Source organism: Miniopterus schreibersii (genome assembly GCF_964146895.1).
Source record: "Miniopterus schreibersii genome assembly, chromosome: X".
In the NCBI taxonomy this organism is placed as follows: Eukaryota; Metazoa; Chordata; class Mammalia; order Chiroptera; family Miniopteridae; genus Miniopterus; species Miniopterus schreibersii.
Genome location: NC_138104.1, coordinates 5,856,085 through 5,928,173, shown reverse-complemented (window position 1 = coordinate 5,928,173; position 72,089 = coordinate 5,856,085). Strand labels below are relative to the sequence as shown.

At 39.5% G+C, this 72,089-nt stretch overlaps 1 pseudogene across 1 annotated transcript; it reads right to left on the bottom strand.

Moving 5' to 3' along the window:
- Positions 1-31,271: 31,271 nt before the first annotated feature.
- On the bottom strand, positions 31,272-32,653 carry LOC308551189 (lupus La protein homolog pseudogene; annotated as a pseudogene). The gene has a single exon. The product of its transcript is annotated as a lupus La protein homolog pseudogene (transcript).
- Positions 32,654-72,089: the final 39,436 nt, after the last annotated feature.

Genomic DNA, 72,089 nt, shown 5'->3' with positions numbered 1-72,089 from the left:
ATGCATTTTCCCCCTTTATGCTGATGTACCTTTCTCTCACTATTCCTTCTTTTTCTTAAAGCAGTCCTTTTAGCATTTCTTGTAATGCTGGTTTGGTGGTACTGAACTCCTTTAGCCTTTTTTTGTCTGGGAAGCTCTTTATTTCACCTTCAATTTTAAATGATAGGCTTGCTGGATAAAGCAATCTTGGTTGCATGTTCTTGCTTTTCATTACTTGGAGAACTTCATGACACTCCCTTCTGGCCTGAAGATTTTCTGTTGAGAAATCAGCTGTCAGCCTTATGGGGATTCCTTTGTAGGTCACTGCTTTTCTCTCTCTTGCAGCCCTTAATATTTTCTCTGTCCTTAACATTTGCCATATTAATTATGATGTGTCTTGGAGTGGGTCTCTTTGGGTCCCTCTTGTTTGGAACCCTCTGTGCTTCCTGAACTTGTGTGGCTTTTTCCCTCGCCAGTCTACGGAAGTTTTCTGTCATTATTTCCTCCACCAAGTTCTCTATCCCTTGCTCTCTTTCCTCCCCTTCTTGTATTCCTATAATGCTAATATTTTTTCACTTCATATTGTCCCAAAGCTCCCTTAAACTGTCCTCATGCTTTTTTAAGTGTTTTTTTCTTTTTGCTGCTCTGATTGATTTTTTTCTACCTTGTCTTCTAAGTCACTTATTCTATCCTCTGCTTCATTGAGCCTGCTTTTAATTCCTTCAAGTGTATTCTTGATATCAGATACAGCATTCTTTATTTCTGTCTGATTTTTGTTTATGCTATGTATCTCTTTTTTCATGTTTTCCCTGAAGTCCTCGATCTGATCTTCTATTGCCTTGTTTTTCTCTTTAAGTTCCTTGAACATCTTCATTATCAGTACTCTGAACTGTGTTTCTGATAACTTGCTTAACTCCGTCTCATCAAATACTTCTTCTGGAGATGTTTCCTGTTCTTTAATTTGGGGGTTGTTTCTTTTTCTCCCCACTTTGGTAGGTCTTAGTGTTTGTATCGATATATTTGCTGTCTCCCAGTCTTGTGGGGTGGGATTTTGTCTTGTGGGTCCAGTGGAGCCCAGAGGTGTGTTTTCCTTATACTTCTGAGCTCTTTACTCTAGGCATGTCCCTCTTGTGGGTGTCCCTTTTGTGGTTTCTTTATGTTCTCCTGTTGTGGTTGGTTCTAGATTGTCATTGATCAGTCCTTGGGAGGACCCTCCTCTCAGGTTGGCTAACTGTGCCTCAGCCCCAACCTCATCGTGTAAGCTGTTGTACAGGTGCTGGCAAGGCAGTTCAATACAAAACTAAACTTCCAGGAAACAAGAGGTATCGTAAAAAATATCTTGACAGTCTCAATGAAAACAACCCATGTTAAAACAGAACTGGGAAAGTGAAGGGAGAACACACACACACATGCACACACACAAAGCTTAAGAAAAAGAAAGAGAAAGAAAAGTAATGCTTAGAGAGGGAAATGTATATTGTTGTTAATAGTGGTGAAAATTTAGAAAATAATAATAAACTAAAATGTAAAAAATAGAGAAGCTACTGGGAGATAACAGAAGCAGAGAAAAGATTCTGAAAGATGGGCCAGCAAAAAATTAAGGGAGAGAATAGGAGGAATAGGATAATAGTTGAAAATGAGAAAACAAAAATACAATAAAGAGAATAAGAGAAATTAACAATCGAACAAAAAGACAGGAAGACAGAAGGGAGGATAACAGAACAAAATAAAAGTAGAAAAAGAAAAAAGAAAAAAAGTTATTCCAATGGATAGAGAGAAGAGAGAGAGATATAGCCCAGGGAGGGAGGGAGTCCAGTAAGAGATTTGGGGGAAACTATAGAGGAAAGCAGTAAACTTGATTATAATGATAAACTCCCAGTCATTAAACAGGGAATATCAAGAAAGTCTTGATAGTAGAAGCAAGGATAAAATAAAACAAAGCAAATAAACAAAACAAAACTAAAAACAAACTAAGCAAGACAAAATTCTTTTATAAAAAAGAAAAAAATTTAGTTAATATTTAAAAAAAATTTTTTTTAATTATTATAAAATTTAAAAAAAGAAAAAACAAATTTTCTCCCCTTTCTCTTCTTCCTAAGGAAAAAAGAAAAACAGACACAAAGAAACAAAAAACAAAAAACAAAACAAAACAAAAAAACAGAAGAAAAAAAGATAGTCAATCAGGTGAGTTTCTTCTGCGCAGCTTATGTTGTCTGAGGGTCACTGTTTTGTGTGGTGATTTCTATTCTCCTGGGAGGTACTTGTGTATCAGCCAATGTGAGGAGCAGTGTAGGTTTGGCTCTGGTGTCCTTAGGTAGATGGTTGATCTGAGGCTCTCCATGGACCACCTCCTCTTGTCAGCTGTTTTGCAACCTTGTAGTTGCCTGGTCTTACTCCAGAGTCTTCTGTAGAGTCTTTAGGGTGCAGGGTGGCTAGTGCAGCCCAGGGTGTCACTCTCCTTAGAGGTGTCGCTGTCAGGCACTCACTCTGCGGGAGTTAGTCTCTGCTCCATGGCCAGCTCCTCAGTCCCTACCCTGTCCCCTGATTCTAGTTCCCCAGACTCTGTCCTGCTGTGGTTCAGATTGATTTCAGCCTGTTGCCTTTTCTGTATGGGCCATTTCAGCAGCCTGGGCTCAGTGGGTTTGATTAAAAAAACATTCTGGTGAGCCCTTTGCCTGCCCAGCCCCCAGCAGGGGTTTTCAGCGTTTCTTCCAGTTCCCACACAACAGTCCCCGAGAGCCTTATTCTTGCAAAGTCCTCCTGTGAGCTGCTCTCCCTCCCCCCTCATGACTGTGCCCTGTGGGGGTGTCTGGGGCCTCAGTGAGCGGGACTCACCCCTTTCCTGTTGGGGGTGGTGCTCCTGGCTACAGGAGAGGCCGGTGGGCTCCGCCCCTCCCTGCTCAGCTCTGATTGGCTGGTTGCACCAGGCCTGCCCTCAGACCATCTACTGTGCAGACCCCAATCCCAGCCTCCACTGGTTGGTCTGGTGCAGTGCACGCTGGGAAGGTGGGAGCCAGTTCCCCGATCAAACTCACAAACACACAAAGCAACGCACAGGCAGAGAGCCTGCCCCACAAGGTCCCACCGCCCGTGCACCAAGGCACCCAGCAGGAGGGGACCCAAAGTCAGCTCCACTCAGCTACCCGCACCGCTGGTCTCAGCAAAGCTGGGGCAGCTTCACGTGCCACCACGGCACCCCTCAGGGCTGGTCACAGGTCCCAGCCTCTGGGCACCAGGAGCTCAGGGCAGGAGAGCTCCTCTTCTCCCCCCAAACCATGTAGATTCAGTGCTTTCTGGGGCTCAACACAATGCCCCACAGGGAGGCAGAGGGTCCCCGTGTGTGGCTGCTCAGTGCAGTCCTCTCGTCCCTCACCACTTGAGTGCCACACACTTTGAGACAGCCTTTCCTATGGTCGGTACCCTGAGCACTAGATGCCGGTCTCAGGTGCCACTAGAAGCTTTGTTTTGCTAGGAAGGCACCATCCGCCATTAAAGGCTTTGTTTCCTAGGAAGGTGCCGTCCCCTCCTTGCAGACTCACCGCTTTCCTGGGTCCCTCTGCCCTGTGCGCAGGGCGCTCCTTCCTCTCTCCTCACTCCAGGTGTGAGATCCCCGCTTTTGGCTGTCGGTCTGCACTCCCAAGGGGAGGGAGCTTTGCAGCCTCCATGCCTCTGGGCTTGGAGCCCAGCACAGGCTTCAGGGGGATCTCCCTTTGTACGCCCTCCCCTCTCTTACCAGACTCTGTGATGTTTCTTCAGTGCTCCTAGGAATTTCTATTGAAAGCTTTCAATTTTTTATGAATCCAAACATTATTTAATTTGCTGGAAGTGAAGGGTGAAATGGCTATAGGATAAGGGGGTATGAAGAGAATGAAGGCTTGAAGTAACTTCTGTGGAGAGTAGGAGAGAGCATTGGCTGGAGCTTTTGTTCTTAAACTTAAGTGTGCAACAGAATCCCTATGGAGGGCTTGTTAAAACGCTGAGTGCTGGACCCCACACCCCTAAAGGTTCTGCTTCAATAAGTCTGAGGTAGGCTGAGAATTTGCGTTTCCAATAAGCTGCCAGATGCTACTGCTGCTGTCCCAGGGACCAAACTTTTGAGAACACTCAGGCTTTGCAAACAGTACTGATGTTGGAAACCATAAGTATTGATGAAGGTGGCAGGGCAGCATATGAGGATAACCAGGAAGGTTTGAAATTGTGGAGAAGTAGGAGAGCTGACTAAAGGAACCATAGTAAGAGTGTTGGTGTAACAGAATATTAAATTAGAAGTTTTGACTGAGGCATCAAAATGCAAGAGATATTGAAGTGATTATTGAGACCGGCTACCCTGTTTGAATTTCAACATGAAGAACCAATAACTGACTTAAACCCTCTTAAACTCTTGAAGGGTATAAAAGGATCTGGTTCTTGGAGATTAGGGAAATATTTGTAAGGAAGATTTATTTCAAGATGGCTGTGCTGTTAGCCTTCTTCTTAGGAAGGAGGGTGCTTCTCCCTTTATTTCAAGTCAGGAAAAAGAAATATCAAAAGACCACTTTGAGAGCTTGATATGTCCCCTCCAGTTAGGGAGACATGATAAAATAGCCTCTGACTCTTACCTGGAAAATACAAAAGGCTGGCCAGTGCTCTAACAGCAGGAGCAAGAGAGTTGCTGCTGTGTTGGGATATGCCTGTCTTCCCAGAAGTTGCCAAAGCAAGGAATGTGAATGTATCCCAGGGATCAGATGGGGGCCATATATGCATGACAGATCTGGAGGCTAGTGGTTCTCTGCAATGCACGGTCTCAAAAGCATCTGTGAAATCACAAAAGCATCCACGAAAGAGTCGGCTTTGAACACCTACTGGGCCCAGTGAGCGAAAAGCCAATTTACAATAGTATCAGTCAAGAAAGAACTTTCCTGTCTCCCTTACCTCTTTTTCATCTCCTTGCTTTGCCTCTGAATAATGTTGCCAGATATAGCAAATAAAAATACAGGATGCCCAGTTAAATTTGAATTTGAGATAAACAGTGAATACCTTTCTAGTATTATGTATCATGCAGTATGTGGGACCTACTTATACTAAAAAAGTTATTGTTTATTTCAAATTCAAGTTAAACTGGGCATCCTGTATTTTATTTGGCAATGTTACTTTAAACAGGATCAGGAATTGCAGTCAGTAAGACAGGAAGAAGGGCTGGAGTTCTAAGGTAGGCCCTTCACCCCTAGCAGGTTCCAACTAGGGTAGGACAAGAGCATTAACTTTTAGTTGAAAGCTTTTGTTATTACATAGGATGGGGATTCTAAGTAACCACTTAAAACTGTTTTGTTACTTAAAGAGGAAGGCAGACAGACAGTGGAAGACAACATTGAAGGTAGTTTAGTTTTATTCTGTGCTGTTAGTTTAACTTACTGATTACATTTGTATATGCAAAAGAAATAAATCTGGAAGTATGTATACCAAACTACTAACAGTGGTTATTTCTGATACCGCAGTAGACTTTTGTTTTCAACTCTCTTGAATTTTGTTTGAATTATTATAAGTATGAATTATTTTGAAAATCAAAATCAAGAAATATCTTTTAAAAACTTTTTTTCCATTTAGTATTTTGTGAACATCTTTCCATGTTAATATTCTTCTAAAAGTGGCTTTTGATATCTGCTTAATATGTCATTATATGAGTGACTGTAGCACAGTGTCTTCGAGTCCCTGATTGAAACTCTCTTATATTTTATTATTAATACAAGTAATATTGCCATGAAATTCTTGTAGTTTAATATTTGTGCATATCTTTAATTATTACCTCAGGAAATATTCCAAAAATGGAATTGCTGAGCCCAGGAGTTAATGTGTGCCTTTAAGCTTGACAAAATTCCCTCCTGAAAGGCTGTCTACCTACACCAACTTCATTACAGGTAATTGTCAATATGTATTTCATTGTTTTGATAATCATTTCTCTTATTATTAGTAAAAATGAATATTTTCAAGTGTTTCTTGGCCATTTGTATTTTCATATTAGTCCTGATGGATTTAACATATTAAATTAATGGATGTTAGCAGGGTTTTGATGTATATCATGCATCATATTACTTTTGTCAATTCTGGCACCCTCCCCCAACACACACACCCATTCTCTAAGTTACCCAATCAATAAATGCTGGTTGAATGTATGAATGAATTATTTAAAGAATCTGGCCAAAGGAAACCCTTCTTGGTTATTTTACTATGGATTATTTTCATGATTTTTTCATCCATTCGACAAACAGTTATGGAGTATCTACTGTGTACATGTGAGGCCATTTAAAAATAATAATGGTATTATGATGGTATTGCTGGCATTATATAAATGTAAAGTTTTAGACAAGGAGACCCCAACACAGGTTTGGTTCCACCGGTAGCTCTTAAAGGCTCGTTTGATAAATTTCCAAGCCAGTTTTTTTAAATCATGCTATTGATAGGATTTTCTAAAGAAAGCCATTTTTGACACTGCCTAATTCATGTTTTTTAGAGATTTTCTTATCAATATCTAAACCCATTAGCCCCACTGAGGGAGGTGAGATTTTCCCAGTCCCCACTTACTAAGGTGGTTATAAGCTTTCAGGGAAATGAATACTAGATTTTCTTCACCACATGTTTGGAGTCCCCTTACTTAAGCAGATGAGGAGCTTGCATTTCTTTATCAGTAAAGGAGTACTGAACCTGGAGATGAAGTTGTAACTAGAAAGAAAGAAAAGAACCAAAACAATGTTTTATGTAGGTTCAGACACAGCTGATGTGAGTGGGAAGTAAAATTGTATTGTTAGAAGAAAATCCTCATGCTTTAGGGTCTTGGTGCCTATGACTGGAAATTCTGACAAAATTCGTGCATGGTAACTTCTTAGTGAAGTGTCTCATTTCTTCCACTTTTAATGCCACTTAAGTGTTGTTGAAATACCTTTCTTCTGACAATGCACTATTATGATGTGGGGGTAGGGTAGGGGAACAATTCAGGGAATGCTGTGGAGATTGCTGTGGAAAAATCCCAAGGATGAGATGAGAGGGGAAGGCAGAGGGAGATGAGGGAGGGGAGGGGCCTGCTCCAGCCTGCGTGTGTGAGAGCAGTACAATGGTCACAGAGATGATTGGGAAGTGCCTTCTGTCAACAACGGAAACCACCACCAACACAACAAAGAATAAAGTCTTTCCTTAGACATGATTTCACCTGCCTTTGACCCTGGGAGCCGCACATCTGGCTCATTGAAATGGCTGCCTGTGTGGACTTCAGAGGGAAAATAATGAAGTAGGTTTTGCCTCTTCCCTTTTACAGTAGCCCCCAAAGAGTGTACACTTGATAAGAACCAAAGTATATTTGTGAAAAGGAACTTCTGAGGGGAGATGCAGCACCTGAGACCAAAGACCTTAATTTTGCCTCAAAAAATTTGGCTATACTGTTTCTATAGAGACCAAAGGGAAGCTTTGGCTCCCCCACTCAGCTATTAAAGTTTAGTGCATTGAAAACTGTCTTCATGCTGTGATACCCTTTCAGGGAGGAGAATAGGGTCTGAACTAATCCATGAAAGTTGTCATGCTATGAACTAGTAGTCAAGCTTTTTCCTTTCAATTGAATCTAAAACTATACTGTACTTCACACTTGATTGGTCCTTCAGATGGAAGGATTCAATATCCCTGCTGGAAATCAGCTCGTCTTCTTCACACAGTGCTGTTGAACGTGGAAAGAACTTATTTCTGAAGCATAATTACCAGATCTAACATATGAAAAGTCGTAAGGATATTTAACTTTTTTTCCTTTTTTAAAATTTTGGTCACTCTTTAAAATGCTAACTTTTATTTCCCCCTTTGACAAAGCCTGTTTACTAGACTATGTCTCCATGCTTGTGCTTGCTGTTTGTCAATAGATGTTGGGATCTATACATGCTCACCAGTCTTTCTTTCTTCAGGATGATAGGCAGACATGCAGCATAAATGTATCGAAGACAAAAAATATCTTCTGAATGCAGCCGTCAGCGAGCCATTGAATGTCCAGTAGCAAAGGTAATGGGTCACTTATTTACCATGAAGACTGGGACAAGAACTCAAGGAATCTGTGTAGTGCTATGCCAGTTGTCTAAGGGAACGGACGGTTTTTCTTTCCCACTTAAAGCGATAGCTTTGTTTGCACATGTTTTATATCAATAACTGGTAACAGTAAAGGCAGAACAAAAGCTCTAATAACCATGAGCCATCTGCAGTGTGAATCAACATTTCCCAAGTTAAACACTACTGTCTTGTGAATGAATATATACAGTGTATATGGTATTTTTAATTGGGGGGAAAAAAAGGCTTGATCTACATGCACCAAAAGGGGGCACCAGGGTATTAAAGAAGTTATGTTGTTTTTGGATGCTCTAAGTGAAATTAAGTGAACTCTGGAGAGGTTTTTAGTATAATTAATATGTGCATGATTTTAAAAACTTCTTATTCTAAAAAGTCGATTGGGGTGATTTCAAGTATTTTGGTAAACCATTTTGATATCTAAATGGAATTCTTTATTGATATGTGGTGATTTCTTTGTAGTTTGATGGTATAAATGTAAAAAAGAAATATATTACTTGCTGAAAAATAATTTATAGAAATCGTAAAAAAAGAAGGCAAGTAAAAAAATTAAAAATTGTATATATGTCTCCTTTACAATCCTATCAATATTAATACCCATGGAAGTTTTCATTGAAATTTTGGTTTATTCTGTCTTTAAAATAGAAGTTTGTCTCTTTTTTGTTGTCTATGACACTTAGAAATTGAAAGAGTATTTGTTTTTATGCATCTGTGTCTAGATGGAAAAAATTTCAGCATTCTATATTGGCTTTTCTGAGAGAAGAATACAAAAGTGGGGATCTTCTGATTATAGCAAATAGTAGCTAATTTAGAGATTAAGCACCATAGCTCCCTGAATTCAGAAAGAATAAATAAAGAGAATAGAAGACATTTTTCTGGAAAGGTTTTTAAATTGTACATTTTGGTTAATTCTACCTTGTTTCTGTGCTTCCAGTAAAGGTAATTTAGTGGAAGAAAAGAGGGAGAGAAAAAATATACTTAATGAGGCTAAAAATATATGCAATGCAAGTAGATGCCACTTCTGTTTTAATGTCACCTATGAGGAGTAAAAACCAATTTGATTTCTAATTTTGTTAGTGATTAAGTGCTATTTATGTATTTTTCCTGTCATCCTGATCCTGTGCCCCTTTCCCTCCCCCACATGAAATAGGGACCTTTTATATGTAATCAAATCTGAACTGCTTGGTTAGCTAATAACTCCTCTTAAAAATGGAAATCAGTGGCCATGATCTTGTTTTCTCTGTATATCTCTACCATTTCCAAAGATGGCTTCAGTCTAAACAAAATGGGTTGTCTTTTCACAGACATTTTCTGCTTTTATCCAGTTATAGCTTCTTTAAAAAAGATAAAATAATAGATTTAGTTGAAATTGTGTTTTATGGTTTATTTTTTACTCAGTCTTTGGTCTTGTTCTTTATTTTATGTTTTGTGATAATTTATGGAATTATATATTATGCAGTGCAAGGCAGTTTACAAGCCGCTATTACATTCCTGTAACTTTTAAGAAACATGTGACTAATTAGTATATTGTTTAATTGTGAGAATTCGATTAAAAAACAAATGTTTTTTGAAATATATGGACTTTATTCAACTAACATAAATATTCAGGTACAATAAATTGTGTATACACTGGAAGATAGTTGTAAGCTTATTTAAAATATAGCAATGTTGAGAGGTTTTTATGACGCTTACTTATTTGAAATAAAAATAGAATAGGGTTCTTGAAATTTGTACCTTCTGTTGTCAACAGTGTACTGATTAGCATGTACTAAAGTGTCCACTTAAAGTCAGGGAAGGAAAGTTACTGTCACTTTTTTTTTGTTGGGGTTATCCCTCACATGTATTGTAAAGGATGTTTGACTTGATCATAAAATATTTAAAATGTGGTCAACACTACTCCCTCTAACTTGATACCTTCAAAGTTGCATTTAAAAAAAATTAGTAGCTGTTTAGTTAATAATAATTGTACTATATTGCTTGTGCTTTAAGTTATATTAATTTCTTAGTGTCACTGAAAAAGAAAAATCATGTTTTTATAATAATGCTTTGTAAATTGTTTACATACAAAGTATTGTATAGACAAATAAGTATTCTTATAAATATTTTATTTCTTTGTGTGCTCTTTAGGTCACTTTGACCTAGGTCAATATGACTGATTAAATCAGGTGGTGTGCATTTTTAGAATAAGAGAAAAGCATAATAGCCAAGATCTAAAAATGGAAATTAATCATGATGCTGATGACTAGTGTTTTGTCATGGCCTCAATCTGTGCTTTGGAGGGGTCTTTTCTTGGGTTTAAATGGTGTTCTATTTTGAAGAACTATGCATATGGTATATGTATGAGGTCAGAACAGCAAAATAATAACTAAGTCAGTTTTGATCTACACTTTTCAGTTCCTTTTAAAAAAATTTTTCCGTTTTTTTTTTTTTTTTTTTTTTTTTTACCCAGCATTTCTTATCACAAGCTTTCACATAAATAAACCATGAAGGCTTTTTCTGGCTTTATTTCACCTCCCAAAAGTCAATTTCTTAATGCTTAAAGATCTGTCTGCCCACATGCTCAGTAGCTTATTTTTGTGGTGTTTTCAAATTATCTCTCCATGGAAGCAAATTAGTGGCCAAGTAGAGCTTATGAAAGAACCTGAAACACACAAAGGTCTCCAAAGGAGCTATTCTCCTTTAGGGAAGCTATCTCTGGATTTTTAAAAAAGCATTAACCAAAGAACTTATAAGCATATATGAACAGCCCATGGACACAGACAATGGACAGGTGGGAGCCTGGGGTGGGGTGGGAGATGGATGGAGGGGAGCAAAGGGGGAAATGGGGGATATGTGTAATACTCTCAGCAGGAATAATAATAATAAAAAGACAGAGAGCTGGGAGGGTGGGGGGAAAGGCATTGAAATCATAGCTGCAAGGGTCCCTGGTCTGTTTCCTGGCATGATGTGTTTGTTGAAAACTCCATATAGAGGGGTTTCGTGCTAGATAGGTAGTTTCTTTTTACAGATCGATTTGTTTACACAGGCACAATCTATGGGAGTTTTTGACCACAAGTTTATTTTTCCCCCATAATCCAGCTCTATTTCTGTATGCAGAGTGAAAGGGACATTTTGGCCTCTGATTATAAAGACAGGAAAGAAGTATAGAAAAAATGATGGAATTAAGGGGAAGAGAGTTTTCAAAGTAATCAAAAAAGAAAAAAAATAATTTCAAATGAAACTCTACATTATTCTAAAGCCAGACATTCCACATAAAAATTTCACCAAAATGAGCTAATTTCAGAGACTGAAAAATATGCATCCTGCCCAGATTCTTGCAGCATCTTCTAAAAGTTGTTTTTTGATGTTTGGGGCAGTAAACTAAAAACTCAGAACAAAATTTGATCTTAGATAAATCATATAGAGCTACGTGTATTTTCTCTAAAATGGACAAACAGAATAGCTGAGGCAAAACTCCAGGACTGATTTGACTTGTCATTCAGCAGAGCTGCAGTCTCTAAATTCACAATGGACTTTCCAGCTTAACTGGCTTTACTGCAGCTGCTTATTCAGAAATTTCAGTGTTATTTGTCAGTGTTGCTTGAGTGATGTGATTAGGAGTGAGATGACCAGAATAGAATTAAAGAGGTGTTCCGAACTTCAGAATCTACAACATTTCCCTGAACTGATGTGGAGACAATACCAATCTCTCTTTTTATAACATTGTGTTCTCTTGGTTGGAACAGTGAGAACAAAGGTGCTAATATGTAGTTCTGAGAAAGGCCAATTATGCCCTCTGCATCAGACAAGATCTAATATGAGTGAATCTAAATAATTGCCAAATCAGATGCACATGAATGTCGTTTTATTATTTACTCAATATCCATTAACCCAGTGTTTATGTTATGTGGAATTGGGTGCATTTGCACAGAAGTTCACCTATGTAGAAATGCTCTACCTCACCTTACAAAAATCTGAAAAGACATTTAGGATCTGTTTGAACATACTGGATCTGTTCTGATTTAGAATAAGCTGGTTAGGCAAAGCAACCAAAGCTGGAGTGTCACAGGAATTCCACATTTTGTACTAAAAAAAAAAAAAAAAAAAATCTTTTAAAACCATTTTCACATTTTTAATCTCATTAGATTCCTTTTAAAAAATTATTAACTAAAATGCATAATTGAGCTGATGCTCTTGATTTGTGTAGGTGTTTATAGTTATGTAGACACAGCCTCTATGGACGGACTGCTCCAGCCTGGGTGAATTACTCTGAGTACAAGGCAATTGCATGAGGTGCCTGCTTCCTTGTGACTATGGCCTGAAAGCTTCCCCTGGAAATAATTTAATAATTTAAAGATGCTAGTCAGCACAATTCCATGTTCAGTGTATGTGTTTTGGGGGTAGAAGGGGAGTTGTAGAATGTATTCATACACAGCAGCCTTTTCCCTCCTCTCAACTTTTCTAACAGTTATGGTTTGTTATTCCTGGGGTTTTCACATTCACAGAATTAGAGAATATTACCTGATGTCACATCATGGATACAAAATGGAGGCCCAGAGAAACTTGCCGAAGGCAGCTGGCTCCCTGTTTGTGGATTCCATGTGTCCTCATTAGCTAACAAAACACCTTGATGTCAAGAACTGGGCCTTAGTTAACTTTGTGCCCTACTCAGCACTTAGTGCATCTTGTATGTAGTGGGTGCTGAGTCAATTTGAGTTCTAAAAGCCATGACATTTTCAAACTGACTTGGGATACAAAGTCCTTAATGATTTCCTTGTCAGGCTTTCATTTCAAGATGAGAGAGCTTCAGTATGGCTGCACACTAGGATTTTCAAGTGATCTCAAGCCAAACATTTGATAGCAAATAAAATGGCCACTGAAGGTGTAGTTTTAAAAAGGATTTGATTCTATTTTTAAAGAACTTTTCTTGTGGAAGTACAGGGGACAGAAAACTGTGTGTTGCTTTTATTAGGTATCCAGTAGATGTCCCTTAAAAATACTACACACAAAATTTGAAGGCTCCAAACTGATCTGACTCATTAGACTTAATGAAATCCAGGAGAAAGTACTTCTTGAATACTGAGGCCTTTCATATTATCTTTTACATAATTCGTTACAAGTAATTTTCATCTAGTAAGTACAAGAAATAGGCCATCTGCAAAAAAAGAGCACATTTCCCTTCACAATATGACAATGCTATCTGACAGCTATTAGAACTTGAAATTCAGTTGCTTGCCAAGTAATTCTTCAAGTGTACCTCATTCCCAATAAAGGGATTTGGTATTCCATTTTTTTCTTTACTACATTGAAAATCATTTAAAATTTCTCTTCCATGGAAACACTTTTGTGTTTCTATAATTATTATGTATGTACTTTCTGGTCTCACATTTAAAAAAAATAATTTGCTTTAATGCCATAAAATCTCTTTTAAATTTAACATTGAGACAACAGAAATGTGAAATGTATAAATGTTGTTTTGTTTTTAAGTATCATAAAACCATTTCATTTTTATTTTCCATCACATTTGAGTTGTGGAGTTTCCCTCTCTAAATTCTGTTTCCAGTAGGAGTTGCTGAGAAATGCTGAAAATGGTAACTCAGTGCTATGGTATACATTCACAAATTGACTGACTTCCAAAATGACAGCAATCGCCAGAATCTAGAAAGTTCTTTTTCTTTCCATCATTCTATCTTTGGCCAAAATAAATTGGGTACTGCCCTATCTCTGCCACTTCCAGTTAGAACTTCAGAAGTTACTTAAACTTTCTAGGCCTCAGTGTCTTCATCTATAAATGAAGGGTCATCACAAGAACCAAACCCATAGGGCTGTGTGAACATAAAATTAGCTAATGCAGGTAAAGTGCTTTGTCTAATGCCCAACAAATATATTTCAATTTATTACTAGTAGTAATAATGTTTGATTCTTAGCTCAGTCCTAAGTGGTATTTAAACTCTGGGTCAAGAAAACAGAAAGTAAAGAAAGTGGCTTTTCTGACTGGTGCTATAAATAGATATGAGGCTTTTAGAAGTACAGTCAGTCCATAGCTTTACCCTCATCCCCTGAAGAGGGGCAAGAGACAAGCAGGCCTTCACAAAACCACCCTTGATTGCTGCAAAATAAGCCTAAATAGCTTCAGTTTTCTGTTACTGGAACTCATGGATAGTTAGCTACAGCAACCCCTGGCCTGCCTAAACCCCTTTCATCCATTTTAAATTCACTCTATTTAAGGCAGCAAAAAGGTGGTACTCCTTCTATACCCATGAAGCTATCAAATATTCAGCATAAATTGTTTCTTAGAAGAGATTATCTTGGGAAACTAAAGGGCAATCTGGCCCATTGTACATGTAATCATTTATCCTTTCGCTAAGCACACTTAAAGACCAGGGGAACAGTTTGCTTTCAGGAACTACAAAATACTTCAGAATCTTTTCATTTACAAAACGAAAAGTTGGTTTAGAGTTCTGAAAAAATCTTCATTTGCCAACCTGCCTATATGAGAATGACTTTAGATTTGGAAAATTCATATTGTAATTGGAAGTGACTTCGGTCTGTCTGGGCATTTTCCTTCACTGTCCTCATCTTGATGACCTCTATACCTACATGTCTTTCCAAAGGAAACTGACACTTCTAGGCCTCAGACTATAGACTAGACACTGGGTATACCTTGTGCCTAGGGAGGGAAAATGAGAGAAGCAGCAAGAATAACTAAAACTAATACTAGGAGCCATATATATTGGACATTTCCCTTAAGCCAAGCACTGCAATAAATGGCTTTCATGAGTTCTTACTTAATAACCACCTTAACAATCTTTATGTTGTAGAAACTATTTATATTCATTTAAAAAATGAGAAAACTGAGGCTCAGGGAGGTTAAATGACTTTCCCAAGGGACATATGGCTATTACGTAATAGAAATGGTGATTCAAACCCAGGCTAATTGTGCTCTGATTCTCATACTTTTAACCACTGTACCATATTCTTTTTTTGATAATATAAAAATATTGGGTCCCCTTCCTCCCACTTTTCATGAAATCAGTTCACAGTTTTGACCTCTCTCAGAGGACTTTGACCATACTTCCCTTGGTTGAGTGAAGAGGGCACAAAGTGGTAAAGACCTGGGGCTGGAAACCTTACCCAAGTCAAACCAAGCAAATCCCCTTACTGAACTTTTGAACTTCTGAGTTACTTAAGTTACTCTACTGGCTTCAAGATGAGGTGCTACAGAGAAACAAATTTAGCTTCAAATCCTGCTGTGTTACTTGCTAACTGTGAGAACTTAAGCAAGTCTCTCTGTCCCACACTCTCTGCTTCTGTAAGATGTAATGACTCCTACTTCAAAGACCTGGTGAGAAAATGAAGTAAGACACTGCACTAGGGAATATAGTCAATAATATTGTAATAACTATGTGTGGTGCCGGGTGGGTACTGAAAATATCGGGAGGAATACGTTATAAAGTACAAATGTCTGACCCCCATGCTGTACACTTAAAACTAATACAAAATAATGTTGAATATAAACTGTAAATAAAAAATTTTTTTTAAAAATTAAATATTTAAAAAAATTAAATGACCTACATCAATATATTTAAAATGTGGTAATCAAGCCAAGGGAAAATACTGATAAAAAAAATAAAATGGAGCAAGAGGTGAAGTTAACACAAAATGCAATCTGTGAAGTCCTATTCACTTGCTAGGGATGGGCCAAACATTTGGCTCTGAGCTTTCTAGTAGCCAATGCAAAAAGAGAAAGACAAGAGGGCATGATTTAAAAAAATAAAACATTGCACATAAGAGAGGGTATGGGGTGCTGCTTAGAGCCCAAACTATAGCATCAGACAGAGTTTGAATCCCAGCTCCCCCGATTTACGAGATGTGTTACCTGAGGCAATTTGCTTAAGCTCAGGTGGCCTCATCCATAAAATGGGAGTAATAGCAGCACCTGCTTCATAGGATACCTCTGAGGACTGAGTTAATTAATATGAGTAACACCTTTAGACAGAATCTGGCCCATAATAAGTGTTCCATAATTTTGCTATTATGCAAGATACTTGGCACAAAAAATGGCATCTCCTATTGTTGTGTTGGTCACCAGTCCCACTTGCCTTCAGAAATAACCCTACCCTAAACACAGTTTATGAACTCCTTAAACAGAGGCCTATCTCAGATTATAGATCCCATACAACTTGCTGTAGTTTTACTCAAGTAGGGAGTCATGGACCTTATGCCCAGTTACATCATGTCATTATGCTCACGAAGAGGGAGGCAGAAGAGAGAATATGAATTCATGGCTCCAAGACTTGTATATATGCTGGGGCAGGACAGGGAAGAAGATACTCAAAGTCACCCTGGAGAAATTATCTCTGGAGTTGTGATTTCCCATCTACATAATATCCAGAATCAGGAACTGTCTTGGTTCCCCAGCATGCACCTTCTTCCTCTCAGGCCTCTTACAGGTCCTGGGAAATATTCTCTTTCTCCTAAGGCACAGGACTGGTAGCACAGAATGGTCTAATGATGTGTAACTTTCACCTCAAACTAGAATCCCTTCCTAGAATTGAAGTGGAGAGGAGGAATGTGAAGTGGAGTGGAGTGTGAAGGGACAGCTTTCCATTCTGGTAAAGAAATCTTTCAGAAGGATTCTGTGTGGCTCATGGCTGTGCCAGATTGCTGTTGCACAATGTTAAGGAGTGATTGTGAGCTCCATAAGGACAGAAGCTGGGTCTGTTCACCCCATACACCTGGGCCACTGCTTGGCACACAGTTGGAAGGCTCAAAAAGGCTGGGGAACCTGGCAAGAGGGAATGATTTGTAGGAATACTGTCAGAGCATATGCATTTATCCTTCCCCCAAAAGAGGGGTAGCATTAAGTACCAGCACCCATTGGTTGCCTCAGTACCAACTTAGGCAAAAATCTCCCTTCTTTCCTGCCAGACAAATACAATTTAGGATCACCACTGTTTCTCCTTAATTTGGCTTAGAAGTATTTTGTTATTTTTTTCTTCCTAAAGTACCTTGATTGCAGCTGGCTATAACATTTATGTAAATTTCAAGTGCCACTCCTATTTGTCTCAGGGTTAACCTAATGGTTTATGTTAATATCAATCAGATCTGCCACTCAGATTTCTTATCCTCTTCACTTTTCACCTAATTGCTGGGAGCCAATTTCCCTCCTGGACCTGGCTGTAGAGGCCCAGTGTATTCCTTTACCCTCTTCATTTCTCCCTTCCTTCACTGTTGAGTGTCTATTCTATTTAATTGTTCCCAGAAGCAGTGAGTCATGATTTCGTGTGTTCCTGATACATGACTATGAGCAACCATCATGAAACTGCATAATTGTTTCCAAAAAGGTCTATATGCACAGTTTCAGGCAATAACAGGGACATAGCTCACAAATGCAATGTGGAAAAAGCTTGACACAAAAGACAAATTCCTATCATGCTGCATGATCCCACTTATATAAAGTTCAAAACCAAGAAAATTAAACTGCTGAACCTTGGGGAGGAGCAGTGACTGCGAAGGGGAATAGGAGGGACATCTGGAGTGCTGGTCAAATTCTTTGTCTTGATGTGGGTGCTGCTCACAGAAGCACATTTAATATTTGAAAATGCATCCAACTGAACACTTATGATTTGTGCACATTTCTCTGTGTAGGTTATATGTCAATGACATTCTTCCCAAATAAGGGTCTATAAAGCCCCAGGATGGATAAATTCCCATGCTGGGTGACACGGGAGATTCTTTTCCCTTCCAAAGAGATTAAAAAAAAAAAACAACCTGAAAAAAGCAAAGGACCCCTTAACGCTCCCCTTGATGGTTGGGGTATCTGCAACCAAACCCTAGTGAATCTTTGGGATCCTCCAAAGACTCTTCCAATATATTTCAGCTCAGCTCATCTTCCCTAGTATGAATGCTTTTCTCTCCCACTAAATGCTGTTAAATATCCTCTCTTCTCTTTTATTACTATTTATCAATTTTTAGTGAACTTGGCTAGAATCCCCAACTTCACTCTAAGTTCCTCAAGAGCAGGAAACTAATTTTTATATTTATTTGCAAATTCCTACAGCACAGGGCTGGTCACAAATGCCCAATTCATAGTTACAGACAAAATAAACTCCAAATCGCAGACAGGAGGGAGAGGTAAAGCTCTTCCATGATCAGGATAGACTTGATTTTCCTTACTCTTCTGTTTCTAGGTCCACTCAATATATTCTCTGCTTTCACATATACCTTGTGAGCCAGTAATTTTCCAGATTTCACATTGGCATGATGTGGTCTCTCCCTTGAGTTAGGACCTGTGAATCAAATACCTATCCAGGTTTGATGAGGCTGTCACTATAAAGAATCAGTAGACCCTGGGCATTTTTTTTTTTTTTTGGATATAACATTGATAGCTTTAACTATTTATGAGTGGGTCTTGAAAGTCCATGACATATAATAATTTGTAATTTTGCTAAAGCATAAATTTGAATTGCACATACTTTAAGGTTGATATGATGGAACGATTGGCCTAGTAAGGTTCCAATTATTCTTAGGAGGAACATAGAAGTTATATGGAGGAAATTATATGCCAATTATGTAATTGTGGGATTTGTGAATTGGAGGGAAACTGGAGATGAAGTTTTCTGAATGCCCAAACTGAATGTCAAGGATTCATTGTACAATGAACTTCATTGAAGTACAATGAACTTCAATTTCCACATCACAGTAGTCAAAGACTTAGCCTTCAAATATTTGTTTCTCATTAGCATTCATTTGACTTAAATGGTCTTAAATGCATGCATACACCAAAATGCTTAAGAGGTGAGAAGAGATTCAGAATAAAATAAGCAGATTTTTCATAATGAGAAATTGGGCATTAAGATTCTTGGCTTTTAGTTCCAATTCTGCACTGAACTCTTTGGTAGCTGTGACTTCAGACAGGTTGCTCTCATTCTTTATTTCTCAGTTTTCTATCTCTAAAGTGAGGAGGTTAGAGCAGATTATCTCTTAGGTACTTCCAGGTATGATATAGGAATTCATGACCTAAACTGCATTTCTGTTTTATTTGAAGCTCTGTTTTCAGTGTTGCCCTCCAAAAGAGATTAATAACTGCCATTACTGAGTATCCACTGGGCTAAAGCCATCAGAACATGAGGCTGCATTCACAGGTAGCTTTTTACTCCAGGAAAGGTGTAGACGGCTCCTAGAGTACAATCAGGTTTAGATAAAGCAACAAGCAAATGAACAAACAAATGACTCATACATTATTTTTTTATCAATTTGAAATCTTTTAAAAAATTCTCTAGACTGTCTTTTGACTTCAAAAGAGAAACATTTTTTAAAAATTTTTATTGAATTTATTGGGGTGACATTGATTCACAAAACCATATAGGTTTCAAGTGTACAACTCAACAAAACATTATCTGCACACTACATCATGCACCCATCACCCAAAGCAAAGTCTCTTTCTGTCCCCATTTATTCCCCTATTTTCCACCTCCACCTACCCCTACCCTTTCCTTCTCACTATCACCACATTGTTGTCTGTGTCTATGTGTTACATATATATGTTTTTTTCCCTTAATCCTTTCACATTTTTTATACTTTCTGATATTCTTTTGAATTTTAATGTTTAGTTTTTGAAACTAGAAAAGTAGACCATGAATCTCTCCTTTATTTCAGGAGGTTCAGCAACTGAAGTGTAGTTCCTGCATCCAGGGTTGGAAGTTAAAGGTCCAACTTGGAATCTCAAACTAGTCAGAACTGGAGGAGAGAATAGAACATTATCTCTTGCTAGATGGGGTAGAAATTGAAGCTTAAAAATGGAAAGTGACTTCCATTCAACTTTTATTTTGAAAATATATATTGAGTACCTACTATGTGCCCAGTGCTGAGAATACAGTAGTGAACAAGGCAAAGTCCCAGCCTTATAGAGCTGACATTACAGTGATCGAGAGAGACTAACATTAATAAGTACACAAATAAATACAACAAGTCTAGAAAGGAGAGGTAGATGGTACCATGGGAGCTGAGAAAGAAGTGCTTGACCTGGTCAGGAAAGTTTGAAAATGCCTTCCTGAGGGAGCCATGCTATGATGAGAGCTGAATAATAAATAGGAGCTAACCAGGTGACAAAGGGACAGCATATTTGAAGGCTCTGTGGCAAGAACAGAAAGTAGGCCATTGTGGCTAAAGGAGAGGGAATTAAGGTAAGGGTGATGCAAAATAAGGCTGCTGCTGTGGACAAGAGACAGGCTGTGTGGAAACTTTGTCTTAAGAGTGACAAGAAGCCATTGGAGGGTTGTAGCATGGGAAAGGCCATGGTGTGATTTGTGTTTTTAAAAGATCACTCTAACTACTATGAGAGTGAGAAGGATATATGATAAGAGAAAAGGCTGGGGCAGTAGTTTGGGTCCAACTGTGAAAGGACTTAAACAATAGGCTAAGGAATTGGACTTGCTACTGTGGATAGTGAGGACTCACCAAAAGCTAAAGCTGGCAAACTGAGTCCACCCCAGATTATGGTTGTAAGAGAATCCTGTGTGAAGTCAACAGGTATTATTAATATTTAGTAGACACCATGAAGGGGTAAATGAGAAATAAATGTCCTGGTCTTCACCCTCCATATTCTGACATTGGCAGCTGACCAAGATAATTCCTTAAATTTCCTGGCCTTCATCTAACAAGAAGTGTGATACTATTTCCCTAAACATTTAAGTCACTGAAGAATATACAAAAAATATAATTATCTCACATAGCTCTGAGTCAACAAGTATTTATGGAGCCCTTGCTATGCACCTAGTGACTACGTTCATAGTATTAATTATCTATTGGTGTTTAACAAATTACCCCCAAATTTAGCAGCTTAAATCTAAACACATGTATTATCTCACAGTTTCTATGGGTCAGAAATCCAGGCATGGCTTAGATGGCCACTCTGTTTAAGGGCCGCTCTCAGGCTTCAATCAAGGTATTGGCCAGGGCTAGCATCTCATTTGAAGGTTGGACTGGGTAAGGATATGCTTCCAAACTCATATGGCTATTGGTATAATTCAGTTCCTGGAGGGTTGCTGGATTAAGGGCCTCAGTTCCTTGCTGGCTGTTTGTTTGGAGATCACCTTCAGTTCCTGGCCCTGTGGGGCATTTATTCATGGCAGCTTGATTCATTAAAGTGTGGTAGCCAATGAAGCAAGAGAGACTCTCGATGCTTGCTCTGGGGGATTTTACAACCTCCTCAGTGAGGCAAAGTCCATGCATAGGAGATAATTGGGAAGCACTATATATGACAGACTGTAATTAAATTCCCAAATGTATGAAAATAGACATAGAATTTTGATAAGGAGGATTAGTAACACAGAAGGCTTTTTAGATAAGGGGTATAGTGTGTGTAGGGATGTGGGAACAGGACAGTATGGTATGTTCAGATGACAAGAGACTGGCAGCATGGGTGAATAGAGGGTAAGTTTTGGGGTGTAATGGAATGCAGGAGAACTAAACAACAGATTCCAAATGTGCCTTAGAGTTTTGAGAGAGAATCACAGTCATCTGAGGGAAGAACCATCATCTCTCCAATGGATGTTTCTATCAATGGCCAAGAGAAGTACCATATGACTGGGCATCAAAGGCACACACGTTGATGAGAATGTACTTTGACAAGAATTTTTATTTTTAGCATTTATAGTATAATTTTATTTATGTAATCATTGCTACTTTGAGGATGTTTCTCTGAACATTTACCTTTCACTACAAGAAAAAAAATTGAGAAATAGCTCTCCCTTTTATTACTTCTACTTTTATTCCCAAATATAAGCTAGAGAGCCTTTTCTTGTTGTTGTATATGGTTTGTCTTTGAGGTCAATATTAGAATATATTTTTCTCATGTCTGGTCCCCGATCCCCAAGCAGGCTCATCCATCCCACTTTCAATACAAAAGCTTATAAACAAATAAAATAATAATGGTTACTAAATAGCTTAAAATGATGGAGTTGGTACATTTTATTTGTAGTTCTCTATGGGGATTAAAAAAGATTTGGGAAAATAATTTGATTTGTTCCAGCCCTTAGTACAGTGCCATGTAGCATCTGATAAATGAGCTCAACAAATGACTGAGTGCAATGCCAATGATTTTTACAGACAACAGTGTGGTGATTGCCAAGGGGAGGGGGATGAGAGGAGGGTAAAGGGGGGATAAATGGTGATAGATGGAGACTTTACTTTGGGTGGTGAAAACACAATACAGTGTATAGATTATGTATTGTGGAATTGTGCACCTGAAACCTGTATAATTTTGTTAACCAGTGTCACCCCAATAAATTCAGTAAAAAGGAAAAAAATGTGACAAGGAATTTTACTTAACCTTGTACAGTTTTACCCAGTTCCTATGCAAAATGAGAAATCAGTCCAGATGTGGATTGCATTTGTATCATTTAAAACTGCTCTGGGGGATCTCCACCTCCCAGGTAGAGGCTCTGTACAACAATAAACCAGTTTATCAAAGATGGAATTTACTGCTCGTTGTTTTTCTGTTAGGGAGGAATTGCGCTAAGCCCAGCAGCAGACATTTTGTGTTACCATGGCAGCCCATATTTCCTGCAGGGTTGTGACCCCTAATGACTACAGTGGGAAGGCAGGAAAAATATAGACTCTTTGAGGATTAGTAAATTACTTATGCAAACTGTCTCTGAGATGGCCCCACAGTATAGAGGAGAAATGAGGAAGCTCTTCAGATTGAGCAAATTGTTATATGTAAATACCTGCATTGGAAGAAAACAAATTACCTATCATTTGATTATTTTTTAAGGGTCTGTTTGTTCTGATAATGAAAGTAACATAAACAAGACTTCATACTGAGAAAACAATATTATTTGTGTATGAAAATACAAATCGCCATTGATATTCTCCTTTCATTCTCAACAACTAATTTTCCCCCTCATCCCCTGAACATTATATGTTCAGATATAATATGACACCTGGAATAATTTTGCAATGTTCCTTGATGGATCACAGACAGGAAAAATAATGAGCATGAACAACTTTATGTAGGCATTGAGAATGCAGTCCACTTTTCCTTGGTGAAACTGGTTTTGTATTGTTTTGACCAACTTGATTTGTCTTAATGGACCGGATACTTTCTGAACAAGAAGCTACAAACAAGATAGAAAATCAAGCATCAATTTGGGTCCACTATGTGTAAGGTACTTTTTCAGTTCATATTTCGTTTGAAATCACATCTACTTTTATTCATACAAAAAAGCATTTATTGAGTGCCTACTATATTACTACTGTTCAAGGTACTGTGTTCAGGTGAAGATGTATCTAAACTTGTATTATTTGGGTAGATCAAATACAGATGGATTGTATTTACTTGGTGTATCCTCTATTGCCCTCAAAGGAGTTCTTTTGTGGAGTATAAAAAGAGGGAAATCATGGTATAAGGTAGATTAACCACATGTCTGAGATGTTACTGATTCATTTTTTTTCTAATATATCTTTATTGATTTCAGAGAGAGGAAAGGAGAGGGAGAGAGAGAGACAGAAACATCAATAATGAGAGAGTCATTGATCAAGCCCACAACCCGGGCATGTGCCCTGACCGGGAATACGAACCCCGATCGCCTGGATCCTAAGTCGACGCTCAACCGCTGAGCCACGCCCGGCCGGGCTGATTCATTTCTTTTAATAGTGTATTTATATAAGAAAAATGTACTTACTAGGAAGCTATTACGTGCCTGGCAGAGCTCCAACCATTTGGGATGGAGTTGTGGGCAAGATCTAGCCTCTCACCTCAAGGATAACATAGTGCAGCTGTGGTTCAAGAAGCTCACTTTGACTTGGCTGTTTGCCCTTCTGGTGTTCCAAGCAATCAGAAGGACTACGTTGAGGATTGTTTCCAGTGGTGTGGACTGACTTGTGTTGACCCATTAGTGGCCTCTCACATGGTTTACCTTGTATCAAAGGCATGGATTTTGGCCAGGCAATGTTCATTTATTTTTTATTACTTGTTTCTTCCATAATACTTTTTTCACTCTATCTTCTGCACATTCTCTTCAGCCAGGAAATTTTTTAGATCTTTACTTTCTATATTAATATTTTTTAAATTGTAGAAATATTGTTATTTTGTTCCACACATTACTTCTGTTCCCTTCACCACCCCTTCCCCCAGCAAAAGATTGAGACTCACTGGGAAGACTAATCTAAAATCAGAAAATGGTCTCCTTAGAGATCCATTCTCCAAATTTGGCTTTAATAGTTTTCAGCAGGTCTAGAATGAATCTGCTGAATGAGTAAGCCAATATTTCAAGTACTTGAAATTTCTTGGTCAAAAGCATTAAATAAACTGTTAAATGTTACCACTCTAAGAAGCAGGATTTTAACATAAATTACACATAAGAGGTGGATATTCCTTTTCATAAAAGAAACAAAACCTCAACCATCAACACAAACCAAAATCATTGTTGCAGTTTGGCCATAAAGTTATGAGGTTTCATTTGGAAGAGTCCATTCCTTGTATGAATAAATCTGTTTACATTGATTCCTTCTCTATGCCATCTTCAAGGGTTTCTAGAGAAGGGAAAGGAGTTGAGACTAGACAAGGTCATTGTGGGATTGGGGTGTCATGGAAAATAGGATGGGACCAATTGGGTTGAATACTGGTGAAAAAAATGATATTGCATCTCCATGCTAGTCAGCCAAAGGATAGAAGGTTGACTTGGCTGGCTTAGCTGTAGCTGATTGTGCTTATAGATATGGTTATGCGGTACCCATCTGGTGGCCTCTGAAACAGCCTCCTCCTACCTAGCTGTAAGGCTGAGAAATAAACACCTCTATTCATCAAGTGCAGGGCCAACAGACCATAACTCTGTACCTATCTTTCAGAGACAGCAAATAAGCATCACAAGTCATGGTGAAAATATTTATGAAAGTCTTCCAACTTTAAGACTCTTTGATTCTATCATAAACTCTTAGAGAGCAGTTTCTAGACCTCACTTAGTATTTTTGTTCTTTCTTGCCTTCTGGCTTCCCATAAAATAATTCCAGACAACTTTCTAGACCATGGCCTGAGCAGGAAGAAAAAGTTTTGATCTTTGTCCCTTTGCACAGTCTCTGAGATGATAGACTTAATTGCTCAGCAGCTGTGCATCTGTTAAACACAGGATTTAGAAAGCACTAGGGATTGGCACCAGGGAGAGGGCACATGGATATAATTGTGCCAGTGAGAGTGATGTTGTTGCTTCCACCTTGACTCTATTTATTCCCACCAGGTTCCAAGCAAGCATCCCAGACACCTCAGTTCAGCTTAAATCCAGAAGTGGAATGGCTGAATTGGGGTTGTCCTAGTTTGCAAAACGAAAAAGAGGAAGGGCAGCCCACCTTCTGTACATCCCAATGTGTTAATTTATGAGGCCTGATGTTAGTCTTACTTCTATGTGTATCTATGGCATCACATTGACCCAGGAGTGAGGCTTCAAATTCATTACTGCCTCAGAAGTGAAATATTACCTGGATGGAGATAAAGAGAAAATGCCCTTAGCAAGCCACAGATTGTAGAGAAAAGTCTTTCAAAATTATATATGAATGGAGTTGAGAGTAGCCTTTCTCATCTAGGCCAGAAGTGCTTATAATGGAAAATAGACTTTACAACAATGTTTGTAGAATTCAATAATTATTTGGCAGGCAAACTCCATGACAAGCCTGCTGGTGAAATCTGATGGCAATTCTAGTAGAAGGGGATTTATGAAAAGAAAAATAGGGCTGCTGAGAAAAATCAGGGCTCAGAAAATATAAGAAGACAGGCAAGATGACAGAGGGATTGATGTAATATGTGGAGCTGCATAGGGACCCCCAGGAAAGGATTTCGTTAACCGACCAGGAATGAGTCCTTCAGCAATAATTTTAAATCAAGGAACAGATGTGAGGGGGATCATTCCCTATCTGGCCACCAGAGTCCAGGCAAGAGCACTTAGGAAGTAATAGAGCAGGGCACAGTCACTGGGTCAAGGCTGGACTGGCTGGGGCAGAGACAGGTTTGCTTTGTATAAAATCAAATTTTACTTTCTAACTACATATATAAGAATAGTGATAACAGGAATTTTGAAAAATACATAATATTATGCATAAACTAATAACTCATAATTCTACTACCTGGAGATAACCACTATTCACATTTGAAGTAAATCTTTTAGAATTTCCACTCTAAGCTCCTATGTATATTTCCTTATGAATTTGGGATCACTATGTTTTACAACCTGTTTTTATCCTCCACATAATAAGATACTGTGATTGTTCTCCTCCTCTTCATCTGTCTGAATCCTACTGATCTCAAAGGGCTCAATCTAAGCTTCACTCACTCACAGCAAATTCCTCTGAACCTTAGGCAAGGTGCAGTTCCTGTTCTCTGGGCTCCCATGACACCCTGTTCTTGACATTTGACAGCAGCACTCATCCCATTTTCTCAATTTTTGTCTCTTCTGTGAAAGTACAAATCTGTCTTGGTCACTGCTATATCCCCAGAGTCAGGGCCAAAATACGCCAAACTCAATGTTTGTAAAATGAGAGCATTTTAAATTTGCAACTCAGTGGACCTATAGCTTAGGGAAAACATGAATGGATTAAGAAACCTCAAGCTTGGGAACTAGGCTGTGTGTAACAAGAAGCAGGAACCAGAATGCTTGAGTAATGGATGTTTTCTCTTTGCTGTGATGGCTTCCCCTACAAGGCTGTGAACCCAAAATTCACCCCTTCTAAATATGGTTTGAACCCTGAAAACTCCTTACTTTGTCTTCAAGTCACTTTGTTCCTCACTGGCTGATGAACTTGTGATATGGGAAGGAAGTTCCAGAATCATGAAGCTGGAGTGAGGGAAAAGCTATAGTACAGAGGCCACCATGATATAAGAACCACTTCAGCTTCCCCCTCCTATCCCTCTAGGTGTTGGTGTTGGTGGGAATAGTAGTAGAGAGCAAAAATACCCGGGGAGCCTGGACACATTTATTTGATGAGCTTTGCTCCAACCAGCACTGAGGCACTGCCAAAAAACAATCACTGGGTTATTAAGCCCCAAGGTAAGGAGCTGCTAGCTGTAGCCTGAGAGAAGGGAATCTGGATGGATAGAGAACATTGTTAGTCCAGTCACTTGATGGAACCCTAGCAAACTGCATGGAGGACGATTTTGACCTATTTCAGGAAAGTAGTGCTGCCTGATTTAAATCTTGCTCAGTGTAAAGCTGCTCTATATTTATGTAAATGATCCAGTCACCAGCTAGTTTCTTCTCATAGTTTTGATAAAACTGGAAAATAGTAGTTTTTTTTACAATAATTTCATTGAACAGAGTTTTTTTAAAATCCAATAGAGTCTCACAAAGTTCATTTCTTATTCCTGCAACAATGAAATTAAGAGAAAATAATTGTTTTGATTTTGATGAAGAGAAAGAATTGTAAAGTGGAACTTTTAAGTGTTAGATCATCTGATAAGACTCTTCTCTGGCATTAAAAGGGCAGCAATCTTTGCAGAAGTGGCATAGAACATTCAGCCTCCAAGCAGTGTATGCTGTACTTTTTGTTGTTGTTGTTTTCAAGTTTCTAACCTAGTTAAGAACTACACGGAAATGTCCTGTAAATTTTAAAAATAATTCCATTTGGAATTCTCTCTATGAAAACTAACCTATTAAAGGTCTATCATACATTGCTTTGTCCATTCAACATCCTACCATGTGTAAGTATTGTGCTAGGAACACAGTGACGGATGAAGGAAGACAGTTGAAGGAGGCAAGGCCCTTGCTGCACGTAACACGCAGTCCTGCTCCAAAAACTTCAAGGACTTAAATGTCAAAATTCTTCTCCTGAACTTTCATGGCCCTTTGCCCCTGAAAAAGATGTGATGCTATCTTCCCTGGCCATTCTTTCCTGCTCTTCTTCTTCAAGACACGAACCTCTGTTCCAGATGTATTACAGATACACAATATGTAGCCCTACCTCCTTGTCCTTACTCTTGCTGTCCTCTCCCATCCTTCTCTTCCACATATCTTCTTGCTTAACTTGCAAAATAAATATCCAGAGTCAGGTCACCTCTCACCACTTCCATTGTTACCACCCTTATTCAAGCCACCATCATCCCTTCCCAGGACTACTTTGAGAGTCTCCAACCTATCTCTCTGCTTTTATTCCTGTACACCAAAGTCTATTCTACACATGCTAAAGTCATATTGTGTCACCTCTCAACTCAGAACCCTTCATCAACTTCCCATCTCACATAGAGTCCAAGTTTGCCCTGGCCTACAAGGCTACACATGATCTGGCCCTTGCTACTTTTCTGACCTTATTTTTCACCTCTCTTCCCCTCTCTTACTCTGCTCTACTCTAGAGGATCTCAACCCCTAGTAGATCTAACATCTTCTTTTTATAATAAATGCCCCTTTTACTATCCTGAAATGAAATGTATAAACAATATAACTTGCCTATAGACATATCTTTAAAATACTAATATAATGCCCCCCAAGTAACATAAAAGAAATACAAGGAAATAATTTATAATAAAATAGTACATATTTTAATATGTAAATCCTGGGACACAGCTACACTTGAAAATATAATAAAGTAGTAAGAAGCTTTGTACCTATAATGAAAACTCATAATGATAATGACGGCTCCAATGCTGATTGATAAAAGCATGTTGTAGAGGCTATTCTAACTCCATTGTGGTTGAGTGATTTTTTTCTGACATGTCATGTATTTCTTGATAAAGTTCCAGACAAAATGAAATATGGTCTTTCCACCACCAATACCCCTTTCCAAGTACGGTTCTCTAATCATTGGAATAATTACAAAACAAAACAAAAAAACAAAAATGCCCACTCACATTTTCAAAATGTCCTCTAAGAGTCACTGATGACCCACCGAGAATTATTGCTCAGCTCGCTGACCTTGCTTCTCTGTGACTAGGCGAAGCTTGTTTCCACCTCAGAGCCTTTGCACTTGCTGTTCTCTCTGCCTGAAAGGCTGATTCCCCAGATATTTGAATGACTCCCTTCCTCTCATCTCAGGTCTCTGCTCAAATGACATTACTTTAGCAAGCCCTTCCCAGACTATTCTATCTAAAATAGTACCCCTGCTCCATGTATCTCTGTCTTTGCACTCTTCTTAAATTTTGTTCATAATACATATGGACAAAATTTTTGTTGCATAATAGAATGTAACTATTGCTGTCTGACATTATCTTAGATATCTATATGATTACATATTTATTGCCTGGCTTTCCCACTAGACTGTAGTCACTAGATGGAAATCTCCAAAATATAAGGAATTTCTATCTTTTACATGACTCTAGTTCCAGTCTAGTAAACAGACTGTAGTACTCAATAAATATTTATTTAAAGTATGTCTGTCAACTTCCCCTCCTATGCACTCCCATGCAAGTCTGCTCCATAAAGTTCAGTACTATTATGTGTCATATGTAGCTCCAGTAAGGTTGGTAACTGTTGTTTTCTCTGTGGCTTTTCTTATTATGAGTAAGTATCAAAGTATCCAAAGGCAGCGAGCTTACTGACCAGCCAGTCACTTGTCTGTGTCATGCTTTTATTTATCTTTCTCTTTTGTTACTATCCAGTGTAGGCATTTATAAATTAGCATTTGAGTAATACACAAAATGAAGCTACTACTGCACAGCTTAGAAATGGTGTATTTTCTTGGACAGGATAAAATATTGTTTCCATGGTCTGGGTTACCTCTTTGATTTACTTAGTAGCTCAACAAACCAAACAAGGTCGTATACTAGGTATCTGATCCCTGATGTGGGAGAGAGGGTGTCAGTCAAGTGAGGGAATTATGTCCCAAGAACAGGGGCTTGATGCAGTGAAAGGGGGGGCTCTTCAGAGTAACAAAAGCTAGAGGAGCTAGAGTGTGAATGCAAACTACATGCTTGGGAGTGCTCCAAGAATCAAGAAAAACAATGTCTTTTAAGCAAAAGAGGAGAGGAAATTAGAAAGAAAGATAAAATGTCAAAAGTTGCATCAGCACAGGAATAGAATGGTTGTCGAAGAGCAACTTGTGGCAACTTCTGCTGGGAAGATTCTTCCTTCAGGTAGCCGCATAGCTCAATCCCTCATTCCCTTCAACTTTCTATTTACATGTCATCTTATTAATCCAATCATCTCTGAATGCCTTAAATAAAATGAGACTCCTTCTCCATCACCTTCTATTCTCTTTAACCTACCTGTTCTTCTTTATAACATTATTATCACCTGACATCATATATTTATATTGTTATTTGCTTATTTTCTGCCTCCTACCCAAAACCCCCTATCCCAACTAGGATGTCAGAACAGGGGTCACCACACAATATTCACTTATTAAATATTTATTGAATGAATAAAAGAAAGAATGTACCAAGGCACGACTGACCAGCATACTATTTGATCTGAGTACTCCCCAAAATCTTTTGCTTGGTGCCCTGTGCAAAAGTAGGAATACCCTAATTCCTCTGTCCTATTGAGCTGTGTGAGGGTCCAGAGAATAACATGGAAATAAACATGCTTGGGAAATGGTGACCTCTGACTTTAATAATAAGAGTCCTCAGTAGAAATATTAATTGTAACTGATTATTTTTCCTAAAGAGTTTTTTTAGTTTTTTTCTTTTCCTCTTTCTTTCATTCTATGATAGATTGAAAAACCACAGAACAGGCAATCACCAAAAGTGGCCCTTTGCCCCCAAGTAGTTGTGTGACCTAGACCAACTGTTGAGTGATCAGAAAGTCTGCAGGTTTGAAAGATTAGAGTCTAGACCAAATTTTTCTGGACATCTACTTTCTGCTCAGTTAGTAATTCATTCATGTACCAGGAAAGTTTATTAATGAATCCAGGTTTTCTCTCTGATCCCAGGATGGCACTAAAATTTGACTTTCTGACCAATAAATAATCATAGCAAGAGTTACCCCATTTATTGAGCAATTGCTATATACCCTGTACTGTGCTATGTTCTAACAATGACCATATAAAATGGGTATTATTACTCCCATCTTACAGTGGCAAACTGAGACAGGTCTTCATTTGCCCACATTCACAGAGCTGGTAGTATGTGACAGAGACCATGATTTTTTAAATTTTTTTATTTTACATAGTATATATTTTATTAGTTTGTACTAATACATTCTCATATTACAAAGGCAATATAGTACAAGAATCTTTCTTTTGATATCTGAAATAACATACAACTGTACATCAAAAAAAAATCCTCATTTGAATAACAAAAAAAGACAAGCTAGACAACAAAAAATGTTCCTTTCTTACAGGTGGACATTGAAGTGGATCTAATTCGTTTTTCTTTTTAAAAGCCTCCAAAGACAAACACAGCTGAAAACCTAATTAAAATGAATAAAAAATGTGTTTACTAAATTACTGGTCTCCGGCACCATTTTCTGTTTTCTGCTGTTTTGATGCAGGTTCTTCTTTGTCTGTTTCTTCTCTTGCTCTTTTTACTGGTCCTGATGCACCGTTTTCATCATGTTCATCATCACTATCAAATTTAGTGTTCTTGCCCTGGACTGTACTTTTCCTTTAGCAGACCCAGTCTGGGCAGCTTTATTTCCCTTTCCTTTTCCTTTAAATCTGCGACCTTTTGACTTCCATTTGTTTAAGGATTCTTGCTGATCTTCTATGACTTTTTTCAATGCTTCTTTTTCCATGTCTCCATCTAGTACTTCCCATGTCACTTCTTTGTTCCTTAATTGTAGGTTACCATTATTTGCATCTTTGGCTTTATCCAGTGCTTCCTTAGCTTTTTCTTTAAACAGAATTATTCCCTCTTTTGCTCCTCTGACAAAGTCTATCCATTTTATTTCACCATGATTTGAGAAAAGAATGTGCAAATCTTCTCTACAGGTCTGATCATCTAGGTCCCCCGAAAATTTCAACAAGCAGCCAATCTTTTCTTCTAGAGATTTCATTTCAGCATTTTCTGCTAGCTTTTGTTTTTCTTCTTGTTCTTTTTTAGCTCGTAATTTAGCTTCCACTTTATTTTGCTTTCTTTCTTCATTTTTTTTTTGCAAAGTAATCTTCCTTGAAAAGTATTAGCAGATCTGTATCTTTGTACTTTTGTCCAGGGGTCTCCACAAACTTTTTAGCAGATTCAATGCTATCAAACATAGCAAATATGGATCCCTTAAATGCTTTATGCAATGTTCTTCTCATCTGAATATTTAGTACTTGACCTTTATCTTCTAACCATTCTTTTATGTCATCAAGGGTTGCATCAGTAGGGAAACCTTTAATATAAACAGATCTGTTTTTTACATCATTTTTATATTCATCAGTCACTTCAGGTAGAGGTTTGTTTGGAGATCTTCTGATTTTGGTTTTATCTTCACTTATTTCCATGAGTTCTGCCTTTGATTTGCTCAATGCTTCTACTCTTACATTAAAGTCTGTTGTTAGACCATTTAACCTATTGAATTTTATCATTATTTCCAAAGGTACCCAGCCTTCATCCAGTTTGATTTGTTCCTTTAAAAATTTGTCTCGTGGCAAATTGAAGTCACCAAAATAATATTCAATTTGATGACATATTTTGGCCTCCAGACCAGCCAGTTTTTCATCACCATTTCCGGCCATTGTGGCTATCTTTAAGGTCCCGGTCCCACAGAGCCGGGCCACCTCAGCGTCACCTCTTCTAACGCGCGCGCAAAGATGGGGACTGTCCCGGCCGACACCATGATTTTTTCATTGCACCTTGTAGTAAGTGGGAAGGCCAAGCATTAATTAAGAGGCAGTCCTACCCCCAACCCCCATCCAGGCCAAGCCGAGAATGGGGACTGAGATATAACCTGACATCTCTAAAGAGATACTCTGCAAGGTCAAACCTACAAAAATGTTAGCAAACTTATACCTACCTAACCTTGGCCAAGAATGTCAGTATGCTCAAAAACAAATGCCACTGACCCGCCCCCCCCACCACCAAAATGGCTTTCCAACCTCTCTGCTTTGTTATAACAAGGAAATAAAGAGTCAGGGGACTGATTTCTCTCCATGGGTACTTTCTGAACAAATGTGTGCTCTATTCTGCTCCCACGTTTTTCTATGAATTGAATTTTAGTTGCTTTTAAATATAACTTTCTGCTGGATATTACTATTATTTATATACACATATCCTATCTCCTCTATTCAGTTGAAGCTCCTAAAGAACAGGAACCAAATCTTAGTCACCTTGTACTCTCTTCAGTAGCCTTTGGCCTTCAAACCAAACTAATACCTCCATCCCCCATGGAGCTTTATACATCCCACTTGACAGTCCTCAGAGCTCCATGTGGCATCTTAGAATGCAGTAGGCACTCAATATACACTTGTTTGTTTACTATATCTTGGTCCTCTTTACAGCAAAAAACTAGACCCTTTCACTTTGTTTTTGCTTTTACTCATTCACTTATTCATTTATTGTTTCTTTCCTTCTTTGTTACAATAGTCTTTCCACTGGAGGTTCAGAGAGAGTAGAAATCTCTCTCTCTCTCTCTCTCTCTCTCTCTCTCTCTCTCTCTCTCTCTCTCACACACACACACACACACACACACACACACACATACTTTATTCCAGTCTGATGTCTGTAGTCTGAGTTCTATACACATATAGATCCATTCCTTAGCATCATCAGTGTCAGCTGAGGGTGAGAATTTTCTCCAAGAGGTGGGAGCACCCAGGTAAGGACAGCAATGATATCTGACACTTTTGCTATTATCACTCTCCTGAGTATTTTCTTATACCTCTTGTTTGCACACCACAACATTCCTGTGAGTGAGGCATATGTTATAAGAATTCTCATTTTGTAGATAAAAAAAATCTTATGGAGTTTTCATGATTTTCTCAAGATCACACAGCAAATTGAGTGGCAGCCTGGATTTTTGGATGTCTAGTTCAAAAGATGATCTTTCTGAGGCATGTTAGGGGAGCAAAAGACCCTGGGGACTATCTTGTCTCCATACCCCAAATTCAGCTTGCTGCCGCCAATACCTCACAGGGATGGGTAAATGGGAAGAACAGCTTTACCCTTCATTAAGTATCTGTTGGGCAGTTTCCAGTTTGTTTACTAGCTGTGATTAGGAAACTGTTTCAGATCTCCCAAGCAGAGGCGTGCTTATGTTTTCACTATAGGCCTGAAACCAGTCTTACTTAAGCAGGCTTCAGACTGATAGCCATTGTACTGGGGCAGGCACAAGGGGGAGCTGACATCTGCTGACCATCAAACCTATGCTCTCTTAGATACCTCCTTCTTCCATTTCTGGTTTCTTTTTACTCACTTGAAAATCACTAACATCATTAACATTCTGAAGTTCCTCCCCATTCATTCATGTGCTAAACTCAGCCTGTGTTAATCTAAGAAGGTGTCAGTACAACCCAAATGACTCTTCTCTAGCTCACTTCAACTTCACTATAGCCCTTGTGGAAAGTTGAGCATCAAAATCTTGCTCTCTTAAAGTAATGAAAGAAAATCTAAATAAAGGGAAAGAGAATCTGTGTTCATGGATTGGAAAACTTAATATTGTTAAGATGTTAAAACTATCCAAAGTGATCTATAGACTCAATGCAACCCTTATCCAAATCCCAACAGTCATTTCTGAAAAAATGAAAATGCTTATCCTAAAATTCATAAGAAATTACCAGGAACCTTGAAAAGTCAAAACAATCCTGAAATAACAAAACTGAAGGACTTACATTTGCCAATTTTAAAATGTACTACAAAGGTAATCAAGCCAGTGTGAGACTAGCATAAACATAGACATATAAATTAATGGAATAGAACTGAGAGTCCAGAAATAAACCCATATATTAATGGTCAACTGATTTTTCTTACAAGGATACCAGGACCGTTCAATGGGGAAAAGAATTATGACTATAACAAATGATACTGAGACTACTGGGTACCATTTGCAAAAGAATGAAGTTGGGCCCTTATCATACCATAGGAAAAAGTTAAATCAAAGACATAAATGTAATGAGGTATCACCTCACACCCACCAGAATTGCTACCATCAATAAATCAACAAACAACAAGTGCTTCCCAGCTGATGTGGCTCAGTGGTTGAGCATTGACCCATGGACCTGAAGGTCATAGTTCAGTTCCCAGTCAGGGCACATGCCTGAGTTTCAGGCTCGATCCCCAGCAGGGAGTGTGCAAGAGACAGCTGATCAATGATTCTCTCTCATCACTATTGTTTCCATCTCTCTCTCCCTCTCCCTTCCTCTCTTTGAAATCAATAAAAACATTTAAAACAGCAACAAAAACCCCAAAGTGCTGGCGAGGATGTGAAGGAAAAGGAACCTAGTACACTGCTGGTGGGAATGCAGACTGGTGCAGCCACTATGGAAAACAGTATGGAGGCTCCTCAAAAAATTAAAAATGGAACTGCCATTTGACCCAATGATCCCACTTCTGGAAATATATTCTAAGAATCCCCAAACACCAATCAGAAAGAATCTGTGCACTCCTATATTCATAGAAGCATTATTTATAAGAGCCAAGATCTGGAAATAGCCCAAGTGCCCATCAGTAGATGAGTGGATAAAAAAAAGCTGTGGTACATTTACACCATGGAATACTATGCATCTGTAAAAACGAAGGATCTCTTACCCTTTGAGACAGTATGGAGGGACCTGGAGGTTATTATGCTAAGTGAAACAAGCAAGTCAGAGAAAGACAAATATCACATGAACTCACTTATATGTGGGATCTAATGAAAAAAATAAACTGATGAATTAAATAGACCCAGAGCCATGGAAACATGGAACAGATTGATGAATCTCAGAAGAAAGGGGGGACAGGAAGAGATTAACCAAAGAACTTATATGCATATATGCATTGCCCATGGACACAGGCAATAGGGTGGCGAAGGCCTGGGACAAGTGGGAACCAGGTGGAGGGAGGCAATGGGGGAAGGGGGGCACCTGTAATACTCTCAGCTGTAAAGATAAAAAACTATAAAATTCTTAGAAGAAAACATAGGGATAAATCTTCAAGACCTTGCATTTAACAATAGATTCCTAGATATGACACCTAAAGCACTAGCAACAGAAAAAATAAATAAATTGGGCTGCATCAAAATGAAAAAAATCTTGTGTTTCAAAGGACACAATAAACAGAGTGAAAGTACAAGCTACAGAATGGGAAAAAATATTTGCAAACCTTATACCTGATAAGTCTAATATCTAGAATATATAAAGAATAACCCATTAAAATGGGCAAAGGAGTTGGATATTTCTCCAAAGAATATATGCCAATGGCCAACAAGCACATGAAATGATACTCAATGTCATTAGTCATTAAGCAAATGCAAAGAAAAACCTCGATGATGCCACTTTTCAATCAATCACTAGGGTGGCTATAGTTTTTTGTGCTTTTTTTTTTTTTTTTTTAAAGGAAAATAGCAAATGTTTGCAAGACTCTAAAGAAATCTAAACACTTGCACACTGATGGTGAGAATTTAAAATGGTGTCGCCACTGTGGAAATCAGTTTAGTGGTTTCTCAAAAAGTTAATCACAGAACTACCATATGACCCAGCAATTCCACTCCTAGGTGTATGCCCAAAAGTATTGAAAACATGTACTCAAACAAATACCTGTATACAAATGTTCATAACAGCAGTATTCACAATACCCAAGTAGTGGAAACAACCCAAATGTTCATCAACTGATGAAGAGATAAACAAAATGTGTTTTATCCACATAATGAAATGTTATTCAGCCAATAAAAGAAATGAAGTTGTGATACATGCCACAACATGAATGAACCTAGAAAACATTATGCTGAATGATAGGAGCCAGACACAAAAGGTCACATGTTGTATCATTCTATTTAGCTGAAATATCCAGAATAGGGAAATCCATAGAGACAGAAAGCAGATTAGTGTTCACCAGGGCCTAGGAGAAGGCAGGGGAAGGCACATGGAATGTGAGTGCTTAATGCATATAGTGTTTCCTTTTGGGATAAAAAAAATGTTTTGAAAGTAAATCACACATTGTATGTTTTGAAAGTAAATCACACAATGCACAACATTGTGAATGTAGTAAGTGCCACTGAATTGTATACTTTAAAATGGTTAATTCTGTGTTATGTGAATTTTAACTCAATAAAAAACCCTGCCCCCATTTTATGCAGCACTGTCACCAAGAGGACCTTTTTACAAGCATAAAAAAGTCTGGCAGTTTAGCAGGGGTCACACACAGCAGCTCTGCTTTCCTGGCCTTTCATATTTTCTGAATGGACTCAGCAGTTCATCATGATCTCATTTTCCAGCTGGCAAAAATCTTTGATTGAGGGACAGAATTCAATACCACTGCTCTCTGTGTGTAAATGATGATGATGAATCATGAGTGGGGATATGTCACACTCAGAGTGCACATGTATCCCTCCCAGACACTCACATCACAGGCACCTGTGAATAACACATCAAATCCCCCATCCCATTCTCCTCAGAACAGCTTTCAAGATTTTTTGCCTCTATCAGAAATCTCACTTTGGAGTTCATGGGCTTAAGAGTGTTCTCCCTTGGAAGTAGAGAAGAGCAAATTCTGTCCTCAACCACAAGGTCTCAAATGAGCCTCTTTATGTCAGTGGAATCAAAGGTTTGTAAATGATCCTAGTGTATTGAAGATGAGAAATCTGATCTCCACTTCGGTGAAGTATAATGTTTATTACATACTAAACAGCACTCAAGGAGATAGAAGCTAATACAGTAGTTGTATGAACATGTGTGCCATTAAAATGGTAATTAAACCAACTCCCTGAACACCAATAACGAAACCCAACAAAGTCGTTCGCGGGAGGGTTGGGTTACAATTCCACATTACAAGGAGATCTGTGGCAGCATCTGCAATGGTGGCTAAAGCACCAATGTTGACCCTGGCTTTTGGAGCATGAAGGGCCAGGAGACCCTGGAACAGTGGGAATTACTTGTCTCCACTTAGGATTTGGCAAGGGTAGACACAGTGGCCTAGATACAAATGATAGAAAATTCTCAGGAAGTTACTGAAAGGGAAAGCAAATACATTTGGAGATCCCAGAAGTAATATCCAAGGAACACAAAAACAAATGGCAATGTTTACTGTTTTTTACTGTAAGCAAACTTATTGAGTGTTTACTATGTGCAATCACTCTGCTGAGCTCTTTATAGATATTATCTTGTTTAATTCTCACAATCCTGTAAGGTAGATATTGGTATTATTCCAGATATATAGATGAGAAAACTGAGGTTCTAAAAAAGATTGTCATCTGCCCATGGTTACACAGCTAATAAATTATAGGCCCAGGAATCAAATCTAGGACTGTTGACTCCAGGGCAGATAAGTGGGGAGTTGATCTTACATGGAGCCTTGCTAGCAATAAGATGTGGGAAGGATGAAAAAACAATGTTTGTTGATAACATAATTTGTGTCATTTAATCCTCCCAACACCCTTGGAAAGGTGGGTACTACTATCCCACTTGACAGATGACAAAGCTATTGAGTCTATTGTGAGTGAGTCTCATGGGGAGAGCTGTTCCTCAGGATGAAAGTTTTTTAACCTTAGGAAGGAACTTTAGGGAACCTCCAGCATCCATAGACTTCCATCATACAATTTCAGGGTCTCCGTGTCTTTCCTGATTCTGAGTTCCTGATTTGTGCATATATGCACATAATGCTCAGGGTATATATAACACAGTGGATTGGCCTGGTTACTCTAGGCCTGGTTACCCTTCAAGCACTCACTGGAGGGGTAAATTGTGCTCACTTCAACCCCCTTTTAGTGGGGGGTTCTGTTGCTTTTGCCATTTTGTTGGGATCCCATTGGGTACTCTCAAATTCAAATAGGCTACAGGAAAACTATTGACAGCTGAGAGGGCAGGGCTGGTATCAGGGAAGGGAAGTTCCTGAGACTGCAAATGGAAAATAATGACTTAGCTGGCTGGTTCATGGAAGTCACCAAGTTCATTTCTCCTCTCTTAGCCATCTAAATTGCCCTTCTTCCTGTGTGCAGTGAATGGGGAAAAAAGGACTCTGCTTGCAGTTACCTGACAAAACTATAAAAACAATAGTTGCAATGGTAGCTAACATCACTGAATAGCATCCTCTGTGTTTCATGTTACTGAGCAGCAGCAGTCTTTATGTTTCATGTACTTACATACTTGGACATAATCTAATTAAATCTTTACAACAGCCCTATCTAGTAACTAGGTACTGTTATACCCATGGACCTACCCTGCTCCCTTTTTACTAATGAGGTACCTGAGGCCCAGAGAAGTCAAGTGACCTCCCCAAGGACACAGAGCTTTTAAGTGGTAGAGCCAGAATTCAAGCAGTCTTCTACTTCAGAAACAGTATTCTGAATCTGATGCTCTCCTGCTCCTTGGGGATGCAAAACTTCAACTGCCCTCCATGCTGCCACTTTGTCATTGCTCTCCACCTCTTTGAGGATCTTTTTGAGACTTAAAACCCTAAAAGATTGCTTACAATGGGGACAGTGGACAGAACTCAGAGGTGCAGAGACAGGCGCTGATGAGGGTGGGAGATACTGGGGTGGGAGTAGTTAGACAATTTAAGCTGAAAATTGCCAGCTTCAGAACTGCATCAGTAAGTGGAGTTGGGGAGAATAGGAAGGGTGAATTAAATAAAATTGTTATTCATCTTTCCTATTTTTTTTCACTTTTGCCCTGAGAGGGCAATTAAGGAAATAAATGGTTTGTGGAGATTAGCTGACTGGTAGCTTTGCATATTAATATAATGATACTTGAATGTACCAGGCTGACTTTCTGTTTAAGATAGCTTTGTCCGCTCAGGCTGAAGAGCTGATTTCAGAGAATTAGGCCCCTGCAGATTAAAAATAAAATAAAATGTGTCTGCATTCTGTCTCTACTCTGTGTGTCCACCAAGAAAAATAAGACTGTTGGCAGAAAGCACAAGGGATGTGAAGCGGCTGAGCACTGTTCTGTCAATAGTCATCGGAGTACAACTAACCCAGGGGCCCATGGCGAAGTGAGAGGTGAGGCCAGGCTAGGGTGGGGGTAGGTGCCAATATTTCTCAAGAAGGTTTCTACCTGACATGAGTCAAATTTAATCGCATTTAGCAAATATTTTCTGGGCCCCATGTTTGCTAGCCACTTCAGATGCTGAAAAGGTTAATACTGCATCTCTTCTCTCAGGGAGTGTCTGTTCTAGTGGGGGAGAATGACACATGATACAAGCTACAGTTTTGTCTGAGAGGTATCGGGGAGTTGAAATCTGGTTTATTCTAGAATAATGACTAATAATTGGACTGCCTGGTGTGGGAAACAGTTTTTTAAAGAAGCAGAGGATGGTGGCTCCAGTGTGTGGTGGGCACTGTGTCACTCACAGAGAACCCATAAGCAACCTGAGCACTCCTGTGCTGCCTGCATGAGGATTGATCCATTGGTAGTCCTAGTATCTGTGGCCGGGTCAGTGAGCAAAATCTCAAAACAGAAATCAAATCTTACCTCATGCCCATTCCCATTCCACTTGCAGTCTTTTTTTGTTGTCATTAACTCTCACCCGAGGATATTTTTTCATTGATTTTTAGAGAGTGGGGAGAGACAGAAACATTGATGTGAGAGAGACACGTTGATTGGTTGCCTCCCACACGCACCTGGACTGGGGTCAGAGATCGAACCCAGGACCCTTTGGTGTGCTGGCTAATGCTCTAACCACTGAGCAACACTGACCAGGGTTCACTTGAAGTCTTTTTAAAAGAACGGTTTGTAAAGTGGTTAAGTACATGAGCTTTTGATTCAAAGGAAACTGGTCTAGAATCATGACGCTCCCTCTGACAAGTTGTGTGACCTTGGACAAGTCTTTTAACCTCTCTGAGCCTCATTTGACTCTCTTTCTTCAGGTGAAAAGTAGGGATAAATAACAGCACCTACCTCATAGGGCTTTTGTGAAGATTAACTGAGATCCTGCTTATGTAACCCAGATGTCAGCTGTGGAAGTCTTCTTACTCTTAAGATCTTGGTAATATTGGTTCAAACTCCCATTACCTCTCCCCATGATGTCTGCAAATTTCTGGGGGTATAATAACTGCATGGTAACCTTTATCTCTGGGTTTGTCCCACTCAGAATTCCTGTTCTTCAAATTGTAGTTATCTGAGGTTTCTTAGCTCCCTCCCAGTATTAACCCAAACTTAGAATTCAAACCCTTTTTTTAGTTTCAACAACAAAACTACCCCCAAAATACTAACAACAACAAAAGCAATGATTTACAAAGCCTTTATTTTTTAACATACGTTATTGAAGGTTTGGAAAAGTAGAAGAACTTGTTTCAGCGCAGCAAACACTTTAAAGTTGAAAAGATTCTTCAAAGTTGGCCACTCCTCCAAGTAGCTCAGCTGGCCTCTCTCTGCTCTCTCTTGGAAACAAAAGAACTCATTTCTTTCCATTTTCTGATGGAAAGCAATTCAGCTCTCTCTAACCCTTAAACCCCCAAGCTTAGCATTGGGTTGTGTTTCTTTTTATGACCTCCTTAAAGTGGACCTAATTAAGTTTTTGGATAAGTTGCCAATCACCTCCTTGTTTTTATGAAGTGGAGGTTAATTTTTTCCTCATTATACGTGTAAGGTAATTTACATAAATCTCATCTGTAGTAAGTACACAATAAAATAATAGCTGTTATAACAAATATTTTGGATTTATTTGGGCATAAATTAATAAAAGTATTGTACATTTTTTAAATCCTCACCCAAGGATATGTTTTTTTTTATCAATTTTTTAGAGATACGAAGGGGGGATTGAGAGAGAGAGAGAGAGAGAAAGATGAGAGAGAAACATCAATTGGTTGCCTTCTGTACATACCCCAATCAGGGATTGAACCAGCAACCTAGGTATGTGCCCTGGCCAGGAAGTAACCCACAGTCCTTTGATGTATGGGATGGCACTCCAACCAACTGAGCCACACTGGCCAGGGCAATGTGTTGTATATTTATATTAATATAAGAGTCAAAGGAGATTATCTCTAGACAAGCCCTTAGAGACCTAGTATTTTTCAAATGTGTTGCTTAGAACACAATTTTCACAGGCTGTTTATAGACTGTTCAAGAAATAAAATTTTCTTCCTAAATTATATTAAAGTCATGTTGCATACTGTATTCCACTCTTGAAAATGTGAAATTCACCTTAGCCCATTAAAGGCTCTGAGAAGTCCTGAAATAAAGATTTTCTATTTAAATTTGTTTAGCCTTGTGTTTTCCAGTTGTATTTGACAACAAAATTCTTGGTGTTAACCAAACAAATGTTGCAATTAATATGTCATGAAATTAGTTTGGGATATGTTAACCTGGCTCCAACCTATCATTTTACAAATGATTAAAGGAGATGCAAAGCAGGAAAGGACCTGAACCAAAGGCACCCTTCACTCGCTAGTGGTTTCTGAGTGTGAGACAACAAGTGGAACAGAGACTGTGAAGAGTGTCTCAGAAAAGATCTAACAGTATTTTCATACTTCATCTACATCAGTTTCATACAATCTGAAGGATTTTGTTCAAAAAATCTACTGGAAGAGTTATGTTTACTCCCTGCCTACCCTTTTTTATCTCCCCCAATCCATATTAATGAGGCTTCCAATTCCACTATATAACTGAAACTGCTCTTATTAAAGTCACCAATGACCTCCATGTTAACAAACCTAGTGGTCACTTCTTTGTCCTCATCTTACATGACTTCTTGGCAGCATGCAACACAACTGAACATTCCCTCTTTCTTAAAATACTCTCCTTTCCTGGTTTCACATAACACAAAGTCCTCTGATTTTCCTCCAGTTCCCCTCACCAGGGTTCCTTGCTGTTGCTCTTTATTGTTGTTTGTTTAATGACTTTTCTGAACAAAATCCATGAAGTTTGTGTTCTTTGTCATGTGTGGTCACTGAATTCTCTTTTTGATTAACCTAATGGTTAGCTAATGGTAGGACAGATTTCTTCTTTAAATGTCTGGAAACAATAAGCCTCCTAGTCTTTTTGGGGGGCCTATGTGTACATGTTGGGGCACACCTACAACATTCCAGCAGGCAGTTATCAACTCTGTCTTAGCCTTCACTTCTGCTTGCATATAGCTGCAACGTCATCCCAAGGTGTGAGATTAGGGCCTTCTCAGGTGTGTCTGAGTGTGTACATGACTTTGTGTATGTACGTAGTCCTACACATGCATGTGCCCTTCTAGATTTCCAGAAATATGTCAGACCTCTTCAAAGTCCCATATGGACACCTCATTTCCCAGCTTTTCCTTTTAAGCTTTTTGGTGTCCTATTGTTTGCCCCAAGCTTCATACATTGCTTCAGGAAGCAATTTTGTTAAACAATTGTTGTTGATTGTTTTTAACAAATATCCCTGGGAAAAAGCTGCTGGCACTAGTCAAAGTTGAGTCTACCTGGTATTCTCTTTAATCTATATTCTGAATAGCCCAACTTCTCATCACTCCACTGGCATCACCCTGATCCAAGCCACCATCATCTCTCACCTGAATTACTGTCATGATCTCCTAACTCTGCCACTGTATAAAATTCTTTAGTGGCTTTTCCATTGTCCTTTGGAGAAAATGCAAAATCTTTCCATGGTGTCCTAGGCCCTGAATGATCTGGCGTCTGCCTCACTTGCATCAACTCATACTTTTTCCCTGTTGTACCATAAAGTAATATCTGTTTGTTTATTTCAATTCCTTGAACAGGTCAAGTTCTTTCCCACAAGTCCTTCACACTACAGGTGCTAATGTCCTAGTTTTCCCTGGACTTTCTGGTTTTAGTACTGAAAGTTCCATATTTCAGGAATTTCTCCATCCTGGGCAGATGAAGACAGTTGGTCATTCTACTTTATACACTTATTAGAAAAGTATTTTAATAAGAATACTGTTCTCCCCATTTTCACCTAGATATATCTTGCTCACCCCTTACTCTCAGTTTAAATATTCTTTCTTTGCAAAGGCCTTCCCTGACCACACAATTAGAGTAGGACTTCCCTGCTTTTCTCTCTCATAATTCTCTACTATTTTTCTTAGCACAACTTATAATGATTTATAATTATGTATTTATTTGTTTGTTTACTTTTATTGCATGTCTCTTCCACTAGACTGTAAACTTTATTAGGGTAAGAACTTTTGTCTTATTCAGTCATGTATTGCCAGCATCCAGCATAATACTTGGCATGTAGTAGGAACTCAGTAATACTTGTTAATGAATAAGTGAATGAATGTATGAATGAATGCTACACCATCAAAGGTTGCTCTGCCACTCTCTATTTAACATTAAAGCATTTAACCATTTAAGCATTTAACCGTTAAAGCATGAATACCATTTGAGTTTTTACTCTGTGACCTATATGTACTCCCCAGGTGGGATTAATGCACCCTCCTTAGATGGTAATGTTGTGTGACTCCCTCCTACTTATTAAATTCCCCAAACCCAAAGAAGTCAGCAAGTGCAGTGGCAAACTGTTCATCGCACAACCCTGATCTGAGCAGAAACAGGGGTAGCCCATACAGTGCCTTTTTGTAAATTGGAGAAAAGTGCCCCTTGATTCAGGCACAAACCTGAGAGAAAATGGCTTGGTGAACAGGACATAGGCTGCATTTCAGGCTTGTTTTGTGTTCCTCTCTAGCCATGTAGCCTTCCTTGTACAGGTCACAGATTTCACAACTATAAGCCACTACCCTTATTCTGAAGGGAAATCTGTAAGCAAGATGAGAGGAGAGGCAACAAAAAAATGAGCAACTGAACCCCAGAAGATGCAGCGTCTGACTCTGGTGGAACCTGAGGTTCTTTTGTAAATGACTTTAAAAAGCTATTTGAGGAGAAGGATGAAGAAAGATTAGACCAGTCATCTCAACTCATGTCAGTTGATTAAGCATCAAGAGCACATGTTCTGGAATCCCACAAGCCTGGGTTTGCATTCTGGGTCTGACTTTTGCTAGCTGTGTGACTTTGGAGAAATACCTCCATTTTCTCATTGGTGAAATGGCTTATAAAGTCATTGCAAACACTAAATAAGATCATGTATATAATATACGCTTATTACAGTGTCTTATATATAGCAAGTATTAAAGTCATTACTATTATTGATATATAATATTTATATAAAATATAATATACAAAATATTAGATTTTTGAGAAGTCAGAATGAATCTCAAAGATAGCTTTGAACTGAAGCCCCTTCCCCTGGCAACCAGCCTTGAGTCTGCAGCTCAGGTTTTTATTAAAAGATAGAATTGGAAAGCTTCCCAACTGTACAGCTGGCCCGGTCCCTAGCCAGCCTGGTGATGGTGTGGGGTGACAAGCAAGGTGACCAACTTGTCCCAGTAGAGGCCTCATCTCCTGTGAAACAGCATGGGTGGGGGTGGAGGTGGAGGTGTTGAACAAGATATAAATAAGGACCTCAAGAGCTATGCCCATGCCAAATACCCAAATATTGTTCAGGTGGCTGGCTACAGGCCTGTCCTCAGGAAGAAGGTGCACAGGCATCTGGGATGACTTAACTCTCTGAGTGATCCAATCTTCCAAGGTAGCTCTTTAGCAGGGGAAAGCATAGCCTAGAGCCCTGTTGTACCATTGATGCTGTCTAGGTGGTAGATTGGGTGGGCAGCAGGAATGTGTTGGGCCTAGAGGAGGTCAAGGACATGGAAAAGAGAGAGTCAGCCCAGCTATAGAGCATTTCTCTTTGGCACTACTTTGTCTCCCTCCCACGAAGACATATGAACCCAGTAAAAATGGCCCAGGTGAACAGCCACGAAGGCAGCCTTGAAAGGGACAGAAAGGAAGGGATAATAGTTAAGAGTACCAAGTACCAGAATTTTTGAGTTTTGACTAGGAAGCCACATCCTTTTCCCAATATCACTCAGGTGGTAGAAATTTCCACACCCAAGTTGGCTGTATAATACAATGGATAATAACAGTGACAACATTAATAATAACAGCAGTTGTCAAATATCATGGCTTGGCCTTGCACCAAGTACCTACACAGACTACCTTCTTCTGTCCTCCCAACAACCCAGTGACGTAAGAACCATTATCATCTTTATTTTACAGATGAGAAAACTGAGGTTCAGAGAAGTGATGAAGCTTAGCCAAGGTAAGGCAACTGAACCTGCATTTGAATTAAGGTCTCTCTGACACTAAAGTTCCTAACCCAAATCAGAACACATGCCCTGGCATTCTACACCAGATGTTTCCAGGAGGAAAATCCACAACCTTTGGTCACCCACCCCCTGCACAGCCTGGGCCCTGAGTTCTGAGAGGCCCAGTTTTTGTTTGTTTGTTTGTTTGTTTGTTTGTTTTAAACTTGCTCAGCTTTATCATTTACCATCATGTAACTTACTAGCTGTGCAACCTTGAGCAAGGGCTTAGCACAGTACCTGGCACAGAACAAGCACTCCATAATGTTAGCTAATAGTTATTGCTTTAGTCTTTCTTAGTCTGTTTCACCTGGATAAAATTGAACTAGTAGAACCCACACTACCTTATTGTGAAGTCAAATGAGCTAATGGATATAAAGGACTTTGTAAACTGAGAAGATCAGTGTGAATGTACTGTGCTATTATTAATGCATTCATTTGTTCCTTCAATGAACTTGTTCTAAATGCTTATTATGGGCTGGGTTAGACACAAAGCTGAAGTAGAAAGAGAACCTGCCTTTGTACCTTCACATTCTCCTTGAAGATCTTAATAATTATTTCTTTGTTTATCAAAGGGTATGGATTTTTCACTGCCATTACATAGATGAGGTTAAGTAATTTATCCCAAATCATATAGTAATACAGAAATAATAATAACATTTGCCCAGATGTCTGTGTGATTCTGGGCAAGTTACTTAACTTTTTTGTGATAGGTTGAATAATGGCCTCCAAAATATCTAAGTCTGAATCCCTGGGCCTGTATATGTTACCTTATATGGAAAAGGGGACTTTGCAAATGTGATTAAATTAAGCATCCTGAGATGGGGAGATTATCCTGGATTTTCTGAGTGGGCCCTAAATATAATCACATGTATCCTTGTAAGAGACAGGCAGAGATGGATGAGACATAGACAAAATAGAAGAAGACAATTTGGCCATGGAGTGATCACAGATTAGTGATGTGGCCACAAGCCAAGGAATTCTGGCAGCCACAAAAGCTGGAAGTGGCAAGGAATGTATTCTCCACCAAAGCCTTCTGAGGGAGTGTGGTCCTGCTGACACCTTGATTTCCTCTCTCCAGCAAAATCAATAATATTGATTTTGGAGTCTGGCCTCCAGAACAATGAGAGAATAATTTTCTCTTGTTTTAAGCTAACAAGTTTGTGACAATTTTCTATAGTAGCCATAGGAAACTAATACACTCTCTGTACTTCTTTTTCTTCACTTGGAAAATAGGGTTAACAAGATCCACTTCATAAGGTTGTTGTAAGGATATGCAAAGGAATTCAAGCAGTGCCTGGCATATTCTAATCACCATATAACTGTTAGTTATTGTTATTGCTATTATTGTTGTTATGTTTGCTCTCATTAATAATTTGCTATAATCCAGGCCCTATTCTTAGGTCTTTAGATAGTTTTCATGCAAGTTGAAAGTGCTAGGCTTGAGTTTCCTAGATGCAAAACCCATGCATTTCTTTTTTACATTTAATTATAGCTATTATTATCACATAAAGATATCTTAAGAAAAGTTTATATCCAGCCTTCACAACACTGCTATTCTACACCTTGCCCTGAACCTACTGTCCCAGAACTCAGGGCTTCTTGAGCAGGAACTCTAGGTTAGTAAGGCAGATGTTCCTTGGTGAGTAAGTCCACCCCACCCCCAGTTCTGAGCCCCCTGATGGAAATGCTGGAGAGGGGCAGGATGGAATGAAATGCTATTCCCTCCTGGGATTGAAATACCATTGCCTCCTATTCATAGGACCAAGGGCATAATTGCCTTCCTCATTTCTCCTCTGAGCATCTGGCACATATTAGCATTACATAAATATTTGGTGAATTATTGAATCTCTCTGAAATGGTCAGAGACAAAATTCCATTACTGCCATAGAGACTTTGAGACCCACAGATGTTATATGAGTGCATTCATCATGGCACTGGCAGGAAAGAGATAGTGTACCTAAAGGGGTAAAGAGGAGAGTCTGAGGAAGAGTCTAAAGGTGTTTGTTGGCTGGGTAAAGGGAGCTTATAAGGGAAATGACAAGGGATGGTGAAAGACCTTAGGTCTTGCCACAACAGGGAGCTGTTACCACCTCTGGCCTGAAGGAGCAAGGGGAGGGTGTAGACATGGAACCCACTGAAAGCTATAGCTGTGGGAAGAGGACTGCACAGCAGCAGATGTGGCCTTTAGTGAAAGAAGGCAAGCTCTGCCAACCTGTGACCCAGTGTCTTAGTCTATTCATGCTATTATAACAAAATATCATAAACTTGTGGCTTATAAACAAATTTGTTTCTCGCAGTTCTGGAGGCTGGGAAACCCAAAATCAAGGTACTGGCAGATTTGGTGTCTGGTGTGGACCTGCTTCTTGGTTCATAGTGGGTTGTTTTTTTTGCTGTGTCCTTACACGAGAGAAGAGGTGAGGGAGCTCTCTGCAGTCTTTTTTTTTTTTTAAGGACACTAATCCCGTTCATAAGGGCTCTGCTCTTATGACCCAATCACCTCCCATCAACAAAATGAAGGCCCTACCTCCTATTACCATCACACTAGGGATTAGGATCCAATTTATGAATTTGGGGGTGGGGGGACACAAACATTCATTCCATAACACTGAGACAGTAAGGGAGCCAGGGGAATGAATACTCTATTCTCTCTCTCCTTCCACCCTTCAATCGTCTGCCAATGCTTCTCATTGATCAAAGCCAGCTGGAACCCAGGAGATTAGAAAGCCCAGGTGATTCAGTCTGCATGGGTCTGCCTCTTGGGGGCACAGAGCAGGATGGAGAATGGTGGAAAGCCGATCTGGAAGGACAAATGGAGAATATCCAGCATAGCTATTGTCCCAACATCATCCAACAACACCAGTGCTAAATTGATGATAAGACTTTTAGTGACTCTGGGCTCATTCCTTGAGGCTTTATGCTTCTAAACAACCTAGCTGGTGAATGCACTTAGTGATTGGCCAGGTGATTGTTATTCTCATTTGTTCTTAGAACTTCTGACATGGGTTTCTCTTTTCCATTGCCAATGGGTTTGAAAAGTAAAATCTCTCTAGCATTGCTTAGTTCTTTTAATTTTTTTTTTGTGACATCTCAATTTTAATTATGCTTTCAATAGGCCACAAGTGAGTTTATATAGGGGGTAAATGGATAAAGTCTCTGTAGTGTTCCTACAGGATATACTTCTGTGCTTACGTAAAATTAGAACTAAATTCTATAGATTTTTCTGAAACTTTTGGTTGATGCTAAATTAGAATTAGAAATTAGAAATTATTCCCTAGGAGATTGAACTTAATTGCCTGGAGATACATTGGCAAAGAACAGAAGAATCTTGACCTGTGTGCTGCAGGTATTGCAGGCATCAGATCCTTTATTTGCAGGGATAAAAAGGTCTGGCCACTCTACCTCTGGACCTTCCAGTATATACTTACCTCACACAGGTCAGAAGGATTGGCTACTGCAAGCCTGGGCTCTGGAATTAGCCAAATATAAGTTGGTTCCCAGCTTTGCTACTTGCTTGCTATGTGGCCTTGGCCAAGTCATTTAATCTCTCTGAGCCTCAATTTCTCTTCCGACAAAGTGGAGATATGTTGTCTCTTATGACAAAATCCTGCTCATCTTTCAAGACCCAGCTTAGTTGACACCTCATCTAGGACTCATTCTCTGTCTCACCTTAGGCAGAGTTTATCTCTTTCTTCCTCCTCCAACTTCTCATCACATTTTTACTAGAAGTCTTTTGTTTTTATCAAGTGTTGGCTTGTATTAAAATTATTCTCCCTGATATGGAGGAAGTACACTCTCTGAGAATTCAGACCAAATTCTACTTATCTTTGAATCAGCCACCCCTAGTGCAGTGCCTGGTATAGAGGAGGCACTCAGTCACTGCTTGCTTAGTTGAATCTCAAATTCAATGTTTTTAACTTTGAAATTTGCTGCAGCATATTTTTAATAAAGTTCCTTTAATGATTAATGAAACTTCTTACATTTCCAAAGTTAAATAGCGGGAGTGGGAAGGAGGTGAAACATAGGCACGTTCTGATTACAGACTTTCATTAGCATCTCACATGCAAAGAAAACTGGGTTGATGAAGGCACTTTTGTTTTAAGACTGCTCTATTTTCCACTCTACATGGAGGCAGCATACAATTAATGTATCAGTCAGGGCTCAAAATAAGAAACAGAAACCACTCAAGATATACTAATCAGAAATTATTTAATACAGGGAATGCATACTGAAAAATAATTTGAAGGGCTGAAGGAGTGTGCTCTTTGCTAGACATCCAAAAATGACTCCCAGAACATGACAGACTGACTCCTCTGAAGAACTACTATCTCTAATGCCACCAACGAAACCACCAAATTCAATAACACACTGCTGCTGCTATTATCCAGGAATCAGGAAGATGGAATTAAGAAGCTGTCACTTCCACTATTTTTACCCCAACTGCCTCTAGGCCCACACAGAGATGATCACTGGGCACTAGAATATCAACTGTAGCAAGTATCCTACAAGCTATACTTCTTCCCAACATCCACGAAGCTAGAGAATAAACACAGGACCACCAGTAAAAAATAGTCTTGTACTCCTGAGACCTTGCTTGCCAGCAGAAAACTAAAATGGCAGAGAGATGGCCTACATTTCACTTCTGCCTTTGAAAACCAAGCCAGTGCATCCAATTGATAGAATCTATTTTGCACCCAGAAACACAGCTGCAAGAGAGACTGGGAAATGTAGCTTCTAGCTTTCCATCCTCTGCAGTATAGGAAGGTACCTCAGAAGGAGCGTGGGATGGAAACTAAATGAGCTATAACACAGTATTCCCACAAGCTGATTCTTGGATAGTCTGCTGGCCTTGCATGACTATGGCACTTAAGAGCTTCCTGCCCTCTGGTCAGATAGACCCATAGTCCTAAAGATGTCATTGTACTACATATGTCAATTGTTATCTGTCCTGACAATAGCAGAAGCTTTAGGAGAAACTTCCTGTTCCATAGCCTTGTTCAATTGTCAGTGTCTTATGTGACCTGGCCTCCTTACTGTGTGCCCTATGTGACCAGAATGGGCTATTGGCCCAATTGTGTCTCATATATGTAGGCTGGCCAGGGACCTAAGTAGCTCAGATGGCCTGGTTTGAAAAAAGGAGTTAAGGCAGTAGGCTTCTGCCCTCAGCAGAAGAAACTGAGAAACTGTGCCAGGGCAGCTGAGCTCGAAAGTCATCAGGAAGACTCAGGGCCGGTGTAGGCTATGAACAAGATAAAATAGTTATGAAATCAGATTGGTAAAAGGTGAATGGAGCACACAGGTAGGATAAAACGGTAATGCCCAAGAAAAGAGAGTGCAGCCCCTGAGTGATCCCTAGAAAAGTAGCTGTCTCTGTTCTTGACATATTTTGAGGCCAGTTCCAATCCAACCATGCCCTTGCAATACTCTCTCCATTTGCTTGGTGGTGACTTGAGTGGGTTACCATGTAGCAAAAGAGCCCTGACTAAAACCAGCACACAAGGGAAAGTGAATGGGAGACTCACCTCTTCCCCTGGACCATGTGGCAAAGACAGTGCTACAGTCACCATTCTATTTCTTCTTCCTTTACATTTCCCAGCCTTTTACCTAAGGGAGTCAAGAAGGGAAGAATGTGGGCTCATTAGTTGAAGTCAATAGCAATATTTCTGTGTAACTCAGTGAAAATTTGCCATGTAAACTTTATAAGAAAGGGGTCATGACTGCCTTTTTCACCACTGTATCTCCCACATCAAGAACAATGCCTAGTGTAGGCGTTCAATAAATATTTGTTGAATGAATAATAATATGAGATAAAATCAAATTTTTTACAGCTTTGATTAGGAGATTGTTTGACTCTAAAATCACTTTAAAGGGCTTTAGTTCACCAAGAACTGTAAGTTGACACCTGTGGCCATTTCTAGATGTTCATGAAAAAGTCATCAGAAGCATGCCTAAGTAATTACAGGAAACGGCAATAGTAATCGGCAATCTAGCCCTTCAGCAATTCCCCCAATTTGCTGTGTAAACTTGGGCACATTATTTCACTGAGCCTCAGGTTCTTCATTTAAAAATAAAGATACAAATCTTTGTCCTGTCTGTCTCGGAGAGATTTGAGGCTCAAATAGCCCTATAGCCTTAGAAGACCTTTGTAAACTGTAAAGTGTGTGAAGTTTTTTTTTAGGTATGTGTCCATGTGCATACAAATATACACTTATGTGTCTACGTATGCATATATAAAATAAATCATTAGCAGCCCTGTGTTTTCCAAAGAACATAAATACTTCTTTCTCCTTCAGCATTTATATATTTATGTTGCTTTCTCTGTATACATATATCCAAATTCTATTTCAATGCAAGGGAACTTAGCTGCCACATCTGTATAATTGTTGACCGATGAAGAAGATAGAGAGGAATAAGTAATTTACCTGCCTCGGGATTACAAGTGAAAAACTAGGAAGACTGAATCCATCATGGAGAAACTTGTTTAAATTATGCAAATCTTCCATCAGCCAAAGTAAACCTAGTGGGTCTAAGTGGCCTAGGGAACAGAGCTGCCATCACAGATTTGGGTACTGTTTGGAATTTGTAATATGAGTGTATTTACAGATGTGCCTCCCTCTACATAACAGCTGAGCTCTTATGATGATATATGTAGATGTTCAGTAACTAATTCATTCACTCACTCATTCATTCCCAGAGAGCACCTCTCTTGTGGTTTGATAGAACAAGAATTAAAGTTTAAAGTGAATGTTTTCTCTCTGATTTTTTAAAAATTGTCTTTATTGTTGAAATTCTGATTTTTAAATCATCTACTGTGTGCTTTTAATTGTGTGAAGCCCTGTATGGAGGATAGCGAGGGACATGGTGATGTATAAGACATGCTCCCTATTCTCAGGGGACCATATTAAGCTGGGATTAGTTAGGAAAAGCCTTTCAGAAAAGGTGGTGCCTTTGTTTTCTCTTACTGCTTAACAAATGACCATGAGCATAGTGACTGAAAATCACACTCATTTGTTAGCTTGAAGTTCTGTAGGGCGGGCTCAACTGGCTTCTCTGCTCAATATCAAGAGGTATTGGCTGGGCTTCGTTCTCACCTGGAAAGCCTGGGGAAAATCTGCTTCCAAACTGATTCAGATTGTTGGCTGAATTCAGTTTACTGAGGTTGCAGGACTGAAATCCCTGTTTCCTTGCTAAATGTCAGCCAGGGGTCACATGCAGTTCCTAAGGCTGCCCACATTCCTTGTCATGTGGTCCCTTCCATTTTCCAAGCAGTAATCATGTGTCAGATCCTTCCCAACCTTCAAATTTCTGACTCCTTCCTCTACAACCAGCTGGAGAAAACTGCTTTTAAAGGGCTTGCCTGATTAGATCAGACCCATTCAAGATAATCTCCCCTTGTCATAAATGTAACATTAATAGGAGAATGATATCTCTATATTCACAGGTTCCACTCACACTTAAGGTGATTATGCAGGGTATGTACACCTGGGGTCAGAAATCTTAAGGGCCATTTTGGATCTTGCCTACCACAGGTGGATGTCAAATTAGTCCTTTAGAATGGCAAAGTGGCCCGGCCGGGCATGGCTCAGTGGTTGAGCATCGACCTAGGATCCAGACAATCGGGGTTCGATTCCTGATCAGGGCACATGCTTGGGTTGCAGGCTCGATCCCCAGTCAGGGGCGTGCAGGAGGCAGCCAATTAATGACTCTCATCATTGATGTTTCTATCTCTCTCTCTCCCTCTCCTTTCCTCTCTCTGAAATCAATAAAGATATATTTGAAAAAAAGAATGGCAAACTGTACATCACAGAGAACTGTGGTGGAGAGATCTAGAAGGTGCAGTTTTCCTATTCCCAGTCTCCCATACTTGCTTCCTTTATTGTTTTCTGATGATGGCACTCCCTTCTTTGGATTACTGACTATCAAAGAAGATAAATTCAACCAGTTAGTGTCTATATCAGGCCTTTGGGAGTGGTTTTCTGTACCACATATTTGAGGAGTGCTTCTTTCAGTAAAGCCCTAGAGGGCAGGCACTGCATTTTCTTTCATCATGTCCACACACAAAACAAGCCAGGACAAACTTTCCCTGACCCTCACATTTCTGACACATTTCTCTCCCAAACTTTGCAGCCAGGCTTGGGAGAGAGTCATCTATGTTTCCCTTCTCCATCTCCTTGTTTACAAATGACTCTTCCATCCACTGCAATCTAGCTGCTGCCCCCACCATTCCATTTGGTTTGGCCCAACGAAATAGAACGACCTGGATTCAAATACTGGCTCAATCACTCATCTGATTTGTGACTTTGGGAAAATTACATAACACTTTTGTCTTCATTTTTCTCTTATATAAAAAGGGGATGATATCCACGCTGCAGTGTTGTGGTAAAGATTAGTGATAATGATGTAACTCACCAAAACATGGGCACTATTACTCTTTCAAGACTCAAAGCTTCTTGATAGCAAAAATCATATTTTAAAGGGGCATAGGACATTCTAATGCAGCTTTTTTTGGACACTGTCATTTTAATAAAAAGCAACAAAATGTCACCATATCTCTAAAAAACATCCTTATTTCCCACATTTATTTGCACAGTGCTTGATGCATAATAGAAATTCCATCAATCTTTGTTAATGGTAGAAATGATGAACTAATCTCTTATCTTTATCTAAATTATGCTGTCCTTGAGGGTAGATATTTTTTCTTGTTGCTAAGATTCTACATGGCTTATTCTTTCAAATAGTAATAATTTTATCATAAAATTTTTAAGAGACAAGCAATATTTGGTAATGGATAATTCCTTTATTTACCCAAATTCTCACACTTAGGTGAAACCTGAGGCAAGGCTGAACTCAAGCATTCCAGTAAGAAGATAAGCTTTTTAATGTTTAAGAAGCATCAGGGAAAAAGAGATTCCACAACCTTCCCCAGTAACTTGATTCAGAGTTAAATTAGATAAAACAAAGACAATAAGGATTATTTTTTATTATATAACCATAACTTTTATTGTTGAGAGTTTTACAGATGTACCCCAATTTCTCCCCTTTACCCCCCTCTCCCACCCCTCCCCAAGTCTTCCCATGTCTATTGTCTGTGTCCATGGGCTGTGCATAAATGCTTATAAATTCTTTGCTCAATCTCTTCCCACCCTCTTCCCTGCCTAAAATCCCTTATGCTCTACTTAAGGCTAGTTTCAAATGCTAATGGAGTCCCTACCACTTGTGTAGTATTTTTTTTTACCTTTGTCAATCCTGTTCAACATCTACTATCACATTAGAACTTCATTGAAATCAGGTTTAGACAAAAATTACTGTGGATATCAATTGCTCATGAAAAGCAGGAACTCTTAAACTTTGGATCCTGCAGTGTATTATGATCCATATCTTATAAATTGATATCTTATTTGTGGGGAGAAAACAGGCCCTGAAGGTACACTCCTAAAAGGAGATGAGGAATGTGAGTTACCTGTGCTTACACTCTCTGCACTGTATCCAGGAAAGACTTGCCAATCAGTCACAGTATTCTTTTCCCATTGGGTCCAGATTTCTCAGAACCCATTTGACCAAGGTGTTCCAGGCAGCCACTACCAGTCAATCAGGGTTGACAGATGCTTCTATGTTTCATTCATTCTTCAAAAGGAAATGAAGATGAATTAAATAGAATGGAACTATATAAATTACCAACTGTAACTTAAACTGAAGATGTAATCACAGGATACAGTGATTCTAGTGACCTTTCAGGTGCTTCAGTAGCCTTTAAAGTCCTTTATAGGAAAACAGAGCTATTCTGGTTAACGAATTCCTCCAGCCCAGCAGGTTCTAAAACCTGGCAAGTGTCAAGATACCATTCATTTATTCATTCAACTATTATTTATTGAAGCCCACTGTATTACCAAGCATTGTGCTAGGCACTTTAGGCTACAGAGATGGATTGGTCACAGGTCTTGCATGGTCTAGGAGAGAAGATAAAATATGTGCAAAATTAACTATACCTTAGGGCTGAATTCAGTAAAGGGCTGTGAGAGACATGAGAGTTCAGAGAAGAGAAATGCCATTTTCAGGTTGTACCCACTTCCATGCCTAAGTCACAAAGTGGCCAAGAACATTAGAAGTTCACTCCCTAAAACCTCTGCCCTTTGGTAACTGTTTTTGAAGCAGATATATAGCAATTGGCAGGTGACCATTAGCTCAGTTCTCATTTAACCTTAGCCAAGATTGAGACTAAACGGGATAGCTCTTTGTTGTGGGTTTCATGATTTAGCTGCACCCATCTTGGGTTTTGGTATTGAGAAATCATAGTCTTAACATTTTCATAATTCAAGTCTGAAACAGAACTTGGGTCTGGATGGGAGTTTTCTGCAGGAATGAAGGAAAATTTGGCCTGCACAGAATGGAATACTACTCAGCTATAAAAAAGAAGGATCTTTTAACCTTTGGGACAGCATTATGCTAAGTGAAATAAGCCAGTCAGAGAAAGACACGTACCATATAATTCCACTCATATGTGGAATCTAATGAACAAAATGTACTAACAAACAAAACAGAGATAGTCTCTTAGCAGGCAGACAGCTGTTGTGGGAGAATTGGGGTTGAGAGATTGACCAAGAAAGAAACTCATGGACATGGACAACAATGGTGATTGCCTGGGGGGGGGGGGCGGCGAAGAAGGTGGAGGAGGGTACAGGAGGAATAAATAGTGATAGATGAAGACTTGACTTAGGGTAGTAAACACACAATACAGTGTACAGATGATGTGTTGTGGAATTGTGCACCTGAAACCTATATAATTTTGTTAATCAGTGTCATACAAATAAATTCAATAAAAAGGGGGGGGGGAGAAATGAGAGATGTTCTGGGAAAAAATTGACCATTCATTATTTTTGAAAGCCAAAGGTTAAAAATTTCTTGTTGACAGCCTGGAAAGTGATTTGTCTGTCTGTCTCTGTCTGTCTCTCTCTCTCCACACACACACACACACACACACACACACACACACACACACCCCACTATTGTTTGAATACACTCATATGTTTATATCTCTTTGTGTTTTATAATGGAGAGAGAGACACTAGCATTGCTTCTAGAATTATGTCAAGCAGCATGAGGTATCAAGATACCATGGAAACAGCATGTCTGGTTATATGTAACTATAAAAAGCAATTGGATTTTGAAAAACTAAGCAAAACAAAAAAATCTAGAATTTTCTTATAAACTGTTGATTTGTACCTTATTTCTTAGTGATATATATATATTCTAAAATAAGCCTTAATAACTTTTCCCTTGATTTTGAAATTTGTTTTTCTGTAAATTTTGTATTTTTACATGTTAATAATCTCTTGCACGTGTACAACAAAGCCCTTCTGCATTTGCTACTTTGTCTTGTCCTCCTAACACCTTTGTGAGACAGGTAAAGCTGCCAAGTTTCAGATAAGAAAACTGAGGCTATGAAAATTAAATGGCTTGTCCAAAGTCACACAGTCACCAAGTAATAGAGCCTGGGCAATGATCCTTATCCTCAGCCTCCTGAAGCAATATTCTCCCCACTCTACTACCTGGGTGTGTGTAGTATCTGCATTTGTCCCATTGAAAAAGTGTCATTTCTCACTGGCCATTCAAATCTACTTTGTGGGATCTATGCTTTATTCCTCCCCTGGATGAGAACCAGTGCTAGTTCCATGACTTTTTTGGCCACTCTTGAATAATAAAAAATTCTCTCATCAATTCAGGTCACAAAATATGTCCCATTTTCAGTAAAGAAGCCAGTCGCTCTTAAGAGTCAAAATCCCAACAACCTAAATGTTCTTTGATGGATGAATGGACAATGGATTAAAGACAATGTGTAGCAGTTGCATTATCAGAGTTACATTTTCAAATGTGTTCTCTGGAAGATGAGGATGAGGGATGGGGGCAGCAGAGTAGTAGAAGTTAGAGAACAATTATAGTGATCACATAAGAAGTAATGAGAATGTGAACTGTAGTAATTTCTGTAGTGATGAGAAGTGGAGAAATTCAAAACACAAGAAGTAGAATAGACAGCAGGATGTATATTGATTGACTGAATTGTGAGGAGGCAGTTAGGGAGAGTGCATCAAGAATGGAGCCCAAGTTTCTAGCTTGTATAGCTGAGAGCATTTGGTGCTATTTCCTGAGATAAGGAACACTGGAAGAGGAGCATTTATGAAAAGATGAAAGAAAGACCAGGAGTGTGGTTTCAGTCATGTGGACTTTGCAATGCCAGTGGCATAGTCATGTGGATATATTCAATAACCAATTTTGAACATAAGAATGAGTTTGGGATAGGTGATAGAGATGGGCAATCACTATCATATAGACGTAGTTAAAGCAGTGGTTTTTGGCAAGTTCACTCATGCAGTATGAATAAAGTAAAAATGAGGGATTAAAAAGTCATGATCCTGGTACAACACATGAGAAGAGAAAAACGAAAAAAGGTTGAGGAGTGGCCAAAATTTTCCAGGAAAACAGAGATAGTGAAGTCACAAATATAGCTCTCATCTATAAAGTACTTGCAGTGTGTCAGGCGTACTACCTCATTTTCAAATGTGAGGAAACCCAGACTCAGAAAGACACAGATCTGGGTTGACCTTATCTCTCTCTGATGCAAAAGGACATGTTGTTAACTACTATACTTTTCTGTGTTGCATACAAAACCAAGCAGAAGAGAGTTTCTGGAAGGAGGGATTGATCGATGTCAAATGCTTCAGAGATTAAGTAGAATTAGGACAAAAATATGTGTCCTTTAGCCATGTCAAGAGCCAGACTATAGTTGGTTAATGAGTAAGTGGGAGGTAAGGAAGTAATGCTTTCAAGGGTATATGACTCCATCAAGACCTTCTCTGTGAAGGAGCGGAGAGGGATAGTAAAAGATGCCCTAGAGTCATAAGAGAAAGTGCTTTATTTTGTTTTGTTTGTTTGCTTTTAATATGGGAGAGTATGTTGAAATGCTAAGTTGGAAGGAACATGTGAAGAGAAAGCTTGAAGATATAAGCTAGAAATGGGATAACTGATGGCCTGAGGCCCCAAGAAAGTCAGGGCAAATGATGGCCAAAGCACAGGACTGACTGTAGAGAAGATTAGGGTGATCACTTCCATTTGGATGGGAAAGAAAGAGGAAAGACTGCAAATAGATTCAGGAAAGAATTACAGGAATTGAGGAAAATCTTACTCATTGGCCTTTATTTGCTCTGAAATAGGAGGTCTACCCATCCAGATACATACTCTACCCTTTTTCATCTTGCTCTGTAAACAGGAGGCTGACCTATATGGCACTTCAGTTTGAGTTTAGTTAATGGGAGGTACCAGCAGGAGATAGGAGAGTGTAAGGTGAGTGAGACTTGGGTATTTATTTCCTGAGTTCTCTCCTTACTGGTTTGCTTCAGGTCAACTATTTCTTTCTACCAAAGGCCACAATTCCTATCAGGCAGCCATCTCTACCAGTTGCCCTCTGCAAGTTCTGATGACTGCTTCCTTTCCTAGCCTCAAAAGCCTAGGGATTTAATACTCCCACTCTTGCAAGCCCCAGGATCTGTACTATGTCATGTTGGTTTTTTTGAAACTCTGCCCCCACCTTTGTAAATGGTGCCTTCATTAAACTCATTTTAATTATTCAGTTTGGATATGACATCTGATTTCTTCCAGAACCCAGGCTGATAAGGGAGACAAAGTAATTTACTGAGAATGAGGGAGGTGATATAAGGAGTAACTTAAGGAGAACTGAGAAGGTTTGAAATAACTTTCATGGGGAATGGAAGAGGGAGCTGATATGGGACATTCAGGATTGCTGGGCAGTGTTGAGAAAAAGTTCCACTGAGGTTGGAAGCTGCCCTTACATAGAATCAGAGAAAGCAGTTGATTTCCTTGATTCATAGTAAGAATTTTGCCAATGGCCAAATGAATTCAGAGTATTGGTAAACAATAGTTGAAAAGCAGACTGAGTTAGGAGCAAGATTGGAAAGAGAAGTCATGAAGTTAACTGGTTGCTGATAGACTGGGGAAAATGGATAATATAATGATTACATTTCTCCCTACAAATGCACAATCAAAATAGTCACTTCAAAATGGGTTGGTTAAAGATTTGGGACCTCTTTACATCTCAGTCACCCTTGCTGGGCCCAGATTAGGATGAGGCAAGCAAAATGCCAAGAGCACTAAATTTAAGGAGATACTCACTGTCAAGTGCCAATTCTGCACTTGCATGGCCTTGAAAGTGAGCGCCTCCTTAAAATTTGCACCCTTAATGCTTCCCTTTCTCAGCCTAGCCCAGTCCACGGAGTCCTGATCCCAGAGACAACTATTAACACTTTGGCACATTTCCTTCTGGTCTGTTCTCTTAATCATTTATCTGTTTCACTAAATTGAGGTCATAGTGCTTATAAAATTTTCCATCCAGCTTCATTTACTTGACATTATAATGAAATTTAATCTTCTTTAGAACTGCTTCTATTATGTCTCTGCTTACTGGTAATACACATTAACTGCAGCAAAACCAGACAATATAGATAAGCAAAAAGAAAAAAGAATAATCTGGAATCCCACCATCCAGAGACAATAACTGTCATCACTTTGCTGCATACTGAGATTGATTCATGAATCAAAAAAGTATTTCTGCTGTAGGAATATACTGCCAGCTTGTGGAAGGCTGTGAAGAAAATGTTTACAGTTAAGTGAAGTTGAGAGAAGAGTTTGGGGAAAGAAGAGAAGGCACCAGGGCCACAACCTTGAGTGGAAAAAACACACACCCTGTCTATGGATCCTATATTTTACTCTCAGCATTAAAGAGCCTATTCTTCCACCCAAAGTGAAAAGATTTAATCTGTGAAGAAATTATATTGAAAAAAGGTTTTTAAAAATCATGCTTGTTTGAATACTTGTACTAATTACTTAACAGGCTTTTAACACTCTGTAAGCTTGATTTTGGGGGCAACTGCTGTCCTTGTAGTCCTCCAAGGAAAGAAATATGATGTCACATTCCCAGGTGAGAGGCAGGATATCTGGTCATGGCCATCCTAAATGTGATTAGGTTCTAGTCTTCCATTAGAAAACTTTGATGAATCTTGATGGCTCCATTACATAGAGGAAAAAAACCCCAAGCCTTCCCATTACCTGGCCCTAAGCTAACTTTTCAACATTTCCTGCTTCTCCTAATTTCTTTATGCCATCACCACTGTTGCCACCTTCACCTCCACTACTGCCTCCTTTTTCCCCCACCTGTAATTATAGTAAATGGGATTAATCTCTCTGCCAGAAATTCATTCCTGCTTTCCAGATCCCCTTCTTGTTTTGCTCAAATTGCCTCTAAACTCTTTCCTTGGATGAGCAGTTAATACATGTCCAAATGGAGACTAAGAGGTCTAGAAGACTGCAAAGCTATTATACCATGCAGGCTACAGAAAACCTGCTCTCTCTCTCTCTTTTAAATCCTCACCTGAGGATATTTTTTCCATTGCTTTTTCAGAGAGAGTGGAAGAGAGAGAGAGAGAGAGAGAGGGAGGGAGAGAGATGTGAGAGAGACACATCGACTGGTTGTCTCCCTCACGGGCCCCAACTGGTACTGAGCCTACAACTGAGGTATGTGCCCTTGGCTGGGATCGAACCTGGGACCCTTCATTCCCTGGACCAATGCTCTAACTACTGAGCCAAACCAGCTAGGGCCTGCTTTCTCTTTTTAACAACCTGTTACATTATTCTATGAACATCCTTCCTGCTTGAGGAAGTGAAGTTTGAGTTTTCTTCACACTTCTGACGTTACTGAGCTGAAGACATCACAAGCTCAGAGCATCTGGGAAAATCTGCCAGGTCTAGGCCAATGGAGAAGTTATTGGAGACACAGGCCATCTGCAGTGGCCTGGGATAACAGTTGTGAATGCCTGAGAGTGACTGGGTCTGATGGGGAGATGGAAAAAGAGGCAAAGCCAGAGCAGCTAGTAGAGCAGGGCTCTTGACCACATGGTAACCAGGAAGGCCAAGAGATTCCTCAGCGTGCATGGCCACTTACATGTAGGAGATCCAAGGACAGAAGACAGGGGGTGGGGGTGGGTAAAAACTACCCTCTACAGAGCTACCTGGTACTGAAGTGTGGGTGTATATGGGGGACAGAGAGAGTGAAACTGAGGTAAAGAAGAGGAGAAAGACAAAGACAGAGATACACAGGCAGAGAGGGAGGGAGACTGTAACCATGTAGCACTTTTACAGCCCAACCAAGGCAGTACAAATGTTACAGAGCGCTTCAGCAGTTCCAGAAATGCCCTAGTTCTCACTCTGAGTGCAGAAACATACAATAGAAAGTTCTTCAATCACTTGAGAAAACTGTTCTGTCCTTCTGCCATCTGTAGACAGAATGCCTGAACAGCACTGGCAATGAATTTCCAAATTACAGATGCTTAGATAAAACATACCATTTTGTCTCACCACGAAAATGTCCATGTTTACCCAACTATCTAATTTTGCCACCTTCCAAAATAGTATTGCATAACACCTGGTATGAAAGCATCTGCATGTGTCAGGAGGGGGTGGGGCAAGAGGAGTAAGGTAGGAGACAAGAAGGAGGAGAGATGCACATTTGTGTAGTTGACCTCCCCAATATTAATGATTTCCCTGCATTGTCTGCACAAAGTCCTTGCATCCATCACAGAACAGAAGAACATGAAATTGACATATGCATATGGTTTTCTTCTCTGGATCTCAGCAAACCAGCAGGTATTCCTGGAGATGACATTAGCAGGAGACAGGATGTTGCCAATGAAGGAACCAAGCACTGCCGAGCTGGAAAGGTAGCTAGTGTCAATATAAGCCAATCCTGTGCTAGATCCCTACCCTTCAAAGAGCTGGCAAGGAAGATCCACCCCTCTCCCAAAGTTGCCCTCCATTTGGGCCTTTTCTGGATCCCTTGGCAAACTTGAAAGAAAAACATTTTATGCATTCTTTTAAGTGACATACAGTTTTAAGGTCATATTTTGCATTTTAATCCTTTAAAACAGGACTTCTGTTGACAATGACATTAGTAGTGGATAATTGGGTTTCCCAGATGTGGTAGGAAGGTTTTACACTCCCTTCAAACCTGGGCCTTCAGGATGTACAATGTTTCCCCACCACCCAGCTCTTAACCTTCTCATTAGAGAGAACTTTAAACAGGTGTTGGAATTTCTTGGTGGCCTGGAGGTTGTACTTCGTCAACTCATAAATGAACACTAAGCCCCCCAAAATTTCAAAATCCCACAATTCAGCAAGGTTCTCTCGTTGTCAAAATGTATTTTCCTATTTAGTAAATGAATTTGGCAAAGTAGCAGGATACAAAATTAACATCTATAAATTGGTTGCATTTTTATACACCAATAATGTCCTCTCAAAAAGAGAAACTAAAAAAAAAAAATCCCATTTACCATGGCAACAAAAAAGTTAAGATACCTAGGAATAAACTTAACCAAGGAGGTAAAAGACCTGTACTCAGAAAACTATAGAGCATTGAAAAAAGAGATAGAGGAAGATACAAATAAGTGGAAGCATATACTGTGTTCATGGATTGGAAGAATTAACATCATTAAAATGCCCATACTACCCAAAGCAATCTATAAATTCAATGCAATCCCTATTAAAATACCAATGGCATATTTCACAGATCTAGAACAAATATTCCAAAAATTTATATGAAACCAAAAAAGACCCTGAATAGCCTCAGCAACCTTGAGAAAGAACAAAGTTGGAGAGATCACAATACCAGATATCAAGTTATACTACATCGCCATTGTAAACAAAACAGCCTGATACTAGCACAAAAACAGGCATATGGATCAATGGAACAGAACAGAAGCCCCAGAAATCAACCCACACAATTATGATTAATTAATATTTGACAACGGAGGAAAAACCATACCATGGAGTAAAGATAGTCTCTTCAATAAATGGTATTGGGAAAATTGGACAGGTACATGCAAAAAAAAAAAAAAAATGAAACTACACCACCAGCTTACACCATACACAAGAATAAACTCAAAATGGATAGAAGACTTAAATGTAAATCACAAAACCATAAAAATCCTGGAAGAAAGCATAGGTAGTAAAATCTCAGACATCTCACTTAGCAGAATTTTCACTGATACATTTCCTAGGGCAGGAGAAACAAAGGAAAAAATAAACAAATAGGACTACATCAAACTAAAAAGCTTCTGCACAGCAAAAGAAGCCTTCCACAAAATGAAAAGGGAACCCAATGTATGTGAGAACATATTAGCCAATGATACATATAAGGGGTTAATTTCCAAAATATATAAAGAACTCGTACAAATTAAAACTTCAATGAGTTATCGCCTCACACCTACCAGAATGGCTACCATCAATAAATCAACAAATGACAAGTGGGGGCAAGGATGTGGAGAAAAGGGAACCTTAGTACACTACTGGTGGGAATGCAGACTGGTACAGCCACTGTGGAAAACAGTATGGAGTTTCCTCAAAAAATTAAAAATTGAGCTGCCATTTGACCCAATGATCCCACTTCTGGAAATATATCCTAAGAATCCTGAAACACCAATCAGAAGACTATATGAACTCCTATGTTCATAGCAGCATTATTTACAATAGCCAAAATCTGGAAACAGCCCAAGTGCCCATCAGTAGATGAGTGGTTTAAAAAGTTCTGGTACATTTATACCAAGAATACTATGCAGCTGTAAAAAAGAAGGATCTCTTACCTTTTGAGACAAAGGGAGGGACCTGGAGATTATTATGCTAAGTGAAATAAGCCAGTCAGAGAGAGACAAATGTCATGCGATCTCCCTTATATGTGGAATCTAATGAACAAAATAAACTGACGAACATTGAAGCATGGGACTGACTGACAGATCTCAGAGAGAAGGGGGTTGGGAAGGGGGAAGAGATTAACCAAAGAACTTATATTCATATATCTATTGCCCATGGACACAGTCAAAGTGCAGTGAAGTTCTGGGGTAAGGCAGGCCAGCTGAAGGAGGGTAAAGGGGAGAGGAAATGGGGGGCATCTATAACACCCTCAACAATAAAAAAAGAGATTAACCAAAGAACTTACATGCATAGCCCAGGGACACAGACAATAGTGCAGTGAAGGCCTGGGGTCAGGAGGGAGCTGGGTGGAGGGGGGAAGAGGGAAGGGGAAATGGAGGACATCTGTAATACCCTCAACAATAAAAATAAATTTAAAAAATGTATTCTTCTGTTTTCTCTCTCTAAAAATAATAATACAAAAGGTGAGAAGGCCTAAATAAGCATTTTTATGTTGTTCCTCTTCCTCCAATTACCTTTAATAATAATGATGCTTGAATGGAAACATAATGGGTTAGCCTGGAACATTAGAGTGGGTGTTTAATTGGCTCTGTGACTCTCAAAATCTGAGATAAAAATAAGATTGCTTAAGAAGGCCCTCTCAAGCTGGGCACTTTGAGAACAAATTAGTTGTGCCACCAATTCCCAAGCAGCATTCTATGCCCCTCTGCCAATCCTTAAATTAGCCCATCCTCAGCCTGGGCAATCAGGCTGTTTAGCTTCCTGGACTGATTCAGTTCATGGAGGGCTATTCTTTTAAGACAAGTCTATTTTTGTGGTGGTCTGGCAGCTCTGAAATGTTTTTCCTCCTGAAAAGGCCTGGCACTCTTTTGTTTTTCTTTGGCACGGATGTGGCCAAAATATAATGTTTGCAGGTAGGAAGCAGACTTTAGAACAGCAAGCCTCAGCCTGGGTTCTCAAAGTGGGATTGGAGGAACCCTGGGGGTCCTTGAGACACTTTCCTCCTTTTTCCAATTACATACCTGTGTGTGACAAGTTTTTCTACCTATACTACATCTTAAACAACATAGTAGCAGATTGAATGCAGAAGCAGATATGGGAATTCAGCTATCTTTCATTAAGCCAGACATTAAAGAAATTTGCAAACATAAATAAATGCCACTCTGCTAGGTTTTCTGTTGTTTTGGAAAATATAGTTGTTCACACAGGACTCTGGGAATCACTTCAGTTACTGCCATTACTGCTCTCTACTTCCTGTCCCAGAGAATTCCCCTTCCTCCAAGGACCAAGATGGCAGCAGCAATGATGCTGGCTTTGGCATATACACAGGTAGGCTTGGGCATTAGCACTCTGCTAATATATGTTCCAGTTCCTTTGGCTGCCACTCACCCACCCAGCTTCTTGGCTCTGATCAGTGTTGCCCCTTGGCTCATGAACAAACTCTGAAGAGTCCCAAAATAGATCTAAGAGGATCAGCTTCGTAGGTCTGAAACTGCTTTTGAGAGCTCATAAAAGCACAAGAACTTGTGTTTTGCTAAGAGAATGACCTTGGGATATCAAGTGGTTTCCAAATTGGTCAAGTTTTTAAAAATTCTTTGCCTGTTTTTGAAAGTCACTGGATCAAGAATGTCATTAAGTATAGTTACAGTAAAGGTTCCTTTTTAAATATGAAAAAAAAAATTGTGATGAACTTCTTATTCTTTGTAAATGAATTAATAAATAGATACTTAAAAAAATTTCTGTTTTAATTTTTAATATGAAACATAGCAATAGATACCCACAAAATCCAAAGCTGTGGAGGTTCTCAATCATTTTGAAGAGTATAAAAGGATCCTGAGACAAAAATGTGTGACCCACAAAATCCAAAGCTGTGGAGGTTCTCAATCATTTTGAAGAGTATAAAAGGATCCTGAGACAAAAATGTGTTAGAGGGTTTAGAAGAAATGCTAAGAAAATGATCAAAGTAGCTGTCTGTTGAAGTCCCATCACTGAGGTGTGGCACTTCAGCAGGGAGACAGGAATCCCTCTGTCCTTCCTTGGCTCCTGCCTCCTGTCTGCTAGGCATTATATTTATCTCACTTCTGCTGGTTGTGCCTGGAGCACAGGGATATTTGGAATAGGCATCAGAGAGACTACCAAATAGCAATAAACACCCCACTTAAAGTAAAACCAGCATTTTTCAGCATAGCTGCCACAAGTTCAGGTTTTGGAGTCAGACAGATTTTGGTCAAAGTCTTATCTTTGCAATTTATTAGCTAAGTGACTTTGAACAAATTACTTAACCCCTCTGGACAAAGTTATTTCTTTATCCTTAAAATTGGAATGCCTATTTCAAAGGGTTTTTATGAAAATTAAAGGAGATAATACATATGCAAAATGCTAGGCATATAGTAGGTGCTCAGCAAATGGTAGTATTTATCATTATTATTGAATATAGCACCTAAGGATAGTACAGCAGTTTATGTAGATGTGTGAATACCCTTGTAATCACCCTTCCACTCATGATTCCCCAGTGCCCTTCCTCCAGTTTCTTCTTACCAACTACTGTTCCCCACATACATGTGTACTTGTGTATTTGCACACGCATGTACACGCACCCACAAATACTTACTGAGCAGTTACTATGGGACAGGCACTATTGGAAGTGAGGCTAAAAGAGCGAACATGACAGAAGGAATGGAGGCTTATTCCATATGTATAGTGTAGTAGTTAAATATCTGACTTTGAACTTGGCCTCAAATCCCGAGTCTGCTACTTACTAGCTGTGCAACCTTGGAAAGTCATTACCCCAATCTGGCCCTCAGGCTACTCACGTGCAGTATTACAGGATTGGATAATGTGACCTCTTGGGTCATTTCCCACTCTAAGGATTCTATGAGATGCTAAAGAAATGAGTGTTACTTGATTGCTGTGGAGTCTCAACACACTGTCCCATGGGAAAGAGAAAAGTGAAGAAAGACAAATACTATCTAATGGACCATCACAATCAAGAAAAAAACAAAGACTACTCTAAAATGTGAGGAGTGGTAATTTCTGGATGGAATTACAAGTGACTTCTATATTTTCTACATTTTCTAAGGTATTGGCTCTCCACTAGTGGTTCCTATCTGCTCCTTCCCTCACCTATTAAAACCAGCTTCCAAACCCAATAATATTGCCTATTTTTGGACTCTGTACACATTTCAGGTCAGCTTGTGGTCTAAGGAGATATATAAACAGCTATTCCCTGAGCTCCCACTGGAAACCAAGCCCTGTGCTGGGCTTTGGAACATTGGAAATTCAGGAACTGTGAGACTGTAGTATAGCAAGAATGAGAGAGTAGCGAATTCCCCTGGGGGCAGATATGACTGAACTGCTCCATTCAGGACAACGGTTTTATACTTGTCCTGATGCGCCTGATGCAAGTGTCAGAGGCAGATGCATGATTGGTGAATAAACATTTCTCTACACAGGACCAATGGATTCTTTTCTTTATGGGAGTAATTTTCCTCATTTCTGAATTTGGTCTGTTTTTCCCCTGATCTGATTCCCTCTGTGTCAGCCTTTCTTCTTTACTCTTACTTTTCCCTTCTTTATTTTTTTAGTCCCAATGAAGTAAAGAACAGCCAAAGGAATGATTTTTCATTGGTTTTACAAATCTAGCCTAGCCCCAATAACATTATTCCTTACCTTTGAGGAGCTGGAAGCTCAAAGTGAACTTTAACTCTTATTTTGTACTACTCGCTTTCCATGAGGTCTTATGAATAAAAATAAGTTGCTATTGTCTAGAGGAACCAACTGCCATGCTGGTTAAATGTTAAACAATAGTAATAATATGTTTAGTGACGCAGTGAGAATGATTTATACTCATTTTTATTATTTTTGCTTTCTTCCTAATCCATGGAGTTGGATCACATAGGTTGGGCCACACCATTGCTAGGGAAAATTAGTGAGGGAAATTAGTGATGCGCTACACACATTTCTTCCCACCTAGCACACCATAATGACGATTTACCTGTCAGTCTTCCTGACACTAATCTTTGCCTGTGGCTCTTTCTGGTCTGCCTTTCCAAATCCCCTTGTAGTTATTTAAATCTTTAAAGTCTGGTTCTTTAGGGAGATTGAGAAATGATGGTCATGGGCAATATATTATTTCTGGGTTGGAAAAAACAGTCTTTTCAAAGCTTTCTCTTATTTCCACCAAAGCTTGAACTATATTGTGCTTCTCCCAGGTATCAGCAAATATGTGGGGGGCTGCATGGAGGCCACTTTATAAAGCATGGGGAATTGCCTGGTCATGCCTATCAATCAGCAAGGGTGTACTTGAATTTCTCTGATTAGCTACAGACATTTTGAGGGAATATTTGACTTGTGACCAAGTTTCTAAGATGCACACTTTCTCTTGAAGCTAATCTTCACACCTTAAATCAGAAAAATTAGCAAAGAACCTATTTGATGGTTTTCATATGCTTAAATTGTCTAATTGTGTGACTAGAAGCAGAACGTAGAAATTCCTATAAAAAATGCTTTTGAACAGACAAATTGGATTTGGTGCCTTCCACCACATGACCATGGGCTCTTCCTGGGCCAATGACTTCACAGTGCATCTGTTTAAAACTTCTTTCCCTCTGCCCAATTCCTGCAGTGTTAATGCAGCTATCCAGTGGTGTTGGAGACAGTCTTCTGCAATCAATCCATTGAGTTCTCATTGAATTTGGACAGAGAACATGAGCTTTTCAAGGACAGAGGATGGGTCCTGTCTTATCTCTTTCCTCTCCCCAAACTGACTGCCTAGCTCAAAAGGGAAAAAAAGCCTCAGGAGTGGTACATTTGACTTTCCAGATCCTAAATGAAGACATATGAGCCAGAGGGACACAAGTGTATGGGTGAGGACACAAGTAGATGGTATAAAGTGGGGGATTAACATTCAAGTTCTAAGCCTTTGGAGTCACCATATGATCAGGCCAGGGACCTACTAGTTTTGTGAAGCTCTGTTATCTTGAGAGCTGATATAAACCTATCAAAGAAACACCTATATATAAACTTGTGGATTAGGAGACAAAAGATCCTGCCACTGGGGCTTTGAGGTCAGCTAGACCTAGATTCATATCCTGGAAACCCAGGACAGGTGACAATCTTGGTGCCTCCTAACTATAAAATGAGGGTCATATGGGTACCTACAGCAGAGACTTGTGAATATTAAATAGGATGGGAGCCAGGAAGATGGCAGCACTGTGACAAGAAGCAGAGTGACCTTACTCCCAGCCACGGACTTGATTTACTGCTAAAATACTGTGTAACCAGCGTGGAAAAAACAGAGAAATATACCTGAGTGGACATATTATTTCTAGTAGGGAGCACTGAAGAAACATCATAGAGTCTAGTAAGAGAGGGGGGCATAGAAAGGGGGAGTCCCCCTGTGCTAGGCTCAGAGCCTTGAAGATTAGAGGCTGCAAAGCTCCCTCCCCTTAGGAGTGTGGACTGGCATCCAAAAGCTGGGATCTCAAACATGGAGTGGAAAAGAAAGGAAGGAGAGCCTGTGCACAGAGAGCAGAGGGACCCAGGGGAACAGTGTGCCTGCGAGAAGGGACTGCGCCTCCCAGTGAAACAATGCACCTAATGGCGGCAGGAGGCACGGGTCTCGTTCAACCCAGCTGACCATGAGAAAGGCTGTCCCACAGTGTGTGGCTCCTGAATAGAAAGAGGCCAGAGGGCTGCACTGAGCAGCCACATACAGGGACCCTCTGCCTTTCTTCCTGTAAGGCATTGTGTAGAACCCCAGAAAGCATTTGATCTGTGCGGTGCTGGGAAGGGAACAAGAGCTCTCCTGCAGCCAGACAGGATCCAGAGCTGCCAGAAGGGGGGATTGGGTCTCCAGCTGCCAGAGCTGCTGGGTGTGTTTTTTTACCTGCTCTGTGAGGAGCCAGGATAGAGTACAAGGAGGTGCCCCAGCTTTACTGAGATCAGCCATGCAAGGGAGCTGCGTGGGGCTGACTTTGGGACCCCTGATGCTTAGTACCAAGGCAAGGGGGTGTCGAGACATCACAGGGCAGGTTCTCTGCCTCTGTGTTGCTTTGTGCACTTTTGAGTTTTTGATTACTGAACGGGCATCCACCTTCCTGGCTTGCATTGGGGAGATGACCAGTGAAAGATGGGATTTGTGTCTGCATAGTGGAGAATTTGAAATAAGCACTGATTATGACCAGCCAACCAGATCTGGAAAAGCAGAGGCGGAGCACACCTACCCCTCCTACAGGCTAGGAGCAATACTCCCAACAGGAAAGGGGCTGGTTCAGCTCACTGAAACCCCAGATATACCCCACAGGGCACAGTCCTGAGAGGGAAGGAGAACAGCTCACAGGATGACAATACAAGAATAACTCTCTCAGGCACTATTGTTTGGGAACTAGAGGAAACCCTTAAAACCCTTTCTGGGGGCTGGGCAGGCAAAGTGTTCACCAGAATGTTTTTTTAATCCAACCCACTAAGCCCAGGCTGCTGAAACTGCCCAACAGACTGAAGTCAATCTGAAATTGCAGCAGGCCATTGTATGGGGAACTAGAATTGCAGGATAAGATAGAAACCAAGGAGTTGGCTTTGAAGCAGAGACTAACTTCCCCACAGTGAGTGCCTAACAGAGAAACCTCTAATTAGAGGGAGTAATATCCCGAGCTACATTAGCCAGCCTGCACCCTAAAGACTCTTCAGAAGACTCTGGAGTAAGACCAGGAAACCGCAAGGGGGAGACAAAATAGCTGACAAGTGGAGGTGGCCCACGGAGAGCCTCAGATCAGCCAACTATCAAAGGGCACCAGAGCCAAACCTAGACATCCCCTGACATTGGCTGAGACACAAGTACCTCCCAGGAGAACCAAAATCAGCATTCAAAACAGTGAGCCTCAGACAACATAAGCTGCCCAGATGAAACTCACCTGATAGATTTTTTTTTTTTTTTTAGAAAGAAAAGAAAATAATTTTTCTTTTTAAATTTTTAAATTAAAAAAAAAATTTAATTAATTAAAAAAAATTTGTTTAGCTTTGCTTGTTGTTTTGTTTTTGCTTTGGTTTGTTTTGTCTTTTGTTCTATTATCAATATTTTATTGATATTCTCTGCTTAACTGCTGGGACATTATCATTATAACCAATAAGTTTACTGATTTTCTCTATTGTTTTCCCCATATCTCCTATTGGACTCTCTCCTTGACCTTGGTTTATCTCTCTCTCT